The sequence below is a fragment of the Rhamphochromis longiceps genome, linkage group LG13 (assembly GCF_057381845.1).
Source record: "Rhamphochromis longiceps isolate RC_006_pf linkage group LG13, R_longiceps_female_GT1.1, whole genome shotgun sequence".
NCBI lineage: Eukaryota > Metazoa > Chordata > Actinopteri > Cichliformes > Cichlidae > Rhamphochromis > Rhamphochromis longiceps.
Window position 1 is genome coordinate 38,915,795 of NC_140569.1, and position 71,798 is coordinate 38,987,592.

General features: G+C 43.1%; 3 protein-coding genes and 1 non-coding gene across 7 annotated transcripts in view; 3 read left to right on the forward strand and 1 right to left on the reverse strand.

The window, feature by feature from the left end:
- The first annotated feature begins 2,645 nt into the window (after window positions 1-2,645).
- LOC146656473 (neurotrypsin) lies at window positions 2,646-29,654 on the forward strand. 3 transcript variants are annotated; one of them, XM_085427208.1, is made up of 14 exons: window positions 2,646-2,936; window positions 5,744-5,783; window positions 7,098-7,340; window positions 10,190-10,325; window positions 17,917-18,092; window positions 22,112-22,259; window positions 24,567-24,745; window positions 25,153-25,294; window positions 25,395-25,603; window positions 25,697-25,838; window positions 26,174-26,452; window positions 26,585-26,707; window positions 27,804-28,084; window positions 28,482-29,654. In XM_085427208.1, exons 1-14 carry the CDS (start codon window positions 2,865-2,867, stop codon window positions 28,802-28,804), a joined length of 2,493 nt encoding a protein of 830 aa, XP_085283334.1. In that variant the 5' UTR covers window positions 2,646-2,864; the 3' UTR covers window positions 28,805-29,654. The 3 variants fall into 3 exon arrangements, with proteins under 3 accessions (XP_085283334.1, XP_085283335.1, XP_085283336.1); XM_085427209.1 differs by having other exon boundaries at window positions 7,164-7,340; XM_085427210.1 differs by lacking the exons at window positions 22,112-22,259; window positions 24,567-24,745.
- On the reverse strand, window positions 10,337-13,692 carry LOC146656474 (uncharacterized). The gene is made up of 3 exons (XM_085428820.1): window positions 13,042-13,692; window positions 12,847-12,987; window positions 10,337-12,593 (listed from the first exon to the last, which is right to left on the reverse strand). Exons 1-3 carry the CDS (start codon window positions 13,690-13,692, stop codon window positions 11,481-11,483), a joined length of 1,905 nt encoding a protein of 634 aa, XP_085284946.1. The 3' UTR covers window positions 10,337-11,480.
- An 8,431-nt stretch (window positions 29,655-38,085) lies between the features above and the next one.
- The window catches only part of LOC146656475 (uncharacterized), a 35,255-nt gene continuing 1,542 nt past the window's right edge, over window positions 38,086-71,798 (forward strand). Inside the window, exons 1-7 of one of the 2 annotated variants that reach the window (XM_085427214.1) lie at window positions 38,087-38,376; window positions 44,774-45,211; window positions 45,302-45,504; window positions 62,233-62,394; window positions 68,033-68,195; window positions 70,625-70,746; window positions 70,918-71,039. In XM_085427214.1, the coding sequence (XP_085283340.1) occupies window positions 38,301-38,376; window positions 44,774-45,211; window positions 45,302-45,504; window positions 62,233-62,394; window positions 68,033-68,195; window positions 70,625-70,746; window positions 70,918-71,039 (1,286 nt within the window). In that variant the 5' untranslated portion in view covers window positions 38,087-38,300. Of the gene's footprint in view, window positions 38,377-44,773; window positions 45,505-62,232; window positions 62,395-68,032; window positions 68,196-70,624; window positions 70,747-70,917; window positions 71,040-71,798 lie in introns of both variants that reach the window. The other variant, XM_085427213.1, reaches the window with a different exon arrangement.
- On the forward strand, window positions 65,696-65,768 carry trnak-cuu (transfer RNA lysine (anticodon CUU)). Its single transcript has one exon. It is a non-coding gene; the product is annotated as a tRNA-Lys (tRNA).

Sequence of the window (71,798 nt, forward strand, 5' to 3'; positions counted from 1 at the left end):
CTGCTGATTTTTTTTTTTAATTCAGTCATTTATATAGTCCTGAATCACAACAACATTCATCTCAGAGTTGTTTATATTGTAACATAAAGATGCTAGAATTATAGGGAAACACCTGACCAATTATTGGACCCCATATGAGCAAGTGCTTTGAAAAGAGTGGGAAGGAAAAACTCCCTTTAAACAGGAAGAAACATCCAGCAGAACCAGGGTCAGGGAGGGGTGGCCACCTTGGGGGTGAGGGAAGAAGACAGGACAAATACATGCTGTAGAACAGAGCCAGAGACTAAACACGCATGTGTTCATGTGTTCATGGATGCATCATGAGAAGCCCTCAACAGACCTATTGCAACGTGACCAAGGGAGGTCTGAGGGTCATCTGATCCAGTCCTACCTATATGTTTCCCAAAAAGGAACGTTTTAAGCCTAAACTTAAAAGTACAGAGGGGGTCTGTCTCCTGAATCCAAACTGGGAGCTGGTCCCTGTGAGGAAGTGTAATGCAAGTGGTAAGGAAGGTGATAGGTAGACAGCATCAGCAGATATTATCTGGCCTAAAGGAAGAATGTATTTTAAAAACAGAGTAGGTCTCAGCACGGAGCCCTGAGGAACTCCACATAACTCTGTAGATTCAGACATAATCTGGTTTGCAGACAGACTGAGGCTACGTTCACTCTGCAGGTCTTGATGCTCAATTCCGATTTTTTGATCAAATCTGATTTTTTTGTCTGCTCGTTCACACTACAAATAAAATGCGACAGCAAACGCGCTCTAGTGTGAACGCTCAAAGCGCTCGCATGTGCAAAAGCAGACGTCACACACAACGCGCTGTGTTTAGACCCAGAGCAACAGTATGTTTGACTGATGGCCCTTAATATAAAGACTTCGGACTTCACGTTTCCCAGTTTTTGCTTTAAGTTATTTTGTTATTTACATAATAATGTAAATAACCTAATAATGATCCTTGTTGCTGTTTTAGAGGAGCTGTGCTTCCAAGGATAGCTGCAGATTTCTGTCAGAATATACAGAACATATAAAATGTTCACGTTTCTCCAACGTTGTCTTCCCAACAGTTTCACCGGATGGACAGGAAGCGTTCACGATGTCTTCTCCGGCGCTGATAGTTGGCGTCTGTCTTGTGTCAGTGACGTAAAAGACGGATTTAATGCGACATGACCATCAAACAGCAGTCGCTTTCTGAAACATCGGATATGTATCGGATTCAGTACCACATACGAAAGTGACCCAGATCGGATTTGAAAATATTGGATTTGTGCCGTTCACACTGTCACACCATGATCGGATAGATGGGTCGCAGAGGGTCAAAAAAATCGGATTTGATGCGCTTTCGCCTGCAGTGTGAACGCAGCCTTAGACTCCTGTCAGATATGTCGGATGAAAACCACTCAAGGACAGAGCCAGACAACCCAACCAGATCTCTCAGTGTGTTTATCGGGATGGTAGGATTAACTGTTTATCCAAGTGCGCTATAAGGTGGACAGTAACTGCCTTCTCAGAAAGTTTTGACATAAAGGGAGTTTGAAAGTAGGTCTATCATGTTGATGTAGTGTTGAATCCAGGCTGGGGTTTACAATGGCACGTTTAAAAAAAGCTGGGAAACGATTAGAAAACATGAAACATTAAAAAAGTTTAGTGGGGGAGAAAATCTGAGGGACCTGAAGACGGCTTCATTTTGTCCACCGGGGCTACTATTACATCATATGTCACAGTTGTAAAAGTTGACCAGGAGTCAGGACTTGATCTACTCAACAAAACATCAAAGAAGTTTGTTACTGTCTGCTTGAGAGTGCACAGGTACCACATCTGGGGACACGATAGATCTGATTTTGTCAAACAGAATCTCGGGATTTCTCGTTTTTTGATATGAGTCTAGAAAAATATTCTGATTTCATTTCAAGAGAACACGAGATCTCTGAGATAGAGCCAAGTTCAGTTTTCTTCCATAGTCGTTCAGCTTTGCAGCATATTCTCCTCAAATTTAAAATGGACTGATTGATCCAAGGGCATGCCTTTTCCTGTGAGATAGAACCTGTTTTAATCAGGTTCTTTATTTCATGAGAAAGTAGAGAACTGTCAGTCATGACAGAGAACCTCTCAGCTGTTATGATCTATGAGTGTTTGTTTAGAACTAGAATTGAGCTAAAAAAAGACACCGTTATCATCACTCAAATGTACAGCCTCGATATCGAGGCCCAAAGAAAAGACAAGGTCCAAGGTATGGCCTTTTATATGGGTTGGTCCAGAAACATGTTGGGCAAAGTTAAAGGATCAGTTAAAAGCTCAGCTGCTGATTTTGAGGAGGCTTCGTTTAAACTTCCCTAGCAGAGAACCCTTTCTCTCTCTCTGGCGAGTCTACATGTGCTGCAGTAGTTGTTCTTAATGACTAGGGACGCTTCTTAAAACCACCGTCAGTGATCAATTCACAACAACAGTTTCACTGTACTGACACGCCCTGTCATATAATCTTTGTCAAATGATAAATATTTCCCCTTAAGAAGCGTCAATTATTTACGAAAGTTCTGATGTCACATATTGAGGGTGTAATTCCGTGAATAGGGAGGCGGACCATAGACAAAAACGCGTCATACGATTTTAAGGTGATGGTGTGAGAGAGAGAGAGTGCGTGAATGAGTCAGTGAGAGAGAGAGAGGGTGGGTAGCGATATTGGTGTGCCCTTTCCTCTCCAACAGCGCGTCATTTTTAGCTCTGGAGCGACTTGGACGTCGGTACCTCGGTTAAAAGCGGACAGTATCCTGTGTGTTTCGTATCGAGGAAGGATTGTCAGAGGCCGTGAAGACTTGGTGAATGTTTGCGCTGGCAGTGTAGAGAATATGGTTTCCTCAGCACGATGGAGCAGAGGAAAGCTGTGTCCGGATTTGTCCCGTGTTGTCTGTTACTGGCGCTGGCTGTGTCTGCAGAGGTGAGCACGCTGCTGCCCAACACGCTCAGCCTATATAAAGCCGTCTTTGTCGCGGAACACATTGTGTCAAGTAAACCGGGACACTGGTCTGTGCCATGCTGAGTTTAAACTGTTTGTATGCGCTCATCGCTTTCCGTCACACTTACATTAAGAACAAATCAAAACAAAGGCAGAGATAAATACCGTATTTATTTTAATAGCTCGCTGGCAAATTTCCAGATGTCTGTTGCACTATTACTGGAACTCGCTGCCTCCATTTTCGCCTGATATTTCTATAGTGCTTCGTATCAACTCTTAGAATTGGTAATGACATATCAGTTTATTTATTTATTTATTTGACTGTTCATGAAACTGCAAGACCTGTTAAATAATAGCAAAAAACTCAGTAGTGCCGTCACAAGCAGGTTTTTCTCAAAACATCAATAGTTAGACCGATAGTCACAAACGGTGGTCCAACGTAGGCTGAAGACTTTCTCACTCGTGCCCTTTTTTAAATTAAGAGCGAATTTTAAACCAGACCTAGATATCCAAATGTGGAGGGAATGTAGAGATCCGTTTCCAAACATGATTTTCACCTCAGTTTTTTTCCTACAGGCCTTAGATTATACCTGATTGTACAGATGGCAAGTTGCCTGTTCCAAGGATTCAGACATGACTTGAACATCGAGTACCAAGCACCCCTCTGCCCTCTGGTAAAGAACAGCAGGGAAATGAAATTGGTTAGAAATGCGTTTAAATATTTTGAAGAGTTAATGATCTATTTTCACAAAGTGAATAACATGAAGCACTTTTTTGGAGGATATTGTTTTACTGACCACCCACTTTAACAGCAACACATTTAAGCCCATTCTAATGTGCTATAGTTCACAGAAAACCATTATCAACGCAGCTTCCTTCTTTGTTGGCGATTGGTCAGTGTGCTTCATAATGTAAGCAGGTCAAAGTCTACACTTTTATTTGTGTCACATCACTGCAGATAAGTGTGAATGCTTCAGAGCCTTTAAGGAAATTCCTCTGAATATCTCAAAGGGATCTCTTCAAACCATACAATCCATTTAAAAGAAGCTAATGGAAAGAAACTTTACAATATTCTCTCCTTCTTATGGAAAAAAAGATGAAGTATTTGGGGGCCCTGTGGGGGCCCTCTGGCCACAAGCACTTTTTACATTTGCTACTAGTGGGGCCAAGTTTTTGTCTAGTAGAAAGACACGACAGGCAAGGTTGAACAATAAAATAACTGGAGGGAGAAATATTTATTTTTTAATTTAATCTTCATATTATTTTTTCTGTTCCTCCTTTTAATAATGTATACTTTGTATACTTTATTATCCCGTAGGAAATTACTCCTCTGCATTTAAAACATTCACTGAGTAGAGCAGTGGGCAGCCACCAGTCCAGCGCCCGGGGAGCAGTGTGTAGAGATGGTACCTTGCTCAGGGGTAGCCGTTTGGTGGATTTGAACCCCGACCCTCTGATCATGGGGCGAACACTCTACCTACTGCTGCTAAATTCTGACAAAACAGAATATTTTCTGAGCCCTGAAAAGCTTAGAAATATGGTATCTAAGCAGATTCTTACTCTGGATGGCATTACCTTGGCCTCCAGTAACGCTGTGAGGAACCTTGGAGTCATTTTTGACCAGGACATGTCCTTCAATGCACATATTAAACAAATATGTAAGACTGCTTTCTTCCATTTGTGCAACATCTCTAAAGTTAGAAATATCCTGTCTCAGAGTGACGCTGAAAAACTAGTTCATGCATTTATTACTTCCAGGCTGGACGACTGTAATTCATTATTATCAGGAAGTTCTGAAAACTCACTGAAAAGCCTTCAGCTGATCCAAAATGCTGCAGCAAGAGTCCTGACAGGGACTAGAAAGAGAGAGCAGATTTCTCCTGTTTTGGCTTCCTGTTAAATCCAGAATTCAAAATCCTGCTCCTCACATACAAGGTCTTAAATAATCAGGCCCCATCTTATCTTAATGACCTTGTAGTACCATATCACCCTATTAGAGCACTTCGCTCTCGCTCTGCAGGCCTACTTGTTGTTCCTAGAGTATTTAAAAGTAGAATGGGAGGCAGAGCCTTCAGTTTTCAGGCCCCTCTTCTGTGGAACCAGCTTCCAGTTTGGATTCAGGAGACAGACACTATCTCTACTTTCAAGATTAGGCTTCAAACTTTCCTTTTTGCTAAAGCATATAGTTAGGGCTGGACCAGGTGACCCTGAATCCTCTCTTAGTCACGTTGCAATTGGCTCAGGGTGGTAAGGGTTATACTGTACTTCTTCATGCACCTTTTTTCACTCACTGGGTGTTTATACACCACACGGCTGTGGCAGATGGCTGCCTCTTCCCGAGCCTGGTTATGCTGGAGATTTGTTTCTGTTAAAAGGAGGTTTTTCTTTCCCACTGTCACGAGCACTTGCTCATATGGGGTCATAGAATTGTCGGGGTTTTCTCTTCGTTATTGCAGTCATGTTGGTGACCTGTTACTAATTTAATTCACCTAATTATAATTAGGTGAATTAAATTAGATAACTATAGTTGCAAAATGTTCCTAAACAGACATCCCAGACTTCTTCTCAACATTTTTCAGTGTTTTGTTATGAATTAAAATATTGCTTTATCAGCTTTTTAAAAAAATGAACTACATCTACATTTGACACAGTAAGCCAGCCTTTATGGTTGTATGATATTTCATTATAATATAATAATAGAACATTTAGTTTTGTTAAAATCTGTATTTCTTGTTGCTCTGTAATTCCTATTCACATTGCGTTCCACGGGGTTTGTGTTTCTTTAACAGATTTCTCAATGGACGCACTTCAATGTAGTTCAGAGTGCAGGTAAGTTATTTTCTGTATTTGGTCTTTGAGATCCAGCTGGAGGGGAACGAAGCTCCATGTGCTAAGCACTATATGCACATACCTGTCAGTGCAGCAAGTATCAGTGAAATCAGTGAATAAATAAGTAATTTTGTCAGATAAGGAAAACATTTTAGGTGAGCAATGTTTTGCCAGTGCTGAGGAATAGTCCTAGACTTGGGTTGAGTAAATCAGGGTGTGGAAAAGCTGCAGATTGCTGGGGAGTGCCTTCCTCACATTGTTGGCCATGGCATCAGTGTTAAGCTACCAGCTTGATATATATTTCCCTTTCATAGAAGTCCAGAAGCAAATTATTATTGAAGTCTCTCATCTCAGGAATTGCAACAACTGTCATTTTATATCTAACCTAAGCTTCGTATCTAAAATCCTGGAGTCGTTTCGCAGGTTTGTGCTCAGTTGTCTGGCAAAAAGCTTTATGAACAATTCCAGTCTGATTTCGTCTTCACAGAATAGAACGAGCCTTGATAGAAATCACTATCGTGTATTCCTTATGTCACCTGACTTCAGTTTGGGTCTTATGTCTAAGAAATGTTACATACACAACAGTGATAAAAACAAAGAAAAGTAAAAATGAGGTAAGTTAAAGAAGAGTAAGGCTGACAAGAGAAAAATAATAATGGTATATATCCTATAAATACTACACCACAAAAAGCAAAATAGATGGCATTCACATCTTGCTGAACCCATCAAAGGATGGGAGCTTGAGTCTGCTCAGCATCACTGTTGGTCCTCCAGTCCAGTCGGTCATTCAGGTGATTGTAACAATAATAATAGGAATAATTTTTATTAGATGCATTTGATCGCAGCCAAAACATGAAAATAATAATAAATGTTTCACTTTCTTACGTTGCATAAACAGAGCACTTTGCAACTTATCACAAAAACCAGCTATGAGACAGTTGGGAACGAGTAAATAAATAACTAAACACAACCAAAGTTAGGGTACAACAGTAGCTCTCATAGTCAGACTCCTCAGCAAGACGGCGGCAGCAGAGAAGCCACTCCCCTTTATTCCAGATGTTTCATCTACATGTTGGAATTAGTGTCTTTTTATCACACGTGCTCTGTTTGTGCTGAAGTAATGTTTACACTGAGTGAAGGCTTACTATTTACAATCATTTTTCTATTTATTTAACCTCGTCTCTCTCATCTTTTTAACATCTTGAAATGCTCTGTATAAAGAACCATTTGTGTTTGTATAAAATGAAAAGTTTGTATGGAATGTGACTTTATTAACATGTTGTCTCACTGACAGATGATTGTCTGTGTCTGCAGTGCTGCTGTCCTGTTCAGAGGGTCTCACTAAACTGGGCCACTATAATGGCTCGGTTTCTCACACAGACGCAGGCTCCCCATGCTTAAAGTGGACTAACTTCCCAGACTACATGCAGCAGTATCCAAACCGAGGCCTGGGAGACCATAACTTCTGCCGAAACCCAGACAGAGAAACCAAACCGTGGTGCTTCTTCCGAAAGACCTCTGGAGCCATTGGATGGGCTTATTGTGATTGTCATCAAGGTGAATTAAGGGTGGGCAGCAGGTGTCTGAAGATGGCATGTAGTCTAAAACACCTTAAGTGGTCAGAAAGTGATCAGATTGCTCTACAGGGAGTGCAGAATTATTAGGCAAGTTGTATTTTTGAGGAATAATGTTATTATTGAACAACAACCATGTTCTCAATGAACCCAAAAACTCATTAATATCAAAGCTGAATGTTTCTGGAAGTAGTTTTTAGTTTGTTTTTAGTTTGAGCTATTTTAGGGGGATATCTGTGTGTGCAGGTGACTATTACTGTGCAGAATTATTAGGCAACTTAACAAAAAACAAATATATACCCATTTCAATGATTTATTTTTACCAGTGAAACCAATATAACATCTCCACATTCACAAATATACATTTCTGACATTCAAAAACAAATCAGCGACCAATATAGCCACCTTTCTTTGCAAGGACACTCAAAAGCCTGCCATCCATGGATTCTGTCAGTGTTTTGATCTGTTCACCATCAACATTGCGTGCAGCAGCAACCACAGCCTCCCAGACACTGTTCAGAGAGGTGTACTGTTTTCCCTCCTTGTAAATCTCACATTTGATGATGGACCACAGGTTCTCAATGGGGTTCAGATCAGGTGAACAAGGAGGCCATGTCATTAGTTTTTCTTCTTTTATACCCTTTCTTGCCAGCCACGCTGTGGAGTACTTGGACGCGTGTGATGGAGCATTGTCCTGCATGAAAATCATGTTTTTCTTGAAGGATGCAGACTTCTTCCTGTACCACTGCTTGAAGAAGGTGTCTTCCAGAAACTGGCAGTAGGACTGGGAGTTGAGCTTGACTCCATCCTCAACCCGAAAAGGCCCCACAAGCTCATCTTTGATGATACCAGCCCAAACCAGTACTCCACCTCCACCTTGCTGGCGTCTGAGTGGGACTGGAGCTCTCTGCCCTTTACCAATCCAGCCACGGGCCCATCCATCTGGCCCATCAAGACTCACTCTCATTTCATCAGTCCATAAAACCTTAGAAAAACCAGTCTTGAGATATTTCTTGGCCCAGTCTTGACGTTTCAGCTTGTGTGTCTTGTTCAGTGGTGGTCGTCTTTCAGCCTTTCTTACCTTGGCCATGTCTCTGAGTATTGCACACCTTGTGCTTTTGGGCACTCCAGTGATGTTGCAGCTCTGAAATATGGCCAAACTGGTGGCAAGTGGCATCTTGGCAGCTGCACGCTTGACTTTTCTCAGTTCATGGGCAGTTATTTTGCGCCTTGGTTTTTCCACACGCTTCTTGCGACCCTGTTGACTATTTTGAATGAAACGCTTGATTGTTCGATGATCACGCTTCAGAAGCTTTGCAATTTTGAGACTGCTGCATCCCTCTGCAAGATATCTCACTATTTTTGACTTTTCTGAGCCTGTCAAGTCCTTCTTTTGACCCATTTTGCCAAAGGAAAGGACGTTGCCTAATAATTATGCACACCTGATATAGGGTGTTGATGTCATTAGACCACACCCCTTCTCATTACAGAGATGCACATCACCTAATATGCTTAATTGGTAGTAGGCTTTCGAGCCTATACAGCTTGGAGTAAGACAACATGCATGAAGAGGATGATGTGGACAAAATACTCATTTGCCTAATAATTCTGCACTCCCTGTGTATATGGATGTGGGAGCGCTATGATGATGCACAACTGATTCCAATTATTTCAGTGATTATTCTTTTCCATCAGTTTATTTGTAGACAGTCTTAAAGGTAATAAAAGTATATTATGGGTATTAGGATGATGATTGTTTCAAGTTAGGTGTTGTGGGGAAACCAAACAAGGTGCCAACTCGTTGCAGCAGCAAAGGCACTCCATCCACCAAGGAAGCACAACTGATGACTCCTCTGAAACAGTGAACATTTTGGAGTCTGTAGATAAAAGACTGTTCTGATGCACACCTGTTGCTACTGGAAATTCTTCACAGTGAGTTTCAGGCTCTGTTTGGTTGGCTTGAGACAGCTGCTGTTGTGATTTGGTGCTTTAGAGATAAAATTGAATTGAACTCAGTGGTGTCCAGCCAGCAGCAGGTGAAAACACTCGCTGCAGAAAAGCAGTCTTCCAAGAGTTGGTGACATCCCTCACCAAGGGAATGACCTGCCTACTCTGCCTGAGTAGAAAATAAAAATAATTTAATAAAACTGTTATCCTTCTTCAGGCCCACAGTATGAGTAGTGTTTTCAAGCATCCAGGAGACGGTAAGGAGGCAGGCTTCAGCATCAGTGACCAGTTTCCCAAGGTGATCTTGGGCTATGTTATGTTCCAGAGCCAGAGAAAGTTAGTTGAAGAGGCTCCAGTGTGGACCCGAGGACCTGGTGTCCTGTCCTCAGCTTGTCCTGTCCTCTCACAGGGATGGCTGTTGCCTCTGGTTCTCTGGTTGTCTTTTGGGAGCCTCCCCGTCTGGGGCCTTTGTCATGTTGCGGCTGCAGTGGGCTTGCAGTTGTCATCAAGTTGTATGGCCTTAGGGCTTCAGTGCTTTTGGGGGCTGCAGATGGCCTGGGTGCATCCTGTATATGCATTCATTTCATTATCCCCTTGTAGATTCAGTTTTGAAGCAAAAGCCTTTCTATGTCTTTCTGCGATTGTCTTTTTCCTTTTTAAGCATATTTACCTTTGCTCAAAGTGACAGGTTACAATTTAAGCGTTCCACACAGTCCACAGTTTCCTCTGAGTAGCTATGTTGTATCGTCATAGGTGCCAGTGACACTTCACTTTTGGTAGAATGATCAAACCACTGATTTCATAAAGATTCTTGTTTAAAATGATATTTTATTTTGTTATTATTGTACGAGTTCTGCTTGTTGAAGTTCTTCCTGATGTGTGTAGGTGCAGTCAGACTGGTGGGGGGTTCAGGCAACAGTGGCCGTCTGGAGGTGTATGTGAATAACAAGTGGGGCGCAGTATGTGACACACACTGGACTGACCGTGATGCCAGTGTCATATGCAGACAGCTTGGACTAAGGTAATGGCAGAGCTTTAATTTTAACCCAGCTGAGGAACACACACATGAGTAGCTGTGGCTCAAGTAGTAGAGTGAGGCATTTACTAATGTAATGTAGTTCCTGCTTCGGCAACATACAAAAAGATGGCAACAGAATCCTTTCAAGAACAGGTGACCACCAGAGTTTAAATGTATTACTGTGCTTGTGCAGAAAATGTGGTATTTAACTGTTATTATGTATGTCTTTTAATGTCTTTTCAGCTGCTTGTTAATGTAAATATAGATCAAAGATAAGACTATTAGCAAACCTATGAAATTGTCACGGCGGGGTGCGCCGATGTGTGCGGAAACAGGACCCAAAAGCAGATGATGACGAGGAATAGTAATGATTAACAGAAAAGTGAACCTTTATTGCGATGACGGCAGGAAATGAACCAAGAGACCAAAGCAAACAGGCAAAACACTAAGAAACAAAACACTGAACTGACAAAACACTAAGAAACAAAACTATAACTATGACCGAGGTAGAAAATAAACAGGCTAAGACTATGACTATGACTGTAACTCTGGTGAGAATAAACAGACGAACTGACAATGGCATGAAGAAAACAAAAGGCTTAAATACAGACATGAGGTGATCAGGGGAAGTGGCGACACATGAGGAAACAGCTGACTGACATGAATCTAATGACAGGACCAGGAGGAGTGAAACTAAATACAATGACCAAAGAACACATGACACTGTCAGAATAAAACAGGAAACACTAAAACTAGACATGACAATACAAACCTAACATACCAAATACGTGATGAATAATGCAAGAACTCAAACAGAAAACCCAGGAGCAATAACTGCCTAAACTAAAGGCAAAAAGGAAATAACACAAAACTAACAACATCTCAAAAAATAAGAACAATACAAAGAAAACTCAAAGTGCTGGGTCGGAGACCCAGCCTGTGACAGAGCCCCCCCCTTAAGGGCGGATACCAGACGCCCTAAAACCTCGAAAAACAAAACCAAAAACAACCCACCAAGGGCGGGCGGTGGGGGTCCAGGACGGAGGGCCAGAAACAAGGCCAAAAACAAAACGTCCATCAAAATCACAGGAGCGCAGGGAACAGTTCATGACTCCTCAGGGGGCCGACCCGGAGGGTGACGGTCCAGAAAATCATAGTTCATGTGATCAGGGGGCCGGCCCGGAGGCCGACGGCACAGAAGTCCATGGTCGAACAGTTCCGGGGGCCGTCCGTGCGGACGGCAATGGTGGCGACATGGAAACCGTTCAGGGGGCCGACCGTGCGGACGGCAACGGCGTAGAAACAGTTCAGGTGGCCGACCGTGCGGACGGCAACGGCGTAGAAACAGTTCAGGTGGCCGACCTCGACGGCGGTGACGTCCAGCAGGTGGCCGAAGATTCCCAGGTGCAGAGCGAGGCTTGGGCGGCGGCATAACAGCCGTAGGACCAGGCGACGCTGAAGCAGAGGCTGGACCAGGCGTAGCAGAGGCCGGACCAGGCGAGGCAGAAGCAGAAGCCGAGGAAGACCCGGATGAGGCCGAACCAGGCGAGGCAGAAGCTGAGGCCGGACCAGGTGAGGCAGAAGCAGGAACAGAGGCCGAAGCCGGACCAGGCGTAGATGAAGACTCTGACGAAGCCGGACCAGGCGAAGATGAAGACTCTGACGAGGCCGGACCAGGCGAGGACGAAGGCTCTGAGGCTGCGGCTGACGAAGCACAGGCTGGAGCTGCGGCTGACGAAGCACAGGCTGGAGCTGGTCCTGGCGTAGCAGAGGCAGAACCAGGTGACAGTGAGGCAGCCACAGGTGGTGAAGCAGAAGGTGGCCAGACGGGCTCCTCAGGCCCTCCAGCTGACGAAGCGTGAGGCTGAACGGGCTCCTCGGGCCCGCCAGCAGACGAGGCGTGAGGCTGGACGGGCTCCTCGGGCCCGCCAGCAGACGTGGCGTGAGGCTGGACGGGCTCCTCGGGCCCGCCAGCAGACGTGGCGTGAGGCTGGACATGGCGAGGCTGATGTGGTTCTCCTGAACCTTCAGCAGACGAAACATGAAGCTGGCTGGGTTCTCCCGAACCTCCAGCAGACGAGACATGAAGCTGGCTGGGTTCTCCCGAACCTCCAGCAGACGAGACATGAAGCTGGCTGGGTTCTCCCGAACCTCCAGCAAATGAAGCATGAAGCTGGCTGGGTTCTCCTGAACCTCCAGCAAACGAAACATGAGGCTGGCTGGGTTCTCCTGAACCTTCAGCAGATGAAGCATGAGGCTGGCTGGGTTCTCCTGAACCTCCAGCAGACGAAGCATGAAGCTGGCTGGGTTCTCCTGAACCTCCAGCAGACGAAACATGAGGCTGGCTGGGTTCTCCTGAACCTCCAGCAGACAGAACATGAAGCTGGCTGGGTTCTCCTGAACCTCCAGCAAATGAAGCATGAAGCTGGCTGGGTTCTCCTGAACCTCCAGCAGACGAAACATGAGGCCGGACGGGCTCCCCGGGCCCTCCGGCTGACACTGAAATTGGCCGCACCAGCTGTACCTCCGTCTCTGGCTCCAGACCGGCCTGGATAGCAGTACCACAGCAGCTTAGCTGAGCCTGATGGCTAGCTTTTCCAGGGCAAACAGTCTCTGTATAGCCGGGCTCATTAACCGGAAAAATAGTGTCAATTTCAACAACTTCCTGAGAGAAAACATGAGGAGCCAAAATGTAATCACTCACTTGCGTTTGTGATACGGAGCGTCGGTGGCGCGCACGCCGCTTTTTCTTAGGAGTGGAAGACGGCGGAGCGATGGGTGGAAGTCCCTGGTAACTCCGAGGTCCCCCGAGAGCCAGTCGAGTTCCCCGGAAAGAGTGCTCGTGCTCCGGAATGAGCCACGGCTTCCACCGGAGCTCCTCCTCCAAGAGAGCGCAGAATATAGACTGGCGCTCGTCGTCGTCCAAGTCTATGGTGTGCGGCGCTTCCTCGCGCTGAACTGTGACAGGAGTATGGCGAGACTGTGATGAGGGCGTGGAAACTGGTGAGCTGAGAGGTGGTGACGCTGCGGCGAATCTCAGCGAACCGACACGAACACACTCAGGTTCCGGAGGCAGCAATGGAGATGACTGATTGTGGGGTTGTTGTGACTGGTGGGTGCTGGAAGCCATTTCCTGACTCGACAGTCCCTGGGCCTGCAGCATCTCCTTTATCCTCGTAAAGGCATCAACTATGGCAGGTGAGTCTGGGAGCTGGAGAAGGCGGGGATCCCTCTCCATAATAGCTTCAGCAGCGTTAATCATTACCAGCTTGCTCTTCAAATCGGGCGCTGTAAAGAAGCGGTCGAGGATCGCTTGGATCCGAGCAGTCTCCTCCAGACACTCGGTGAGAGCAGAATCCGCTGGGTCCATGACTGGTCAGTTCGTTCTGTCACGGCGGGGTGCGCCGATGTGTGCGGAAACAGGACCCAAAAGCAGATGATGACGAGGAATAGTAATGATTAACAGAAAAGTGAACCTTTATTGCGATGACGGCAGGAAATGGACCAAGAGACCAAAGCAAACAGACAAAACACTAAGAAACAAAACTATAACTATGACCGAGGTAGAAAATAAACAGGCTATGACTGTAACTCTGGTGAGAATAAACAGACGAACTGACAATGGCATGAAGAAAACAAAAGGCTTAAATACAGACATGAGGTGATCAGGGGAAGTGGCGACACATGAGGAAACAGCTGACTGACATGAATCTAATGACAGGACCAGGAGGAGTGAAACTAAATACAATGACCAAAGAACACATGACACTGTCAGAATAAAACAGGAAACACTAAAACTAGACATGACAATACAAACCTAACATACCAAATACGTGATGAATAATGCAAGAACTCAAACAGAAAACCCAGGAGCAATAACTGCCTAAACTAAAGGCAAAAAGGAAATAACACAAAACTAACAACATCTCAAAAAATAAGAACAATACAAAGAAAACTCAAAGTGCTGGGTCGGAGACCCAGCCTGTGACAGAAATTAAAGGTTATTGCAAAGAAATCAAGCACTGTGCTTTTACCCTAGCATTTCTAAACTTGCTAGTTTTTATTATAGACCATGAATTATTTCTGTTGGCCGTGTTTGTCACTTGAGAAAGCATCATGCCAAAGGCTAAAGAAATTAGTTCATTATTATATTTTATAGTATCATCATGAAATTCACAGAACAAAACAAGTCTGGCAGAGGTAGGAAGCAACCATTTCAGAGACTCAGGCACTAAAACAGATGTGTCCAAAGACCCCAGAACTGCTGCCAAGACACTCGTGAATGATGTAGCCAAGTAGTTTTAAAGAAGATGATCACTGGAATGGACTGAGGCTGCAGACCAACAACAACTACACTTCTGCAGAAGAGACACCTTCAAGGACACCTGGACGAACACTATGCATATCTGTGGGGTGGCTGTAGCTCAGGTGGTCGAGCTGTCACCTGCTAGCTGGAAGGTTGTTGGTTCTACTCCAGCAGCATGCCAAATATCCTTGGGCAAGATACTAACCCCACGTTGCTCTCCGATGCATCCATCTGAGTGTGAATGTGTATGAATGTTAGTTAGATAGCACTAAAAAAAACTAGATGAAATGAATGGGTGTGATTTGGAGAAGGAACGAGTTGCATAAAAGTGCTTTGAGTACTCAGAGTAGAAAAGTGCTAAGAACCAGTCTTAAAGGTAATATATATATATACATATATACATACATACTGTATATTAGGGGTGCAACGATACTCGTATCGATATTGAACCGTTCGATACAGTGCTTTCGGTTCGGTACGCATATGTATCGAACAATACAACATTTGTAATTTATTTTATCAACTTTTCTGCAGTGCAGCCTAGGCGGAGTAGTCGAACGCAGATTCACTGAGCGCAGGGCAAGCTAGCGAGACAGAAGTTAAGCTGAAGGTAAGCGAGTCATGGACTAAAGTAAAACAGTATGTTGGATGTGCCCCAATGCTCAATTACATGGGTGGGAACTAGTGTGTTAGCGCAGTTAGCTCGTTAACGTGTTGGCCGTCCAGCCCCACGCACGGGGCGATCGGCGGTAGCTCGTTAACAGAGATTTGCCGTGTTGTGACGTTAACGTCATTTCAGATTAACGCTGACAGCACTAGTGGGAACACAACGAGTATGACTGCACATTTACTCCGACATCATCCTAGTGCAAAGACAAGTGGAAGCAGACAAAAACAACAAGCAGCATGCTACAAACTTTAGCCGAGTCATTTAGACAGCCGTTAGCACAGGATTCTCCTTATGGGCACCTGATATGTTTAATATGCTGCTGAGAATATAGCCCAGAAGAAGCGGATAGTATTGCTTTTACTTTGGAAAGAGCCATTTCTCTGTAATAAACTCTTTTCCAAAGATGAGTGATTCCTCAATCAGATAGATTTATTATTTTATGACTTTGTTGTTTCAGCAACATTAAATTTAAAAACTGTACCTTTGAGTTAAAGTATATATTTATAATTTTAATATATGACAAATTAAAAAAGCATGAACATTTTTTTGTATCGAAAAAATATCGAACCGTGACACCAAAGTATCGAACCGTGAATTTTGTGTATCGTTGCACCCCTAGTATATATACACATGTGGTTCTGATGAGACAAAACTAGAGCTCTTCGGGTACAGAGACAGAACCCAAAGAACAGTATCTCCACAACGAAACACGATGGTGGGAGTATTACGCTGTGCAGATACTTCGGTGTGTTTGAGGACTCTCATCATGAAGAAAGGAGGACACGCTGAGATCAGCTCTTAGCTGCAAAACTGGGTCTGGGGTCATCGCTTTGTCTCCCAACATGACGAGAGCCAAAACACACGGTGCTCCCGATGAAGAACAACCCGACAAGACCAACATGTTATCTAGTAAAAAGGACACACTGCTGACTATTAGGATCCGTTTGGTGATATTTATTTTTGTTTGTTGTTGTTTTTTAGAAATAATGTTGTTTCTGTGTTCAAAGTAAAAATAATGTAGGCATCCAAAATAAAAAAGGACAGTTGGAAAAGGTGTGTTAAAAATTCCTTGTTCTGGGAATATTTTACATTTGAATTTTGATATGAGGGAATTTTTTCCTCATCTTTATATAATCAGGCAGCAGATCTGTGCTTATGAGGATATTGCCTGCTAAATCGCAAAGGCAAGCATCGGAACGATGAAGAAAGGTGATTTAAGTGAACTTGAGCTCGGCGTGGTTGTTGGTGCTGCACAGGCTGGCAGTACTAGAGCTGAGTAATTATGAAAGTGCTGATCTCCTGGGCACAGAGAATGGCCCAAAAATAGAAACAAATCAGTGAGTGACTGTGTTCTGTACAAAATACCTTTTTGATGCCAGAGGTCAGAGGGCAATCACTACACTGTTTGAAGCTGATAGGAAGGCAACATTAGCTTAGTAGCTCAAATAACCACTACTTACTTAAGCCTTAAGGCAACCATTATTTTGATTTGGCCTTAAATAAATAGTACAGAATTGAACTGAAGAAGAGCACGACATGTCGAACCTTGGCCCACAGGTAATAGTAGTATACTACCTCCCGTCATCTAATACCCAGAAACTGGGGTTACAATTCACACACACTCAGCAGGAGAAGAGAAGACTAAAACATTGCAGTACTTTGGTCTCCATGGTCTCTAGATCTCTAACTGAGAAACTTCACGATGTGGTGGAATTGATAAATTGGACGACCAAAATCTGCAGCAGCTGCATGATGCTGTCATGTCGGTATCGACCCAAATCTCTAAGAAATGTTTCCAGCAATTTTGTGAATCAATGCTACAAAGAATTAAGGCAGTTCTCAACCAGTGAGACATGCCTGCATACCAAGACAGTGTGTACAAACACACTGGGACAAGTTGATGTTGCAGGTGATGTGAGGTCGAGAGGGACGGATGTCCCCGCTGGCCGCCCCTGTCATTACAGCTGAGAGGGAGTGGAAGGTCTTTAATGTGATTAAAATTGATCAGGGCTGAATCAGAGCTTTATAATAATAATGGGATTTTTTCTTAATCAGAGACAAATCAGAATATAAGTTTGATATGTTAAATGATAACATGATGTGAGTACATGATCCATCTTTAACCTGGTAGATTAGTGTGTGAATGCGTGTGAAGGAATGTGAGAAGATAAGAACTGTCCACATTTTAACTGAAGGAAGGCGTGTTAATGGTTGACCACAGAACCATAATTCATATGTGATTTTGTTGATAGTTGTTTATGGTTCATACTGATCAGAATATTATCAGGTGTATTAAAATGAGTATGTATAAGTTTAACACAGAATAAATTAGTAAATAAATCTATGTAATGATTCTAATCAGGCCTCACCGAGAGACAGTCTGACCTTGGTGTGTTTTACAGGGAGGGAGGGGTGACACTGGGCAGCCACTAATCTCAGAAAATGTCTTATAAAATATATGATTTCATAAAAATTGTGTAAGTTAGAGAGAGGATGATAAGGTGTGGGTGATTAGATGTAAATAATGTGATTGGATGTCCCACTGGGTGAGGTCAGATATATGCTGCCTGGATGATCGTTGAACTAAGAGTGTCTCTGTATATGTACTTTTCATGCAGTGAGATTGGTATAGCCCTACAGCATTCCTACTTTGGCCCCAGTCCCATCTTCCACTATGAGCGTCTAGGCTGCCGTGGTAACGAGAATTCCCTGCTAGAGTGCTGGAACAGGAAGTTTGCCACTGGAGACTGTAACCACGGAAACGAAGCAGGGGTGCTTTGTGCTGAACCTGAAGGTGAGATTTGTGACCTTACATCACAAACAAACTCAAAATTACAAAAAGAATTACAAAATTACTTTATTGTAATTTTGTAAGTTCTGGACGCTCCAACGCGTCCAGAACTCTGCTGCTCGTATCATCACCAGGCACCAGGACCCCTTCTATCCATCACATCACTCCTGTCCTGGAGCAGCTTCATTGGCTCCCGTCAAATATCGCATCAATTTCAAAATACTCTTGTATACATTTAAGGCTATTCATCATCTCTCCCCTCCATATCTCAGATCACCATCCCATCTCGGTGTCTCAGATCTTCTTCTTTCTCTCTCCGTCCCCTCTCCCCATCTTGAAATAAAATGTATTATTATTATTATTATTTTTATTATTTTCTCATGTTTGTCTACCACCACTATGGTGGTAGACAAACCACCATTTTGTCCGTCTGTATCTGGAAGTCCCACAGGATCTTAGCTCGGTCATTCTCCACCACCCTTGGGGGCATCTCCCATTTTGACCTCGGGACTTCCAGGTTATACTCGGCACAGATGTTCCTGTACACTATGCCGGCCACTTGGTTATGGCGTTCCATGTATGCCTTGCCTGCTAGCATCTTGCACCCTGCTGTTATGTGCTGGGTTGTCTCTGGGGCATCTTTACACAGCCTGGGGTCTTGCCTGGTGTGATAGACCCCAGCCTCTATGGATCTTGTGCTCAGAGCTTGTTCCTGCCATGATTAGTGCCTCTGTGCTGTCTTTCAGTCCAGCTTTGTCCAGCCACATGGTAGCAGCGCTACGGGAGGAAACTAGAGTCACAACTCCAACAGAGTGACTCTAGGAGCCTGTGGCGGGGACTAAGGACAATAACGGACTATAAAGCACCAACAACCGGTATGACGAACGCGGCCGTGACTCTGGCAGACGAGCTGAACACTTTCTATGCTCGCTTCGAGGCTGCAGCTAAGGACTCCAACAATGCTAGTGTTAGCGGCGCTAACGGCTGCAGACAGGAAGATACTGCCAGCACCGGAAACGTGCTCGTCATCTCCGAGCATGAAGTAAGGAGAGCCTTCAAGAGAGTGAACACCAGGAAAGCAGCAGGACCAGACGGCATCCCAGGTCGTATCCTCAGAGACTGCGCATACCAGCTAGCTCCTGTGTTCACTGAGATATTCAACATCTCTTTATCTCAGTCGGTGATCCCCACATGCTTCAAAGAGTCCATCATTGTTCCTGTCCCGAAGAAACCCCACCCTGCTTCTCTCAATGACTATCGCCCTGTAGCCCTCACCTCAGTAGTGATGAAGTGCTTTGAACGCCTGGTCAGAGACTTCATCATTTCTTCACTACCAGACACACTGGACCCACTACAGTTCGCTTACCGTCCAAATCGTTCCACAGACGATGCCATCTCTCATCTCCTCCACACATCACTCACTCACTTGGACACTAGAAGGGGGAATTATGTTAAAATGCTCTTCATAGACTACAGCTCTGCATTTAACACCATAATTCCCTCCACACTCACCACCAAGCTGGAGCATCTGGGACTCAGCTCATCTATGTGTCTGTGGATCTCCAACTTCCTAACTGGCAGACCACAGGCAGTAAGGATGGGCGGACATGTCTCAGCCTCCACCACTCTCAGCACTGGAGCCCCCCAGGGGTGTGTTCTGAGCCCCCTGCTGTACTCTTTGTACACATATGACTGTGTGGCCACTACCAGCTCCACCACCATCATCAAGTTTGCTGACGACACCGTCGTGGTGGGCCTGATCTCTGATAACAACGAGACGGCCTACCTGAAGGAGATTAGGAATCTGGAGAACTGGTGCCAGAGGAACAACCTCCTTCTAAACGTCAGTAAGACAAAGGAGCTGATAGTGGACTTCAGCACTAAGCAGGAGAGGAACTACCAGACCCCCGTCATCAACGAGTGCCCAGTGGAGAGAGTGGACAGCTTCAAATACCTCGGAGTTCACATCACGCAGGACCTGTCATGGTCCTGTCACATCAACACCGTGGTGAAAAAGGCCCGACAGCGTCTCTACCACCTCAGACGCTTGAGAGACTTCCAACTGCCCTCCAAGGTGCTCAGGAACTTTTACTCGTGCACCATAGAGAGCATCCTGACGGGAAACCTCTTAACCTGGTTCGGGAACAGCACCATGCAGGACAGACGAGCTCTACAGAGGGTTGTGCGGTCAGCTGAGCGCACCATCCGCTCCGAGCTCCCTGACCTGCACTCAATCTACAGCAGGCGGTGCTGGACCAAGGCCAGGAAGATGGTGAAGGACCTCAGCCATCCCAACAACAGACTGTTCTCTCTGTTGAGGTCAGGAAAGCGATTCCGCTCCCTGAAGACCAACACAGAGAGACTGACGAGGAGCTTCTTCCCGCAGGGGATACGGTCTCTCAATCACACCACCACACAGTACTGACCCACACATACAGTTCTTACACACACACTGGACTTTCTGGACTTTGTTTTCACTTCATCACTTAAATCACGCTGCTGTTATTGTGTATATATTTATTTATATTTCTTCATACATTCTTATATAGTTCTATATTGTGTATTTTGTTGTACAGTTATTTTATTTTCAACTTTAATTTATATATTTTATCTTATTCTTTCCCAGTTAAATTTACCCTTCATTCTAATTTGTGTTGTACAGTTATTTCATTTTTAACCTTAATTTATATTTTATTCCTTCCTAGTTAAATTTACCCTTTTTAATTTTTCATATTTATTTCCTATCTTATTCATAGCCTTTTCCTTTTTTGTTTTCTTTAGGTCACGAGCAGTTGTCCAAGCATTTCACTACATATCGTACTGTGTATGACTGTGTACGTGACAAATAAAATTTGAATTTGAATTAGAAATTTTGAATTAGATTTCTGGATATCAGCCACCTCCTCTATCTGCCGGTGGTACATACCGTGCAGGGGCCTGTCCTTCCATGATGGTTCCTCGTCTCCCTCCTCTTTCTTGGGTTTCTGCTGCCTGAGGTATTCACTGAGCACTCGGTCAGTTGGGGCCATCTTCCCAATGTATTCTTGGATGTTCGTTGTCTCATCCTGGACTGTGGTGCTGACACTCACCAGTCCCCGGCCCCCTTCCTTCCGCTTAGCGTACAGCCTCAGGGTGCTGGACTTGGGGTGAAACCCTCCATGCATGGTAAGGAGCTTTCTTGTCTTTATGTCAGTGGCTTCTATCTCCTCCTTTGGCCAGCCTATTACCCCAGCAGGGTACCTGATCACGGGCAGGGCGTACGTGTTGATGGCCCGGATCTTGTTCTTACCATTCAGCTGACTCCTCAGGACTTGCCTGACCCTCTGCAGGTACTTGGTGGTTGCAGCTTTTCCAGCGGCCTCTTCATGGTTCCCATTCGCCTGCGGGATCCCCAGGTACTTGTAACTGTCCTCTATGTCTGCAATGTTGCCTTCTGGTAGTTCAATCCCCTCAGTTCTGACTACCTTCCCTCTCTTTGTTACCATCCGACTACACTTCTCCAGTCCGAACGACATTCCAATGTCATTGCTGTATAGCCTGGTAGTGTGGATCAGTGAATCGATGTCTCGTTCACTCTTGGCATACAGCTTGATGTCATCCATGTACAGGAGGTGGCTGACAACTGCTCTGTTCCGTAGTCGGTATCCGTAGCCAGTCTTGTTAATGATCTCACTGAGGGGGTTCAGGCCTATGCAGAACAGCAGTGGGGACAGAGCATCTCCTTGGTAGATCCCGCACTTGATGGTGACTTGTGCTATGGGCTTGGAGTTGGCCTCTAGTGTTGTACGCCACATCCCCATTGATTTCCTGATCAGTAATTAGATTTCATCAAGTTTCAAGAAATTAACCAGCTGCTGCCCAGAAACGACTGAATTTGTTGGCTTCAGTACTTACTTTTCACTCGTTCACCTCGCTGCATCATACTGTTGTTCATTCAAAACAATAACATTAATAACAATAATGAACAAGAGTAACATATTACTGTCACTAGTATACAAATGGTTGCTTCAACACTTTGCCAGGTACTGGAATCCCTTTAAGGCTGGCAGGAGGCCTGGAGGAATTTGAGGGGCGTGTGGAGGTGTACCATAACGGCAGGTGGGGAACCATTTGTGATGACCAATGGGATGATCTTGATGCAGAAGTGGTGTGTCGACAGTTGGGCTTGGGGTAAGAAAAAATCAGCTGCTGCTACACACAGAATGCAAGATCTGTCATTGTATGTAGTGGTCAGTGGTCAATTAAACACCTGAAAACTAAGAACAGGGCTAAATACACTCAGGGAAAGAAATACAAGAACCAATATAAACGTAAAAACAACCCGGAGTCACAAAAATGACAAAACCTGAAAGCCCCAAAACACAAACGACTCAGGACCACGGCAGCATCGCCTCCCTCCTGTTACATATAAAGTCCTTCCATGTAAAAGTCTTAATGAACAATGAGTTCAGGGCTTTAGGTGAGCTTAACTATCCCTACATTCAAATTTCAATTGAAATGAAGTTTCTGCAGAAGAAATACTGTATTCACTCGTTTGTTTGAACCCTGCTCCAAAACCTTCTGTGTCACTTTTTGGGGGGATGTTGCATGCACTCGGTGCCGACAGGTACGTATCGCTCTGCTCCACATCCCCTCACACCATCTGCATCTATGTAGCTTGGAAAACAAATGACTGGACTTCTTTAAGTTGCTTGTAACTTACAGATCCTAAGATAGACAGGAGGTAAACCACTCGAGAGTCACACTTTAGAAAGTTCTGCAAAGCAACTTACAGAAGTCCAATCGCTCCTGAGATTAGCATGACCTGGATGACTGAGAACCTACACAGACTTATTAAGCTCACCCGTACACACTCATAGCTTAATAATTTACTGTACCATAGATTCCCGATAAACCATTTCTCATCTTAATTTATCGGCCTCTATAAAGCTGTGACATCACCAGCAAAATGCATTATGGGAACGTTGTTTACACAAGCCTAAGTTGATAATGGAATACATGACATAGATGCTGCTTTTGGGTTTGAAAATTAAATTGTGGACGTTAGAAACTCATCAGAAAGGTGGGCTGCTGTTGTAAATGACCATGATGTAGGCCCTTCAGGGCAGCTGTGACTAAGGTGGTAGAATGCATCGTCTATCAGTCGGTTTGTCAGTGGATTGATCCCGACTGCTCCAGCCGTGTGCCGAAGATGCCCCCGATGAAGCCATTGGAGTGTGAGTGTAGAAAGATAAAAGTGTTATGTGACTGAGTGAATGAGAATTGCAGTAGAAACAAGTCTGAGTGCTCAGTAGACTAGAAAAGCTGGTATATACGTATTAGTCCATTTACCATGTTTCCAGAATGGAGTAAGATTTCTGTGCTTTCCAGCCTGGGAGCAACAACAAGGAGCTGAGGTCATGAAGCCAACAATAGTGTAGTTGGAAGGAAGACAACAGTTCAGAAAATGTGTTTGGATGATCACGGCATTGTCACATTGGTAAGTTAAACCACATGTAACTGTTTACATGTCATACAGCTATTGCTGCACCTTAGATGTGGCTGTAGTTAGATGGCAGCTAGAGTCGAAGAACGTCTTCATGCTTTTGTCTTTAAGAAACAGCTTTGAAAATGTGCCAAAGCTAACACAAACAGTATCTTTGCACTTTGATTTTAGACAAATTATCTTATGAAATGCAACATTATAATTCACACTGGGTAACATTGTTACAACTTAGACATGCAGAAGTCAATGTGGCTACTTCTCACCAGTGCAATTAAGAACAAAGACTGTAATGCAATGAAATATTATGCCATAATAAGTAACATATAACTACTTTATGCTTGAATGACTTTTATTTTACACTGTTGTCCTTATAGACAGAAGGTCCTGAGTGTAGCCAGGCCCTTTCTGTGTGCAGCTTGCATGTTTCTCTCCATGTCTGTGTGAGTTCTCTCCAGGTATTCTGGCTTTCTCCCAAAGTCCAAAGACATGCAATTAGTGTGGTTAGGTTAACTAGTGATTCTAAACTGCTCATAGGTGTGAGAGTGAGCGTGAATGGCTGTCTGTCTCTCTGTGTTAGCCCTCTGATAGACTGGCAACCTGTCCAGGATGTACCCCATCTCTCGCCCCAATAAGGTAGCTGGGATAGCCTTCAACCTCCCTGCAACCCTGAATTGGATAGTTTAGTCGAGGACCCAGGATGCAGACTTGTGGTAGAGTTAATAAATAAACAGCAAATCTTTATGAGGAGATGAAGAAGGTCCAGAATCTGGAAAAACAACGTCTAAAAGTCCAACTGGGAGACATGTGAGGGCGGGATCTGAGGATCAAAGATAACACAGGAAAACACTTAATTATATGCAGGATCACATACCAGCACTAATGCTCACTGTACATATATTTGGACCGTACATCCGCAGCTTATTCATGTATTCGTAATATATTTCTGGTGTCTTGTAGTGCATATGTAAATTCAGAATTGTCCTGACCAACAGGGGTGTTGCCAAAGCATGGACGCGGGCCCACTTTGGCCAGGGTTTTGGTCCAGTTTTGCTGGCTCGGGTTCAGTGCACAGGCAATGAACTCTCTCTAGAAGATTGTCCTCATAGCAACTGGGAACAGCACAACTGCGAACACATGGACGATGCAGGGGTGTCTTGCAATCCATATACAGGTCAGAGCCAAGGAAGGAAGCACACACCAACCCCAGCCTCTATGTGACTATAAAATTCGAGTGACGATCAGCTTTTTCTTCAGGTCTGGTGTGTTTACGTGCACACTGTGTGACTTATATATATTGCTCTGAATATTTTTTTTTAATCCTAAGACTTTGATGACCTATTTTTTCCTTTAGAGCCGCTACAAGGTCAACAGTCTTTTGTTGTGGGTAAAATTTCCTGTGAGCTTTTGTTAACACTGTTCAGTGAGTTGGTTTTCACCTTTAGTTTTGTGTTGATATGCTGCTTTTAGTAATTATTCAGCTAAAGTCCAACCTAAACGTAGCAGCCTTTGAAAGACCTAAAGCAGTAAAACAAGTTGTTCATACTTACAAGTGTGTAATTTAGCGATGCGTGGTCTCAGATGGTGCAGTTCGCCTGGTGGGAGCAACCAGCGACCGGGAGGGTCGCGTGGAGATTTACTACCAGGGACAATGGGGCACTGTGTGTGATGACAGCTGGACTGAGCTCAATGCCCAGGTAGTGTGCAGACAGCTCGGTTTCAGGTCAGTGCGTCTTCATATCACACAACAATAGTCTGAGTGAACTTATAGGGAACTATTGTTTTTGTTGTTTATCTCATTCATGCATTTTCCCTGCCTGCAGGGGGCGAGCAGAAGTGGCTCCTGAGAAGGTGTATGAAGAAGGCAATGGGTTGATCCAGCTGGATGAGGTGCAGTGTGACGGGACAGAGACCACTTTACTGGCCTGCACTCATTCTCAGTGGAGACAACACGACTGCTCACACAGTGAGGATGTAGGTGTTCTCTGTCACAGTGATGCCAATGAGATACAAAGTAATTACGCACCCATAGGTACGTTTCTGAGTAGCACTACGCAGACCAACACCAACTCAGCATTTCGCTGTGGCAGTAACGACACATTGTCCCTCTGATCTCTGTTTTCAGGCCCTCTGGTGCGTTTGGTTGCAGGAGAGACCAGGAGGGAAGGCAGAGTGGAAGTGTTTGTTAACGGCCAGTGGGGAAGTGTGTGCGATGATGGCTGGAATGACGTTAATGCAGCTGTAGTTTGTAGACAGCTGGGATTCACGTTAGTATGACAACATTTTTACAGATATATTTGTCCTAGAAGGCTGTGTCAGTGGTTTTTCCTATTGTAAGTGAAAAGTTTCATCCTCTTGTGTTCTGTATTCAGGGTGAAAAGGAGCTTATGGTTATGATTCATATAGGTGGCTGTAGGAGAGTGTGTGATATCGCAAAGTGCATAACAGCAATGAATAAAGCTGTATATGAATGTGTGTGTGAAGGGTGAATAAATGCCTGCGCAATGCAGAAGCAGGCAGTAGTAACAATATAGCACACACAATGACATATACACTCATACAATAAAAGAATAAGTGTTTTGTCTCCGTGCTGTCCTTGCAGTGGCGTGGCTAAAGCTCGATCTATGGCGTATTTCGGTGAGGGTCAGGGTCCAATCCATCTGGACAATGTGCGATGCTCAGGAACTGAAACATCCTTAGGCCAGTGTCCAGCTGAAGGACAAGAAGGCCATGATTGTCGCCACAGCGAGGACGCAGGTGTCATCTGTGATTATACACTAGATCCCACGGGAAACGGTGCCTCAGCAATGCAGAGCTGTGGCCGCAGACTCAGTCGTCAGCGTCGTCAGCGAAGAATCATAGGAGGAGAAAAGTCACTGAGGTTAGCGTACACGCACATATGCACTCAGAAGTTTCATGTCAGTGGGACATTTTTGCTGTTTGAGAAGTCTCATGGCAGTTTGACAGTGTCTTTGACTGAAACAGCTCTGAGAGTCTGACTCTTTGATTTCAGGGGTGAGTGGCCGTGGCAGGTGTCCCTGTGGCTCAGGTCTCAGTCTAAAGGCAACCATCCTCTGTGTGGCGCCTCACTCATCAACTCCTGTTGGCTTGTTACTGCTGCCCACTGCTTCAAGAGGTAGGAGGCAGTTCACTCACATTGTTTCTAATGTGAGTGATGTTGGCCCACCGTCTTCAAATCAAACAAATTCATGTTAAACATTTGTGCTGCTTTTGTTTCAATGTTATTATTACAATTTTTTAGAGGTCATCCAAGGTCAACCAGCCCCCCCACATTAACAAAATCAAACACAATTGGTGTCAATCAATGGTGCTATGTCTGTGCTGGTTTGTGATGAACTACCTATTATTTTTGGAGTGATTATATTAAACTTTAGAGCATAGGTGTCAAACTCTGGCCCGCAGCCTAATTACATTTGGCCCGCGAAGCCATACCAAATTACTATCAGAGCTGGCCTACTGGTATTATACAGCTAATGTATATATTGTTTAGTATTAAGCTTTGCTTGTTCCATATTCAGGTTTTCAGCAAAACTTGTTTGAGTCCATAAGAAAAGATTCATTCTTATATCTAGAGGAAGATTTTTTTTCAATAAATATTAATGTTAGCCCGCGACCTTGTTCCAGTTTTGAATTTTGGCCCACTGTGAGTTTGAGTTTGACACCCCTGCTTTAGAGGCTCAACAGTTGCATGTATCTCGTTTTTCTAACAGGAAACATGCCTTCATTGTTCTGATAGTTCTGTATTTTGCCTGCCTATCAGCTCTGGCATTCAATTCAGTTCAATTCAATATTATTTACACAGCGCCAAATCACAACAACAGTCGCCTCAAGGCGCTTTATATTGTAAGGCAGACCCTACAATAATACATACAGAGAAGAACCCATCATATGACCCCTATGAGCAGCACTTTGGCGACAGTGGGAAGGAAAAACTCCCTTTTAACAGGAAGAAACCTCCAGCAGAACCAGGCTCAGGGAGGGGCGGGGCCATCTGCTGCGACCGGTTCAAGAAAATAAAAGACATCTAAAACCAACCAGGAAATATTACAAGTATGAATTCAAGTAATTAAAAAAGAACGCCAGTCTGCTTTCTTAAATTCACCACGTGGTTACAGTTTTATTTCATTAAACTTCAATAAACACTTGATTAGCTAAGATGAAATCCCCCTCAGCTTTAAGACATTAAATAGGGATTTTCTTCTCACCTCCAGATTTGGCAGAGACCCGGCGCGATACGTCTTACGTCTCGGTGACTACCACACCGTGGAACAAGATGACTTCGAACGCACGTTGTCCCCAGAACGCATCATCATTCACACAAAGTACCACAGTCAAAGCTGGGAGTATGATATAGCCCTGCTGCGTCTGAAAGGCACAGAGGGAAACTGTGTGGCATTCAACCCTCACACTGGTGCTGTGTGTCTGCCAGAGCCAGGTGACAAGTTGGAGAAGAGGCTGACTGCCTGTGTAATAACTGGCTGGGGCATCACAGGTAAGTTTCACGGTTGATCTGATATCCTCGTGTTGGTGTTGTTCCCAGATCATCATACTAAATGTTGTTCCAGGATCAACGTTGCAAGTGACCAATCAGAATGTTGTGACGTCATACTTTTGCGACTTCAGGAAAAACCGGCGTAAAACAAAAAACTGTACTTAAGCTGCGTGAAACCGCCTCTGTCCGCCGATCAACGGACCCTGACCCTAACCCTTTAATAAACAGTAACAGAGTCTACAATAATACACAGAAACTTTGTACTGCAAACTTCACCAAAATAGGTCTACAGTATTTTCATCCACCAGTGTTTTTCAAATTCAGGATTCATTTCTATCAGGTGTTTCATTCTCATGTAACTGAGACTTTCTTCCATCTTTTCTATGTCTGCTGCCAGACTCAGAGTACTCACACACCCTGCTCCAGGCCTGGGTCCCTCTGCTTCCAGCCTCGACGTGTAAGAAACGATATGGAAACCGCTTCACCAGCCGCATGCTATGTGCCGGGAGCCTGTCGAAGCACCACCGTGTGGACAGCTGCCAGGGTGACAGTGGGGGTCCGCTGGTTTGTCAGGGGGAGAGGGGTCACTGGGTGCTGACAGGAGTCATTTCGTGGGGTCATGGCTGTGGTAACCCCTCTTTCCCTGGGGTTTACACTCGTGTTAGCAGGTTCCTGCGATGGATTAACAAGGCTATCAACAAGCCCTACAAGAACCAGTGATCAAGAGAAACAATCAAACAATCCTGCGTCATAAAGTGATTTCAGAGCTTTAAGAGGAAGTAAACCTGCTGGGTGTTACACCTGGAACCTCACACTAGACTGGTTTGGATCATCTGATTAAGTTTCCAGATTGTTTCATCATGGATTTGATTGCCACAGTATGGTATTTTCAGTTTCATCAAACACATTTAGAAATTAGACAAAGATAACACAAGTAAACACAAATCAGTTTCTCAATGAAGGGAAGAACTCCAAACCTAGATGGAGCAAGTCCACTGGAAAGATCTGCAGGGTCACATGACACATGCATGTGAGGCTTTGATTAACCGCACACAGAATATAGGTTTTGATAACCTGGTCCACAGAGCAGCAATGTGTGAGAATGCTGATATAAAACCCTTATTTCAGCTGATGTTGTGGTTACTTGGTGGGTGGTCTAAATATGTCGTTTCTTTTACTGCTGCACATTTAATACGCAGCTGATCCCAAATAGTCAGCGTACTTAAAAGGAAAAACTACTTGTTACAGGAACATATGCACCCATTTACAGCTTGTCACTCCATAGTACTTTTCCATAATATGCATCCAGTATGTCAGTATTATAATGTTTATGTCATGTATGTATGCACAGCCTTTAATTATTTAAGAAAAAATCTGTGCTGACTTTGTTAAGTTATACAAATTAAAGTTGACCAATTAAAAAAAACCTGGTAACCACAAATCAGTACCAGCTGGATGACCATATCTCCATTATTATGAAAATGAGGTGAAATGTTTGCCCTCCCTCCAACAGAGTGCAGGGACTGTAGAATCAAAATCAAGGTGCACTGAAGCTGTTCTGGTCGCGTGTGATGACCACTCATGTTATTAAAATAATTTATGTTGTTTCTTCTCCTTGATTTGGCGCCCACAACCCTCTCACTGTTATTCATTCAGTTAATTTCAGTTTTATTTATACAGCAGCAGTCACCTCCAGGGGCTTAGGCCTATATTGTACAGAAATATTAGAGAGAAAACCCCAACAATCTGCTGCTGTGAGGCCCCATGAGCAGCACTTGGGTCAGGAAGAGAACGCTCTTCAGACTCAGGAAAGCACACCCATCTGCTGCAACCAGTGAAGAGAAGGAGGACAGAAGACATAAAAGCCTAAGAATAGTTTTCATTTTAACATGGTTGTTCCTGTGGTGGTCCTCGTTGGGTGCTCTGCAGGGCCTCTGGATTTCTGGGGCCCGGGTCTCCTCCATGCATGCCTCATGACCTGGGGGGCAGGGATATGGCTCCCCATACCCACTATTAGACACTTTCATGGAGAAATCTTATGATCATAAGTGCGCTCACACACACACAGGTACTCCGAGACAAACACTCTCTTGGTTGGCTGCTGCCTCTAAATCACAGGTGTCAAACTGCAGGCCTTGAGGGCCGGTGTCCCTCAGGTTTTAGATGTGTCCTTGATCCAACACAGCTGATTTAAATGGCTAAATGACCTCCTCAACATGTCTTTAAGTTCTCCAGAGGCCTGGTAATGAACTGATCACTTGATTCAGGTGTGTTGACCCAGAGTGAGATCTAAAACCTGCAGGACACCGGCCCTCGAGGCCTGGAGTTTGACACCCCTGCTCTAAATGGTCCCTTTGGGTGGTGTTCGCGTTCTCTGCAGTAGAATATCACTTCCTGTTCCAACACACAGTGATGTGTTTGTATAGCTTATCTGCGTAGCAATTTAATTAAAAGCTTAAAGGTGACTTCTTATTCAATACCCCAATTACTTACCTGGATGACTGAGCATGCATCAAGACGTTCTTGATGCAACCCTAAAGCAGGAGTAGGTTGAGACTGTGAATATAAATTAGTGAGTACACAGAGTGACGATTACACTATGCATCAAGACGTTCTTAGTGAGTACACTCTGTGTACTCACTAATTTATATTCACAGTCTCAACCTACTCCTGCTTTAGGGTTTCGCTAGCTTAGCTTATCTCATAACCCACTTGCTAGCAGCCTCCTTTAGCAATACTGATACTTGTAATAAATGTAGCATATTTTCACCTCCTGAGGCCAGGATCACAGAATAGCCTTGAAAAACCCGTAGCCAGCCAGGGACCTGTTGTAGCCGGTGCAGCCAAAGGTAGCGTAGGCCCCGCTAGCTGTCCCCTGGCAGACTGTCCTGAGCAGCCGTGGAAACAGGATGGCTCTTCATGTGTCTAACTGCTTTTCCCCACTCAGCGACACGCCCGCCGGGGATCAAACTCTGGTAACTGGCGATTCTGTTCTGAGACGTGAGGTTAGAGACACCAGAAACCATAGTCAGTTGTCTTCCAGAGCAGGCGACATTGAGGGAAATTTAAAACTGCTGGCTAAAAGTAAATATAAATTCAGTAAAATTATAGTTCACATCAGCAGTAATGACACCCGGTTACATCAGTCGGAGGTCAATAAAATCAATATTGAATTGCTGTGTAACTTTGCCAAAACATTTTTCTCTGGACCCCTCCCCAGTCAGACCAGGAATGACATGTTTAGCCACATGTTCTCCTTAAATTGCTATCCATGAAGCCAGATAACACACATCCATTAGTGAAACTGCAGGAATGCCTTAAAGACATACAGACCTGGATGGCCTCTAATTCTCTGCTTTTAAATTCAGATCAAACTGAGGTTATTGTACTGAAGGGTCTGCAGCCTAGGCCTATTAGAAGGAAAATTAGAGGTTATCCAGGTGTTAAGATCAGCCATTTCTCTGCAGATGATCAGTTAGCTATATGACAACGACTCTTTCAAGAATTTTTGAGACAAAAGGAATTTTTTGAGACTGGCCTATAATTAGCCAGGTGAGGTAAATAATTGTTAACGATGACCAGCTTAAAGGCGGTGGTACGTAGTTGATTATTAGAGGTAGGTTGATCACATTTCAGATTGAAGCATTAATTAATGGCAGGACTTCTCTGAGCAGTCTTTGAAGGAATGGGGTCTAAAAGACACGTTGATGCTTTGGAGGAAGTAATTATAGAAGTTAGCTCAGAAAGAACCTTGGAGAGAAAGACGCTACATAAACATCAAAAGCACTGAAAGTAGCTGTTTGTAATAACATGTTGTACACATCAGGAGACGTCAACGGAAGCCGTCCTACAGAGAGCAGATCTAAACATTATTTTTTATTCTTATCACTTTATTGTTATTGCACTAGGAATAAATAATAAGGGAAGTATTCTGAATCAGATGCAAACTTGTGGCCATAGTATAGGCCAGCTCGCACCGGCAGCTGTCGGAGGAAGAGGTCAGTGAAGAGGAATCCACCGTCATCTGTTCCTAGCAAGGACAGCGTGCTCTCCATGATCTGGAGAGTGGTACCACCACCCAGGCCCGAGAGAGAGAGGAGTTTCTCGGCCTGCTCTGCGTGGGAGAAGGAGTGGTGCTGCAGCAGCAGCGCCTTGAGAGCGGTGCATTAACTTCTTTCATTTGGTGGAGGGATCCCAGAGCAGGGTCATCACACGGTGGGTGAACAGCGGATCCAGCAAGGTCACCACATGATGGCATTTTGTGTAGTCGGCTGAAATGCCACAAAGAGCAAACGGAGCTCCAACGTGCACGAACCGCGAAGGAGGGTCGTGAAGCCAAAAATCCAGCAGCTTAACTGCCACAGAAAACTAAACAGCAGTGACGTTTGTAGGGTTACTGAAGTTGGGCCAGCTGGTATATAATGATGTGCTGCATGGTGGCTGGCTGCACAGCTATGGTTAGCATAACAGTGAAGCTGGAGGATGAACGCTAACTTTTTGCACTCGATAAAAGTTAATGTGAAGGTTCCTGATGGTTAGAGACAAATGCAGTCGCATGGCAGGATGCTGTAAAAGGACCAAACTTCAGCCAGGAGAACAACTGAGATAATCCATCCACAATACGAGGTCAGTCATTCATATACTGCTGCATGGGCTGGGCATAGTGATAATAAAAAACGAGAGAGGACAACAGTGATCACTGACTGTTTTTAGCGGCTTGTTCAGATTAAATAGAACAAGATACAAAACATTAAAACATGTTAAAAACAAAACACCTTAATAAACAGAGTAATTTGGAAGCAGGATTCATCAGGTCATCACTTAAAGATTGGAGCTGTGAATGTTGTAATGCAGTACAGATGTTATTATTATCACCGTCACATCCTGTTTATGACAGTTAAAATAAATAACATTCACATAAGGAATAAAATTGTCTCATGTAAACTGTATGTGGTGTTAAATATTACTGTTCTTTAATGTCGGTCATAAGGCTGGTACTTCAAGAGCCATATATTTTATGAGGTGTTACTCATTGTGAAAAATTTGAGAACCGCTGCATTAGTTCATAAGGATTAACACGTGTGTCACACTGAGACCGCAGGTCCTTTAACTCTCCAGCAGAGGGCAGATGAAACAAGCTTGTGTAAGGAAGAGGACTGCCTTTCTAGTATTGTGCAGCACTTTAGGAACACCTTTGCACTTTATTAAAAGCACTTTAACTAGCACTTTATTTAGCATCGCACTTTAGGTATAGATTTTCACATTAATAACATTTGCACACAAGAGGTTTAATTATTTATTGAGTATTTTAATAATTAGCAAGTAGCCTTTTTCCAGGTCCTCCAGCTGCTCCACATTAAGAAATGTTGTGGTTGTCTGTGAGGAGGAAAGAATTAAAGAAGTAAAGTAACGTGTGTGCAAAGACAAGAGGTAAAGGTGGTGCAAAGAATTGGTTGAGATGTTGAGATGTGATTGCTCGCCTGTCTTTCCTGTGTGCTCTCCAGGGTGCAAATGTTTGTCTGTTTAGTCCTTAACAGCTGAGAGTATTTAAGGCTGCCAGCTGTTATTGGATGTGAGTGAGTGTTGTGCTTATATTGTCTGTTTTACCCTTTTATTATTTGTTATCTTATGTGCAGCACTTTGTGATTCTGTCTAGAAAGGTGCTATATAAACAAAATTTTATTTATTTATTTATTTAAGAAAGCTCGACATGCAAGTAACTGCCTTAGAGCTATACAGGCAAATAAATGCCTCTTGTTTCCGCCATACTGTGTCTTGGTCTTCCTCACTGTAAATCCAGCCGCAAAAGGCCGTTACAGCAAGCTATTGTAACGCTCTCACTCCGGCCTAGTGATTTTCAGACTTTTCCCTAGCATACCCTATGGAAGAGGATTAGGGCCACCGAAAAAAAAGTGGGTCTTTTTTTCTGACTTTTGTCTCAGAATTCTGGAAAAGAAGAAAAAAAGACCCACTTTTTTTTTCGGTGGCCCTAATCCTCTTCCGTAATATCCTCCGTTAGAAACTGAACAGAATTCATACACACTGACGCCACAATTTTATTTATCTAGGAAAGGAGATTAATAAAGACACTTGGAGAAATAAACTTATCAGCAGTGTTTTTTGGCTTGTTTTTGGTTTTCCCTGTACCATATCATGACATCAAGCATTACATTTTTTTACAGCATTTAACAGCATATTTGTGTCCTGATCATCTGCTGAAACCCTGCAATGGCTCCATGCACCCAGTTTGACAACCAGCCAAGCTCATCTCCTTTACATGTTACTTTCAAACGTCCCTCATTACTGATGGATATTTCTCACATCCAGATGAATAGTATCAGCCTTCTGGGATTTATCTTACCTGGAAAACCCAAGACTGAGAGTTGTCTAAAATGAAGCAAACTGTAGAACTTTCTTCGGTGTTAATTACAGGCTAATGTAGTATCTGCAGTTTGGAGTGAGTTTGACTTTATGTTGTGTAACATGGCAAATGGTCTGGTTCTTATATGGCGCTTTTCTAATCTAAGCACTCAAAGCGCTGAACGACTAATTCTAAACTGACTTCCAGACTCTGATGGATGCATCGGAGAGCAACATGGGATTAGGATCTTGCCCAAGGATATTTGGCATGCAGACTGGTGGAGCCTGGGATCGAACCGCTAACCTTCTGGTTAGTAGCTGACTTAGTCTACCGCCTGAACTACAGCCACCTAAAAGGTGTATGGTTACCTAAGTCAAAAGAATAATTTTACTGTAACTCAATACAATAGAATATGCAAAGCTTAGCAATGTTGAGCAAATGAAAGAAAGCAGTCATATTTGTTTAATATGTGCATTGAAGGTCATATCATGGAAAAACAGCTGTTTACTACCTTGCACAGTGCAATCAGTTTTCCTGCTAGAAATTTCACAGTTCCCGTTAGAGCCAATAACCAAAGTAAAAAAAAACAAAAATTGATCCCATTCAGTAGCACTTAACAGGTCAGTTCCCCTACCCTGGAAAACTAGCTCATGATCCTCATGCAGTCACTACAGTAACACTACAGTAACACTCTCAGTCTCAACACTTATTAGTCTTAATAAAGGTTTACAGCTGTCACACACTGCCTTAGAATAGTTTTGGTACACTGATGTATTAACCAACCAATATACCTTTCTAGAGCTAGGCCTAATAAACACACACACACACACACACACACACACACACACACGCATGTGTGAACTTCAACTGTGATGAGAGTCCCGTCACGGTTAATGTTGTTTCTTCAGTGCTTTTCCTTCTGACGTTTGGAGGGCGAAAGGAAAGAGCCAACATCCGTGATCGTATCTGACAAATGAAATAAGAGTGATTTCCTCAGGGTAACTCTGACAATTAGTGGATGGACATAAAAGGTCTTACAAGCTGATTACGCATGGATAACCCAATTTAGAGCAACTAGAGCAAGTGATAGGGAGGGTCATACTGGAAGGTTGTTAAAATGTTTTGATTGCTCCCTCCCTGTGACCACTCTGACTTGGGTTATACCAGTTCCTGTCTTCAGTCTTGTGATCTTTTTTAGGTGAAATTTGTGGTCAGAATGAGCAAAGATTATTTTGTGCTTTAAATGATTTCTCTGAAAGGTTCTTTTGTCAGGGTGGAATGATCGCACAGCACACACGTTTATTGACTTTGAAAAGAAAAACTGGGTAAACAAGTTTGAATTTCATTTGGATTTCTCTAATCTACACAACTTTTTAGGATCACAGTGGGCATCTGGTGTTTTTCCACTGCCTTCCTGTGTTTACTTGTGGAGCCCTGGTTCCTCACCTACCATACTCACCTGTCATCCACTGACAACAGTCAGCAAGTCTGTATTTAAGACCAGCGCAGTCATCTATTCTCTGCCAGTTTGTCACCCATCTCACTTACCTCACTTAAGTCACTGCTTCACTCCCCTGCAGCTCAGTTACCTGGACGCTGGTCTCTTTGGCATGTCTCTGTAACCCACTCCTCAGAATCAAAACTGTTCACCGCTTTAATCTGCCTGTCCTCCTGCCTCCTCTGTATTATCAGGAAAACCAGGTTGGAACCACATTCCCAGACACTCCCTCAGTTGCCCTCCCCAGAGCCTCACGGCCTCCACCTGCAAAATGAGTGTTCTTCTCGATTCCTTGCATTAACTCCAAACTTCAGAACCTAATAAAGTCCTGATCAAAAGTTTAAGAGTACTTGAAAAATGGTAAAAAAATAAATAAATAAATAAAATCATATTTTGCATGGTTGGATCTTAACGAGGTTCCAAGTCGAGCTTCAACATGCAACAAGAAGACTGCCGTGTCCCCACCTCTGTCTGCCCCCACGCTTCTGGGGGCATTGCTGCAGCTTCCCACCCTCATTATCAAGCACATTTGTGACAGAAACACAGGCATTTTCATAGTCACACACTCAAACAATATAGGACGAATAAAAACTAAAAAAGGACCGGTCATTGGCATGGTCTGGACTTCCCGTAGTTTACGATAAACTCCCTGTTCTTTGAGGTGTTGAGCTGTAGGAGGCTCCTCTGGCTCCAGACAAAGTCGCTCACCAGATTTCTGTTCTCATCGTCTCTGCCATTCCTAACACACCCCATGATGCCTGTGTCATCTGCAAATTTCTGACACATCACTGAGCAGAAGTCTGAAGTGTATAAGGTGAAGAGAAGAGGGGCCAGCACCGTGACCCGAGGTGCACCAGTGCTGCTGATATCCTTCAGCCTGATATAGTGGGGTCTTTCCGTGAGATGGCTGCCGATCCAGGTAGGTCCTGTAGTGCCACCTGCAGGCACTGCTTCACCTACCGCTGACTTGATAATTGACCTGTCCTTTATTCTGAAGGTCACCTTCTTCCTGTTGAGGACACCCTTCACCACCTGTAGTTTTTATTAGAAAAACATGCTGCTGGATCCACTGATAAGGACAATGAAGGGATCGCCGGCTGTCTGACTGACTACATGAATATCTGTGTGGATGAGGTCTCCTCTGTCAGCGGATTCAAAGCAGTCTGTCTGCATTTCCCGACACAGTGTGGTGAAGCAGAGGGGTGTACTGTAGCTAAACAACGTTATGGTCTGCCTTTCAGAGTGGGGGTAGAGGTGTGACTCCGTATGCATCCCTTACATTAGCATGCAGTAGATCAGTTGTCCTGTTATTCCTAGTGGACAGTTCACAAACTGGTGGAAGCAGGCAAAGTGGAGTCCAGTGAGACGTGATTAAAATCCCTACAGATAATGAAAAGTGCCTCTGAGTACTGTCTGCAGCCACAGGCAGCATCTGCATCATTAATTATTCAAGAACTGTTTTGGACTACATTTTGAAAAAAGCAAACTGAGTCTAACTAATTAAGGTTGAGTCTGTCATCGTCAGCATCTACATGGATGTTAACATCAATCAGCAGAGCTGTTTTATAGTTGCTGTGTGGGACGCTCGAGGGCACAGAAATAGGAAAGTGAATGGATGCAAGCGCCTTGAGGCCACTGTTGTTGTGATTTGGCGCAATATAAATAAAATTGAATTGAAAAAATGCACATAGAATGATGATTTAATTGGTTCTTTAAGCGTATTAAAAGGGCTTATATAAGTTAATATATAATCCTGGACTCCCTTGTGGGGACTATATCGTCCTCCTGGGGGGATCGTGTGATCTAGGCTGTGATTGGGAGAAACAGCCTCCACAGTCTAAACTAACGTGTTTTATTGTTGGACTCCTTTAAAGGAAACAAGTTACAATTTTTACATTGCAAAATTGAAGTAATTAACTTTCATCCATTGCCTACTGAGAAAAGAACGTAATGAGAGTACGACTGCACTACCAGATAAACACTTCTCATTTCTCATATTTGTTTTTGTTACTAAGCTGTGTACATACTGGCAGCACTTCACTCATCGAACATTGCTTTGTAGTCGATGTCTCGTGGCCATTCTCCTCCTCCTGACTGTGAACACTGCTGCCTGAGCCCAGCCCCTCCTCAGCCTGGGAGCTGCTTTTACTCAAGCACCACAGCAAAGGGACACAGGAATCATGACTCCGCTATCGAGGGCAGCCTCTATGCAAGCTCCTCCAACAACAGACACCTTTCCCACAGCTGATCTTCAAGGCAGAATACATCACGAAGAATCTCTAAGGACCTTTTCTTTCATCTTTCCTCTCTGAAACTCACATTTAAGTTTTCTGGAATTCAAATTTTGCTACGACGAGATGAGTGTGAAAAAAAAGGCTGCACTTGTCATCAGCTGGCAGAAGTCATTTTCCATCATGGCCCCTTGGAGGAAAGGTAAAGTCTCCTTTTTTCCTCTCATAAAGTCCTGAAGCCTTGGAAATGGCTCCGTCGTCGTTTGCACAGTGATGTCCGTGACTTTTGTTTCTCAGCTGTTCTTGTTCTTCAGTGTTTTGAATCTTGAGCAGCATGTGAGAGTTATTGTTCTATAAAATTAAAAGCTGATGTCAGTTTCCATGCTTTTGTTTGTGGTACTTGTGCAACTACTAGCAAGCTTTCAGTTTGTAACCATTTAATCACCAGTTAAAGGACAGCCACTAATTTCATCAACACAAAGACAGCACCAAGAATGGGAGAGACTAATAGAAGCAGTTCTGACTCGAGTTACCGTGCTCCTGCACATTCTTGTCTTATCTTAATGGTTTTTGATAAGATGGGGCCCCACTGACTTTGATAAAGAAGACCGAGTAGCACGGATGGATGGCACCGTGGTCAGGAAGCAGTGGAAAACATAACAGGGGCCCCAGCTGTGCCTTCTGTTTCAATGTAAGCTCAGTGTAGGAGGCAGGTGCAAACATATGCTACTAGCTTGATTTCCTGCCCTCACGGCAGGGCTCATCGGATTTATTTTATGTTTGACTGCAGATAAACTGCAGTGGAATTCCTGTTGTGAAACTTTGTTATGCAAATATTCTTTTTAGTACTCAAGTCTAACTGCAATAATAAGACAACACATTTAGAAATGTTCTATTGAAAACAACATTGCTTTAGAAAATAAGAAAGGGCTATGACTGGGGATGCTGTTTTCGGTCCCAGGCCAGTAATGACCGATGAGCTGGGAAGGACTGAAGGGCTCGATGCTTGACTTACTTTGTCATCTGTTCTGTGTACATAAAATATAAAGGCAATGTCAGTTTCCTTCTTTTTGTTTGTGATACTTTAGTCGGTTGAACAAATCCAGGAAAAAACTGCTTATTTGTCATAATTTATTCAGAATAAACAGTTTCACCAAGATTTAATGACTAAAGACAATCACTAGTTTTCATCAAATTGATCCAGACTAGAATTTGATGACTTCTCCATGTCCCTAACAGGAAGCATCAAATTAGACCTGATGGATGTCTCGTAGACAAAAACACACTGATAATATTCCACCACCTTGGCTCTAAGCCCAGAAGTATGGAAGCCCGTTTCCACCACTAAAAACAAAAAAAGGATCCATAACTCAAAATTTCGACATATTAACTCGAAATTTCGATTTATTAACTCAAAATTTTGAGAAAACTAACTTGAAATTTCGAGTTATTTTCTCAAAATTTCGACATATTAACTCGAAATTTTGATTTATTAACTCAAAATTTTGAGAAAAGCAACTCGAAATTTCGAGTATTTTCTCAAAATTTCGACATATTAACTCGAAATTTCGATTTATTAACTCAAAATTTTGAGAAAAGCAACTCGAAATTTCGAGTTAGCGCTGCCAATCAGTAATCTACGTGAATGACGTCATTTCCTCGTTACCCAGAAGCTGAAGCGTCAGCTACAAATGCTACAGCTAAGCTGTATTACATGCAGTCGCACAGATTGCTGAGTGTTTTCAGCCTGGCTTCACAAATGATGAAATCCCTGTTATTAGCTGAATCACACGGTGTTACTATCAGCAAACGTACTCGCCAAAGCGCCAATTTGTTGGGATCCGTTTTTGAGTGCGCGCTCCTCTGCGCCATATGCTTCCGGGTAACAAGAAAGCGACCTCATTCACGTATATTTTTGATTGGCAGAGCTAACTCGAAATTTTGAGAAAATAACTCAAAATTTTGAGTTATGCATACTAGCTTTTTTGTTTTTATTTAGTGGCGGAAACGGGCTTCCATACAGAAGACCAGCCTTCCTAAAACAACAAAAAATGCTTGGCTGCTCCACCTAAGCCTCTTCTTCTGCAGCTCCAGATGATAAGTGGTCAGTTTAACCACCCACAGTGACAAACACACACCACAGCAGGGCTGTAAAAATAGCAGGCCTGTCGCAGCCTGTTTATGACCTCGTGTTGTCAGAGGCCAACTAAACCAACACCTAAGCCCAAAGGCTTTCCATATGTGTTCTGTGTTGTAAATGTCGTTCTCTGCATTAAGAGACAGCCAGAGGGCACAAACCAGAAGGTTTAGTCCACATCTATAAGAAAAGTAAAGGGCTCTGGAAAACCACCTTTTATAAGAGCGTGTGCAGTTTGAAGGTGATTTCATGGGAAGAAAAAGTGCTTCACTTAAGGGTGTATGATGATCGTCTTTGGAGCCACATTCACAGTTTGTATTTCTTCCATTTATGATACTTTTGCTTATTCAGCATGTTGCACACATACAGTATACTTTTGTCATGTTTTTTTTATTTAGAAATAAATATTATCTTTATTTTAAAAATCATTTTTACTGGAAACTTTAAGTAACATAGCCTTTACCCAATAAATATCACAGTTTAGCTTCCTCACCTGGTTACTGGCATCACAAATGAAAGAAACAACTGAGGTTATTATCATATCAGCATTATTATTGGTTGAAAAATGTCCAGCAGACAAAAAACATCTGATGTCACCAGAGCTGCTTAAAATGATTTCCAGACAACTGCTCACATTAAGCATTTGTATTATTATTATTACAGTTTGGAAAAGCTGCAGATTAAACACAACCTGGACAACTTTATTTGTTATCGTAATAAAACAAATGATTCTGAGATGCCAAAGTTTTTGTTATTTTTTTGAGGAAATTCATTTTGCAAACATGTAAGTTGTAACGTTGGGTTGTGTTGTGTGGTTGAGAAGAGGCGGCAAAACACCTAGCAGGCTAGGCGGAAGGATACACACCCACACTGGTATCAGTAATCCACGGTGGTTCTTTAATATTTAATACGGTTGCTAATTCTTCAGCAACCGTATAAAAGCCCGGCTGAACGGCTGCGGCTCAACAACAAAATGCCCAGCGTTCATACAACCCAAGCGCTGCAAACAAAACAAAAAAAAGGGTCTCGAAAAGAAAACATAAGTCCGTCCCTCGTTAAGCACGAGCGTGAAGGCACGTGTCCTCATAATCACAGAGAGAGAAAGCGAGAGAGCAGTGGCACACACTGATAACACCATCAACCCTCGACTTGGGTGTCTTAAAGGGACACCACACCATAACGGCTGTTACAAAGTCCATAAGAGCACCATCACCCAACTGTTAATAATAATCATTAAACCATACTCACAATGCAACATTAACTGAGGTCTTGATACCACTTGGGTGCACTTGAATCCAGCGACATACATTTTATCATCACACAGTGCGCGTGCGGAGACAGGATGTTTCCCGCTGCCTTCCAGGCGGCTCAGAGCTTTGTTATTAAGGTGTGAACGCTTAGGCATCAGGACAAGGCAACAGGGCACTCTGCTTACTCTACTTTAACAGCATTAGTCCTCAACTCAGACTTTTTAAGTACTCGCTTGATTGAAAACTCAGTGGAACGTGAATAAATATGATGGAAACAGCTGAAGGACGTCTTCGTACAGAGACGAGCTTTAGAATGAATTTGGGTGGGGGCAGCGTTGGTGGACTGTCTGTAATAATATGTTGCTGGGTTTAGAAAGCACAGACACTAGGACAGAGACTGCTGTAAATTACAGGATAAAATACCTGTTTGTGTTGTTTGGCCAGGATGAGGACAGCTGGATCACGGCGACACCTGTCCAGCTGACAGTTACTGCACAGAGAGCGCTTTAGGGATGGACGGCGATTGGATCACAATGGCCAGAAGTCTGTTCACATGGCCGACGTGGCTTTAGTGTGTAATTGCACTCGCCCATTTTTGTGTGCAGGCATGAACATGAACAGGGGTGCAGGATTATTGAGACGAGCTGCTGTACATAGTTTAATCGCTCTGATGGTTTTGTCTTTTCTGTTATTTCTTTATGGAAATAAATTCGTGGGCTCTTCTGTCACTGAAAACACATCAGCTGCTATTTGGCTTTGACAAGTAAACTCTGCAAAGGAGTTGCAACTGATAACAAAGCAGCCTCGCCTAATGGACACGTGTGGACCTGCCTCCTCTTCTCCAAGGAGAAGCATCGGTGCTGGCTAACTCTGGGTTAATGCAATAAATGAACAAAACCTTTAATTCAACTGAAGGGAAACTTGTGAGTGGTCAGAGAGTGAGGGCAAAGAGACAGAAGAGTAGCATCATATAATAACTGCTGCTCAGCCTACCTTCAGCACTTTGTGAGATGCTATTAGAATACACTAAAATGTTCACATTATTTCAGATATGGTTATTATAACCTTGTGTTGATGAAGAACGCTGATACCTGGTGTAGCTTTCTAAATGTAATGTTCTGCTCATTTTGTAAGAGTACTGATAATCTCATCTGTATTTCCTCGAATAGTTATCATGTGCTCAAAGTAACAATCTTTAAAAGCAAGTATAGTGCTGTCTTTCAGGCTACATATAATTTAGTTCTAACAGCAGTATGAGCTCAGCTCTGTATGCTGTGTATTTAAAACCAACAACAGTAGCCAGGATGTGTTAAAATAGGATTTGGCATGAACCCTAAGATCAGGTGTAGCAGTGCACTGTGTGGAAAAGAATTACAAGTCACATAATCACTCGTTTTGTGAGCTGCAGGCTGTGATCAGCTGACACGTGCTGCTCACTGCTTCTTGTGGATTTAGGGCTGAATTCAGCAAGACATAAGCAGATGTTACAAACACTGTGAGGCTGATTTGTAACGCCAGTATAAAAAACCATCAAATTAAATAAATTCACAAGATAAATAAGAATAATTGATGTAACCTGTCATTGGCTGCCCACCATAAAGAATCATAGGGAGTCATTAAACTTAACCACAGTACTGCAAATTCACCATTTCAACCGTTTTAGATGCTCACTGCTGATATTTATGTCAACTTTGAAACCTCTGGTGAAAGACGTCCTGAACCTCACTGACTCTTTTAGTCGTGTTCAGTCGGCGCTCCCTCCCGTGAGCGTTCAGGCTCATCTCGTGCTCTGTAATTATGTGATATTCTAATTTGCAGTTTAAACTTTTCTGATCACATGTCTGTTATAATTCAAATTTCTGCGCCATGTCCACCAGTTAAACTTCTTTTATGTGTGCGTGACCCCTGCATCATCCCTGCTGGACATTCCTCTGCTGTTTATCAGAATATTGGGCCCCTCCCTTGGACAATCGCTCCCTTAAGCCGTGAGCTCATCATCTGCTCACTTTGCTCAAATGCTCTTGAGTTTTGCTTCTTGTAAAACCAACTGTGTTAAACCTAAAACGTATCCCTGGACTCAGGCTCTCAGAAGGATTTGTAGAAAAGCAGAAAGTCTTGAATGTATTCTCATTTCAGCCTGGTTTCCAAATGTTACATAGAACTGAAACTGTGCTTTTAAAAGTTTGTAATGATCTTTTATTAGTTGCTGACAGACCTGAGCTCGCTCTGCATTGTGGTATTCTAGTGTTTACACTGGACAGCTGTGCGGGTAATAAAGGAGCTGCCCTTGAATAGTTTAGATCCAATATAACCGACAGCAGTTTTGTGGCTGCTCCTCTGACATCCTGTTTTTATTAAATTACTTGTGTCTCATTCATCTTTCAGTTCAGGCCGCCACCGTTTACAGTTACAATGTCCCTTCTTTCAGAGGGAAGCTGTTTCTCACAAACACACACTGCTTTTACATGTTTTCTTCTGTGCTTAGACAAGAAAGACTTCTACTTTCATTCATATTGTTTTACGTTTATAGTTTCGTCAAAATTCCCATGCAAGAACTGCCTCCTCCACTCAGAGAGGATAAAAGCAAACAGGTTTTAATTTTGCATTTGCTTTGACAAGATATCCACCTTTGTTTTCTGGAAATATATTCGACCAAAATGCCCCAATGCCGTCAACATGTTGACGTTACATTAAGTGCTCAGTACTCCCTGTGACCAGCTGTAGATCTACAGCAAGATCCTCATATCATCCTCATCATACAGGTGGTGACAAGTACTTGCACTGCTGTACAAGACACAATGTGACAGATGTACACATATCACCCCTCCCAAAGTTAACAAGGTCTCATTTGTGGTAGTTTCCTCCACAGTATCTCCTTTACAACATTTAAACATAATGATAGACAAGGTAGCGTGCATGTTACCGTGTATATGACAAGAAGAAAGCTACGACTGTGTCTGGCTAAGAAAGAGCTTTGTCTAAGGAAGTACGATTCTTGGCCCTGGAGTTCAACCAGGAAACTGTTCCCAAAATTTTTAACCATGATGACAAACATTCTTCAACCGAATAACTTTTTACTCAAAGACGCGTTCGCTGGATTCAAACCGTTTCAAACAGCTCAGAGAATGGTTAGGACAGTCATCACAGTATTGAAGGACTTCCTAAAATATGAAAAATGACAACTGACACATATTTCTTTTTCTATTTAACAGGTAAAGGAGGCAGTAAAAACACATTACTGGACAGTGAGGTTGTCCTGACAAAAATGAAGCTTTTTATTGACCAGGACAACTCACACCCCGAGCTGAATTCTCAGCTTGATGAAAAGCCTGGGCAGCCTCAGATCAAGCCTGGCTCCAAATATCCATCTGCCATTTTGTCAGATACTCATCTCTCAAACTTGTTCAAGTGTGAATCAGAGGACTCTGGAGTGGAGCTTCCCAGCGGAGCTCATTCATCATCCACCCCAACAGGATCTGAGCAGAGCTTTGTGGTGCACAGTCGAGAGTCTTCCTGTGACTCCTCCAACTTAAACTCTGAGCCCACCGTCCTCTCTGACAGACTTGTTGCAGATACAAAGAGCACTGAGAAAAACCAGGCAAATGACTCAGCGGATAACAGTTTAAATACAACAGTGGATACACAGGATGGTTTGTTAATTCATTCAAATACACTTATTTCTTCGGCTATAACAGTAGAGTTGCACATAGGTGAGGATGTGAACCACTGCATGGTTTCAGGTCCTGAACAAAGTGAGGATGCTGAAGAGTCCAGGGCTGTGACAGGAAGGACCGGCTCAGAGGATACGAGGCTTGGAGAGCAATCCTTAATACAAAGCTGTGACGACATGACAAGCAAAGTCTTTGAACCCGAGCCTATTAAAAGGAGTATCACCAGTGACAGCCTGGATGAGTACATGGATGAATGCTGCAGATTAAGTAAGGTAAGAAAAAAGCAGCACTGATCATCAGCTGATCCGTCCTCACACTTTACAAGGGTGCAAACTGAGCAGACTAATGTAGCCCCGATGTTTCTCGATGAAAGCAACCTTTATATGTGACATACACAATCATGCAGAGTAGTGAAATGCTTGTGTCCGAGCTGCAGACGCAACCGTGCCATTCCAGGGCTTGGTTTTTTTGTTAGCATGGGGGGTCTAGCCAGGACCCTTACTGGATGGGAATTGAACTTGCGACTCCCACTCCAAAGGTGTGGCTATCCAGCTGCCAGGACTGGATAGCCCTGGCAGCTGGATAGTGAGATGCCAGATGAGCTGGCATGTCAGAATTTCCTAAATCAAATCTCCAGTAGAGGTAGGCGGATCGATCCAAATATCGATAGTATCGATACCAACACTAGTATTGGTATCGGATCGATACATTGCTTTTATCCTTCAGTGTGTAGCCCGCTGAACTGTGTTAATTATGTCTTTGGGAAAAATAAACCTCCAACATGCACTATGAAAAATGTCCAAAGCTTTTTGTGTGCTGAAAGACACAAAAACATTCCAGGTCTCCAAAAACCCAGTTTCTGTTTAAAATGTTTCACAATTTGCTAGTTGAGAATTCGTCTCATTAATCGTGGCACACTACTCTCCCCCATTTAGCTGCCTGAGTCACATCGACAGTACTGGCCCTGTATTTACTTGGTACTGGATCGATACCAAAATGTGTAGTGTGGCACAGCACCAGAGATGGGCAGTACTTGTACTTACTTGTAACGCATTACTGTAATCCGATTGCTTTTTTCAAGTAACGAGTAAAGTAAGGGATTACTATTGCAAAAACGGTAATTAGATTACCGTTACTTTCCCGTAGGAACGCTGCGTTACTGCGTTACTAAAACCGTGATTTTTCTGCGAGAACGTCTCATGACAGTGACGTAAGCGAGTGCGCCGTTAGTGACAACAGCTGTGTGCAGATCAACAATGGATCACATATCGAGTGTGGAGAGAGTATGAGCGTGCAGCGTTTAAAGCGTGGAAGTACTGACCTTACTTTGAGTTTGATTCCATAAAAAGTGACAAAAACATTAGTGTCCGCTGTGCGTGGGAAGAAAACTTCTTTTTACAGCGAAAAAACCCCTAAACTTCCAAGCAAGCACCGAGTAGCTACGACGTAATGGGAAACTCACAGAGAAACTCGCGGATTCTTCCACTGACCGCGGCACACCTGCACCAGGGTAAACCTCCGCCTACCCCACTCCTGCTTTACAGGTGAAAATAGAGCAACAGGACCGCTGAGTCTTTGACTTTATTTATTTTCTGCTGTGTTTTACTTGCATCTATTTGAAAGACTGAGTGTAAACACAAAAAATATTTTATTTTATGTGCTGGAATGTGCAGAAAATAGGTTTCAATGTTAAACTAATTTCTTCCAGTCAGAGAATGTTGCATATAATTAAATTTTTGCTTGATGCATAAAGTTAAAAGATTAAAACTAATAAAACAAGTTTTAAAAAGAGACTTTTCCATTTGATTACATTTTGTATGATGGATTATGCAGAAAAAGTAGAATTGGGCTGAAAGATCTATCGCTTTATCACCTCTTCAGGTTGTAAGTCGTGTTTTTAAAAGTAACTAAGTAATTAATTACTTTTGAAAATAAGTAATCAGTAAAGTAACTGGATTACTTTTTTGGGGAAGTAATCAGTAATTAGTTACTGATTACTTTTTTCAAGTAACTTGACCAACACTGCACAGCACTGCTGTGAACGAGGGAAAGTGTGAATGTTGAAGGTTTTTGTTGAAGCGTCCAGGTAAGTATCTACATGTTAAATGACAACATATGTGTGTTCAAATAGCATCGACACACAGCTTCAGGTTCTTTATTTCTATATGATAATTCTTCATAATTAAACAATAAGAACAAGCAGTCTGATGTCCTGCAATCATTACGAAGCTATAATCTGAAATACAATAACACATTAAGTTTTTGCACAAAGTATCGGTATCGGATCAGTGTCATCGATACCACCCTGAATTTTACTCGGTATCGGATCAGAAAGGAGATCAGTGGTATGGCACATCACTAATCTTCAGGCATAACACATACAGTACTGCCCAAAGATTTTACAGTGTAATGTCTTATTGAACCCGAGTCACTGAACAGCTACAGTTAGAGCATCAGTTCATACAGTATCCAATCAAGCATTCTGCTAAAGACTATGTTTCAGTTTAGTTCTGTTATGCTTTTAGTGTTTAATATATTTATTATTTTCCACAATGAAATACAAAAATACAAAGCATCAAATAAAAGTAAAAGAGGGGAAAAAATAAAAATAAAACCCCACCCTAACAAACAACACCCCTGTTCGCTGTCAAGTAATCAAAAGTTTAAAAGGAAAAACATACAATGCAAAATAACACCAGCCAAGGTATACAGAATAAGAAGAAAGAAAAAATAAGCAAACAAATATAATTAAAAATAGATAAATAAATAAATAAATAAATGTCATTCCTGAACCTGTGTTGGTCAAAACACAGGTTGGTCAAAAACTATCAAAAAGGGTTTCCAGACTTTGTTAAATTTATTTACAGAGCCTCTCTAAACGAACCTAATTTTCTCTCATTTAAGATGAAATAATACATCCTTAACCCAATGAGAAACTGTGGGCGGGGCTGCGTCCTTCCACTTCAAAAGTATTAGACGTCTTGCCAATAGTGTAGAGAAGACAATAACTCTTTGACCACCTGCTGGTAGTGCCAGACCATCGGAGTTGACCCCAAATAAAAATAAAAGTGGATTGAGTGACACTCTCATTCCAAATATGCATGACAAAGCCCCACAGACATCCGTCCAGAACGTTTGTATTTTGGGACAGGACCAAAACACATGGATCAAGGTCGCCTCTGCCAATTTACATCTTTCGCACGTTGGGTCAATCTGGGGATACATCTTTGCCAGTTTTGATTTGCTAAGATGAACCTGTGCACTATTTTAAACTGCAGAAGCCAATGTCTTGCACACATGGAGGACGAGTGAATATTACTTAAAACATTGCCCCAGTTGGCTTCAGCAACACAGATTCCAAGATCCTCTTCCCAGGATCGCTTGATTGCAGACATAGAACAAGAACCCAGGCGCAAAATCAGAACAAGTATTGATGATATGGCCTTTTTCTTAGCCGGGTTAAAACACATAATGTCATCCATTACATCATTAGGGGGGTTATTTGGGAACCCTGGGATAGAGCCTGAAAGAAAGTGTCGTATTTGTAGGTACCTAAAGAAATGAGAGGGGGGTAAGTTGTATTTATTAGTCAGCTGTTCAAATGAGGTGAACGTGCCGTCAATGAATAGTTCTTTTAAAGATCTCAGCCCTCGCCTCTGCCAGCCCTGAAATGTGGCCTCAGACATTGAAGGGGAAAAAACATAGTTGGAAGCTACTGGGCTGCCTAAGCACATCTTCAGAAGATCAAAATGTAAACTAAACTGAAAGCAAATCTGGATAGTATTATTAACTACAGGATTCTCAATTGACAGGCTTTTGGGTAACGGGATAGATGCACCTACGACAGACGATAGCAAGAAAAAACCAGAAGAGAGCTTCTCCATATCTAGCCATACGGGTCCGCTGCAATCGTTCTGTTAGTGCAGCCAGTAGGTCAGACAGCGTAAACTGGAGGCCCAGTAATAATAACGGAAATTCGGTAGAGCCAGGCCTCCGTCTTGCTTTGACTTTTGCAGATGTGTTTTATGCAAACGTGGTTTCTTGTTGTTCCAAAGGTATGATGTAATTACAGAGTCCAATTTCTTAAAATAAGCATTCGGAATGTATATAGGGAGGCTTTGAAACAGATAAAGATATCTGGGTAATACAGACATTTTAACTACATTCACTCTCCCAACTAACGAGAGAGGAAGCGGCGACCATTTTGACAAGTCTTGTTGCATACTGAGGTGTAACTTAGTAAAAATTTCTTTAAAGAGATCACTGAGGTTTTTCGTCACAGTTATGTCTAGATAGACAAAACTGTGCGTTGCAATCTTGAAGGGAACAGTAATGTTTGCTAATGTGGAAAGAGGCATATTTAGAGGCAGTAATTCACTCTTGTGTAGATTCAATTTATAGCCTGACACAAGCCCAAATGCATCAAAAAGTTCAAGAATGGAGGGAATTGTTACCTCAGCCTGACACAAACAGCAGGAGATCATCAGCATAGAGAGATTTATGCTCAGTTCCATATCGCGAAATGCCTTGAATGGCACCATTACTTCTTATAGCTATTGCCAACGGCTCAATAGCTAACACGAAAAGGAGGGGGCTGAGGGGGCAGCCCTGACGGGTTCCACGATGCAAGCGGAACGGTTTAGAATAATGGTTATTAGTGAGTACCATAGCTGAAGGACAGGCACAGAGTAATTTCACCCAGGACAAAAAGGAACTTCCAAACCCAAATCTTTGTAAGGTCTCAAATAGATATTCCCATTCTACTCTATGGAAAGCCTTCTCCGCATCCATGGAGAGAAGGCTTTCAGCTTGACTGGGGGTGTACATTATATTGAGTAGTCTACGAATACTAAAAAAGGAGTTTTTAATAAAACCAATCTGATCTGAAGAGATTATGTTGGGTAAAAATTTTCCAATCGGTTGGCCAAAACCTTCGCTAGTATTTTGTAGTCTGAATTGAGGAGTGAAATCGGCCTGTAGGATCCACATTCCAAAGGGTTTTTGTCTTTTTTGGGAAGTAATGTTATACAAGCTTGATTTAGGCTATCAGGCAAAACACCTTTGGCAAGAGAGTCAGTATATAATGTAGCTAACACGGGGGCTAGTTTTCCAGCAAAGGCGGCATAAAACTCGTTCGGTAAGCCATCAGGGCCTGGTGATCGGCGAGACTGTAATGATTTTATTGCCGCTATGATCTCCTGTTCTGTTTTTAGTTAAATGGCTGTTACAAACAGAATTCCCTACAGCCAGCAGTGATGACACGTGCTGGATGTGTGCAAGGTCTAGTTTGTACAAAAGCTGCACTTGTTACATTCGCTTGCATATTGTGCTGACTGTTACCATTTTACACAGATTAAAAACGACTCAAAAGACTCTATAAAGAAGTTTTACATGTTCATACTGCATTAACCTTTGATATCAGTATCATAATTTATATTTTTGTGTGAGTGGGATATTACTATTAATGTCACAAATAAAATGAGCATTTATATGAACATTTGGTGTTACATAACATAATATGAATGCTATATATATAACCTCATGGTTGCTGCCTTTTCACGACGCTACAGTTCATTGGCCTGTACCTTCATGTAGGCATGTACTAGGGCTGCCACAAACGATTATTTTGATAGTCGACTAGTCACCGATTATTTTTGCGATTAGTCGACTAATCAAATCCATTGGACGTACAGGTACAGCTTATTGCACCAGCAGCATCTGCTCTTATATAACTATCATTAGCTTACAGCTGTAAGTGTTTAAGGTGCTAACTAAAAATAAAGACAAGATGATAGTTTATTAAACTTCACCGAAACAATCTGCAAATTTCATTACAATTTTATAAACTCCTTGCTATCTAAAATATAACAGGACACTGGAGTAAATTCTCGAGCATCTCACACTTCTGATGATCAGCTGTCTGCTTGACGTTTATTCAGCTGTGTAAAAACTATAACTTTAATCTCAGCCAAACCGATTTACTCAGGAACAAATAAAATACTAAAAAAGCCAAACAATAACATTTTTAATTTATCTAAGTGACTCATATATCATGTTTAACCTGAGTAGCGAAAGACGCGATTTGCCGGGAGTCCGGTGTTCTCACGGCTCTAGTGACCTTGCCCCCGGCTAACTATCGAGCTAGTGGGTAACAGACGTCTCCGAAAACGTCGGAGCGCTTTTGAAAATATGTGGTGTCTTGATAAACTGAGCAGATATTTGAGGTTTACACAGCTACATTCTCGCCTGAAAATATGTTAAACGTTTATTTTCTGACCCAGAAAGAATAATAAGAGTAATATTAAAACTAACTAGCTGCTGCCATTGTTGGAAACTGAGCTGGGCTGCGCTATGAATTCTGGGACACAGCTTCTTCTTCTTCGGGGTTTAACGGCAGCTGGCATCCTTGTACATGCAGTGCTGCCCTCTTCTGTTCCAGTCCGTTATTACACTCTTAAATCCTGCCACTTATTCCTGCGTCTTTTGTGATCTTACAAAGCTTCAAACAACGCGTCGACTATTAAATTAGTCGTCGACGTAATCCTTGACGTAATCGTGACTAGTCGACTAATCGTGGCAGCCCTAGCATGTACATATAATTGGTTCAAACTGGTGATAATATTGCTGACAGCACTAATTCATAACAATAGTCATCTCAAGCCACTTTGTATTGCAAGATAAAGATACTACAATATTAGAGAGAAAACTCCATCAATCATTGCCAATGGTAGAAAGAAGGATTAACCTTTGGAGAGGAAAAGTCCTCCAGCAGAATCAGGTCCGTCGTCCGACACAACTGACCCTGATTGTGGGGGACGAGAAGATAAGAAGTGTATATTATGTGGTTATGTGTGGTAGACAAAACCCAAAAGAGGACACTGGTGATAACTCACTGAAGCCATTGGTGCACATGCATCAACCTGCGTGCAGCCTGTTGCAGTCATTCCTAGTATTTGTTTAATATTCTTGGATTTTTTTATCCTACTCTTACCCGTTAACTTTTGCCAACAAACTGGCCAAGTGTCTTTTTCTTCGGAACAATGGGCCATGGAGCAACAACTTCATGTCAGTCACACTGTTTGCGTTAGAGATCAGCTGATTGCCCTGAAGCTGACTGGTCTGCTGGTTTGAACACAGTGATTGTAGCTGATACCTGGATTGAAACACACCAAGCATGCAGAGATGGACAGAAGAAGAGGAAACAGACAGAGTGCAGTGAAACAGCAGAGAGTTTTGGAGAAACAGAGTCGTAAGTTTCCCCTCTATCTAATGGCAAATACAATGGAGGACAGCACTGGCCCAAAGTCAAAGGAGGCATCAGAAGTCTAGTTTAATATGCTTCACAGAGAAATTGTTGCACCAGTATATTTCAGACAGCTACATTTCCTTTGAGGGCTTTTATGCTGTTCAGGCTGCCGGAGACTGCAGCGCTAGCAGTAGGAGGAAAGCAAAGGAGACTTGCTGCTCTTGTTAATAACCGCTTACGTAACCCTGCTCACATCAACATCAAAGAGCATATTTGTTGCCAAGAGTTTGAACTGTATCCTTTGGGTACACCCCAAAAACTCTGTTTCCTTGATGTGGTCTCGCTTTTCACTTCTGTCCCACTGGAGACGGTCAGAAAATGACTACAGCAAGACAGCTCCTTAGCAAACAGAACCAGCTGTGTCACCAATCAGATTTGCATTACCCCCACATATTTTAGATACGCCGAGGGTTTCTACAGACAAAAACATTGATGTGCCACGTGCTCCCCAGTGTCACCCAGTACAGCAAACCTCTACATGGACGAAGTGGAAAGTAAAGCTCCTGGCTCTTTCAAAGGGACAACACCTAGCCACTGGTACAGATGGGTGCATGACACCTGGCTCAAAAGCAAACCAAAGAAATAAAAGCCTTCACTGTTCACAACAACTCAGTGGAAGATGCAAAAGATAATAGTTTGCCGGAAGCCCCCACACACAAACCAGCACCTCCTCTTTGACTCCCACTGACCTTTGGAACACAAACTTGGAGTCATCAGGACCTGCAACGCCAGTCAGAAAAACGTTCCCTCTAGAGAAAGAAAAGGAACACACACATGTAAAGAAAGCTCTTACAACACGTGGTTATCCCAACTGGGCCTTCATCAAATCAGTAAAGCTGCACAGAGAGAAGGTCAGATGCCAACTAGAAGGAAACAGACGGACAAATGGAACAACATCCCTTATGTAGGAGCGATTTTGAGATCTCTCCCCAGACGCCTCACTCTCTCACATCTTTCATCAAGTGATCTCAACAGGTAAGGCAAGGTCTCACAGCAGCTTCACCCAAAACCTCTGCTGATAGTGACCCATGCCTTTTTCACACCTTGGCGTATGTGTTGGGATGCATGATCAATACTTGCTCAACAGCACTCCCACTAGGTTTTAAAAATGTGTGACTTTTCTAGTGTTTTCTTTTGACCAAACCAAAACAACTTGTATTTTCTGTTTTGTGGAGGAGTATTAACAAACACAGCGTCTGTACTCATTCAGAAGGATCTGCAGAATCATGTCTCATTCATGTTAAGCCAACTGTTATTATCTTGTTGTGATGGACCGAGCAGTGAAGGAAACTTAGGCACAGGTTAAAGTCCAAAAAACGATTTTTTATTTAACCCAAAAAACATAATTGGTTAACTCATGCAAAAAGAATCAAAATCTTGGGCCCATAAAAGAGGTCAAACTAACAAAACACTACTCAAAGTTGACAACACAACTGATAACTCAAACAAACTGACCTAACTTAACGAGACAAAGGGGAAACTTAAATAGTGGCTGATCAGCCCACAAAAACAGGAAAAGGGGTAAAACACACAAAACCTAACTAAACCAAACATAATGAACTCCAATTCCCCCCCATGGTCCCGAGTTATGGCGTGAACCAATTTGTAGCCTTCCTTTAAAGCTCGCTCCGCCCCTTTTCCACCTCTTGGCTCCTTAATCAAGGGACTGGAACAGCTGCAACTAAGGTAACTCAGAAAACAAAAGATTAATCATACATAACAGTGTAAACTAAAATGTGCGCACTTATTTTAGAATGCAGCGTTATGTGGATATGTGAATTAACTCTAAACCAAAACCAGTTATTTATTGTCCTGTAAATAAATTCCTATATTTAAAGAAAGAAATGTGAATGCAATATTACTTATAAGCCTCTACACTAACATGGTGATATTACCACTGTGTGGCTGTAAGTGCAGCCATCACACTTGTCCACATTCATAATGAGAGGGCACAGCTGACTCACAGGGAGAGCGTCAGACAGCTGTGGAAGCTGCAGAGTTATGATATTCCTGGAAACATCAGACACAAGCCTGGGCTGCCTTTCGTTACCAGCAGAGTTATCTGACAGAGTTTTTCAAATGAATGCTTGCTGATGTTTTAGAAATAAACAACAAATACTACAACTAAGATGTTAAACATTAGTCTATAGTCCCTAAAAAGAGAAATAATTCTTTGTAATTCATTAACATTCCTCATCTTGTGGCAGATGTGACATATTGGCACAAAGACAACAGCTGTCACAGTCCAGCTGATTCAGATTCTTGGGTCAAGATTAAGCTCCAAACCTTCCTTTGCAATAACGTTTGCAGCTATGCTACTACTGGTTTTATCTGTGCAATCTTGTCATTTATTTTTACTTGTTCTTTGTGTCTCTCTTTCTGTCTTCTCTTTGAAAGCTGGATGCCTCTCTGAGCCTGACTCTACCTGTGGTCTCTTCAGTTAAAGGAAATGCTGCTATTGCTCATTGTGTCATTATTGGGATCATTTCTTTGGTTTATGTAAAGTGTACCTTATAATAATAAAGCATTGTGAGATGACTGCCTTTGTCAACTAGTACTACATAGTATTTTTTTTAACTGTCAGTATATAAACAGAATAATTATATGAAATAAATACAAGCAGATCAACAAAATAAAGAAAAACTGAGTAATTTTCTGGAGGTTGTGTAACAACAATTTCATGTTTGTACACATTTGGATCCCTGTGTTTACAGCCAAAGCACCTCTGAGTCTCTCCTGAGTAAACTGCAGCTGTTCTGCTGCATCCTTCAAAGGCTTTTCTGGAGACACAGCTTTATTATTTCTGCCACATCAGTCAAACTTAGACACGAGAGCCTACGAGCTCACAGACCGAGTGCAGCGAGGCTTCTTTATGAAACTGCATGTCAGGCAACACTTGTTCATCTGTGCTGGAGGACTGGAGATTTTTCTAGTGATACTGTCACTGACCACAAGCTCCTCTGTCGTTGACCCTCAGCGGTCTGTGTGGACATATCAAATCGGTGTCAAATATCTCAAATTACTCACATATTTAGCTAAATAAAGGCTCTTTGATGGCTTTCTGGGGCCCCTGTGAGGTAATGGCATTTGGCACTGGATTGTGGGGCCCAGCACGACTTCAAGCTGACAGGCAGTATTACATCTTCACTTGTCACCACAGCTAATAATGTAAATACTTCCCCTTCTAAATGGGGACTCTGTAGTTCACAGTACAGGGACGTTGGCTTTTTCTTGCCTTAAACCTCGTGTCAGTTCACAAATATTTGCTTTGTGTTGACTTGGTTGGCTATTCTCTCTGTTCCTCTGTGTGTTATTAAATACGAACCCCACGGATGCCTCAGGACTCCAGAGCTGGAGACATTCCTGAGTGCATTGCTGTCATATTTTGAACAGTAACATCGTAGCTCTTATCTTTGACTGCATATCTGATGTGTTGTATTAATATCCAATGCATACCTCACCAGCACTCGTGTGAAATGTAATTAGGAGTAGTGGATACTGGGTAACTGTAGTGGAGCCTTTAAATATGAACAATATTCCAAAGCTGAAATGGCTGAAGTGTTTGTTACAGCAGTGTAACAATAATGAAATACCTTCAGAGGGACACAACTGTGCATGGCTTCATCACAAGAGTAAGTCTAAAACTAACACAAAAAAAGCACGCTTCAGTCTGCAGTTCCTCCCCTAGAGCTTTGAAAGATATACTGCAGAGAGGTGAGGCCAAAGCACTGTCTGTGTGCTCAGGAGTGTTGGCAGGAAAGGCAGAGTACGTGATGTTGTAGCGCCTTCCTCTCTATCACGGTGCTCAGCATACACATCTGGTGTCTCATTCCTTTCTAGTAGTGTCATGTTGAGAAAGTATTCTGGGTGGAGCACAGATAATGGAAATCTTACAAATGAGGACCAGAGCAGATTTCAATTTCCATGGAAATGTTTGATGTTATTTTTCTTAATAAATTCATAAAAAGAAAATCATCACTGAAGAAGAAACACCCAGTGCATCATGGGAATCCCCGGCAGCCTACGTCTATTGCAGCATAACTAAGGGAGGATTCAGGGTCACCTGGTCCAGCCCTAACTATATGCTTTAGCAAAAAGGAAAGTTTGAAGCCTAATCTTGAAAGTAGAGATAGTGTCTGTCTCCTGAATCCAAACTGAAGCTGGTTCCACAGAAGAGGGGCCTGAAAACTGAAGGCTCTGCCTCCCATTCTACTTTTAAATACTCTAGGAACAACAAGTAGGCCTGCAGAGCGAGAGCGAAGTGCTCTAATAGGGTGATATGGTACTACAAGGTCATTAAGATAAGATGGGCCCTGATTATTTAAGACCTTGCGTGTGAGGAGCAGGATTTTGAATTCTGGATTTAACAGGAAGCCAATGAAGGGAAGCCAAACAGGAGAAATCTGCTCTCTCTACATATTTGTTTAATATGTGCGTTGAAAGACATTCATCCATCTTCATCCGCTATATCTGGGGTTCGGGTCGCAGGGGCGTTCCCAGGCCAGCCGAGAGATATAATCTCTCCAGCGTGTCCTGGGTCTGCCCCGGGGCCTCCTCCCGGTGGGACATGCCCGGAACACCTCACCCAGGAGGCGCCCAGGGGGCATCCTTGTCAGATGCCCGAACCACCTCAGCTGGCTCCTTTCGATGTGGAGCAGCAGCTGCTCTACTCTGAGCCCCTCCCGGATGGCCGAACTTCTCACCCTATCTCTGAGGGAGAGGCCAGCCACCCTTCGGAGGAAGCTTGCTTGTATTCGTGATCTCGTTCTTTCGGTCACTACCCACATCTCGTGGCCATAGTTAGGGACGCTTTTACACTCAGCTGCCTCTTCACCATGATAGACCGGTGCAGCGTCCACATTGAAGGACATGTCCTGGTCAAAAATGACTCCAAGGTTCCTCACAGCGTTACTGGAGGCCAAGGTAATGCCATCCAGAGTAAGGATCTGGTTAGATACCATATTTCTAAGCTTTTCGGGGCCGAGTACAATAACCTCAGTTTGATCTGAATTAAGAAGCAGAAAGTTAGCGGCCATCCAGGTCTTTATGTCTTTAAGACATTCCTGCAGTTTAACTCATTGGTGTGTGTTATCTGGCTTCATGGACAGATAGAGCTGGGTGTCATCTGCTTTGAATGTTTAGAGATCAGCTGTGATCAATGTGAAAATGTGTGCTACACATTTGAAAGATATTGCCAAAAGGAAGCATGTGTAATATAAACAGAACTGGTCCTAGCGTTTATCATTCAATGATGGCAAAATGCCCTCTGCACACGCTAGAGCTTTGATAGCATGTTATAGCGTATAAGAATATGATATAGTCTACAGGTGAGAAATCAGATATGAAGGACTCTTTCATCCTCGAGACATTAATGCCAGTCCTGTGCATCACTCCTTATCATAGTGACAGGTGCCATCGTTTCTACTTTCAGACCTCCCTTTACATGATCCCGACAGTAAAAAGAAAGACAGTATTATACCACAGATATGCCAAATAAAAGTATGAAACGGTCAGCTCAGATGTTCATGGTTTCTTTCTAAAAGGAAGGCTCCATTCATCTTTCTCCTAACTCTAGTTTGGATTGTGGGATTCCTGATCTGAGCTTCCAATGTTCATTTTATTTAGTTTTCCAAACTTGCAGTAGTTCTTTTATCAGACATGTAGTATCTTTACGTAATCCAGTCTTGGTATACTTTCCACGTGAGACTCACGAGATCAGATCTGAAACAAGGAAGTGCATCACTGTGTGTGTGTGTGTGTGTGTGTGTGTGTGTGTGTGTGTGTGTGTGTGTGTGTGTGTGTGTGTGTGTGTGTGTGTGTGTGTGTGTGTGTGTTTAAATGGGGAAATCCCCTTAAGTCTTCCCAGCTCAGCGGTCTGAGCAAGGCCATAGATAAGATCAGTGCCAGCCCTGATAATGTTTACTGTCCCATCAAGAACAACCCCCAACCCCAATTACTGACTTCCCCTGAGGAAGTGAGAGCCATCTCCTGGACTGAATACCCATCCTTATCTTAATTAGCCACCAAAAATGACCAAACCTGGCTCAGTCAAATATTCACACTGCTGGAATTAATGTTCTCCTTTAAGTTGTAATATCTCTGATATTCATTGTGTTTTAATCATCGTTCCATGGTCATGTTTAGAGTTTAGTGCCATGCAGCATGAAGCACCGCCTTTGTCAGTAATAACGTCGTTCACTCCATTTGTGGCCCGTTCGTCTTTACCGTGTTGCTTTGGTTCATTGAGGTTTGCAGAAATTCATTTATGAACGACTCTCTTAATCATCTGAGTCAGGCTGAGGTCTGAACTTTGACCCTTCAGTCCTTTTGTTTTTCAGTCATTGTGTCAAAGATTTGCTGCTGTGATCGGATAAATGTCCTCTGGAATATTTTGGTATAGAGAGGAGTTTGTGATCAGTCAGTCTATAAGGTCCTGTGGCTGCAAAATAACACTCGTCCATAACCTCCTGACAGGATGCAAGATGAATGAGGTGCTGATGTGCTATGGCCACATGCTGTGTGTTAGGGCCAACTGTGTTCTCTTTGGTCTGTCTAAAGGGTAATGAAGACATTTGATTTGCTCAGATGCTGGTTTTTAAAGTCAGACTGTACTGTCGTGTTCTTTTAAGAGAGAAGAGACTTTCTCCAACAAGCCTTCAAAACAAACCGTACTTGTTCAGTCTCGCTCTGCTAGCAGGGTCTGATCTTGGGGCAGATGTGTCAGAATGTGGGATTGCACTAACACACAAGCAACCAGCGAGACTTCTGTTGTAAGGGGGCCTCGTGCTGAAGATCAAAAGGTCGACTACGTTGGATTTGGATGGGTGTTGCTGGTGCCGTGGATAAACGTGTTGCTTCACAGCAAAATGTTTCATGATTCAAATCTGAGGCACGTCCGTGTGGAGTTCGTATGCTTTCCTTGTGCCTGTGTCAGTTTCTCCTGAGTAATCCAATCTCCACCCACAGTCCAAGCATATAAATGACAATGAAAATTTGCCATCGATGTTAAGAAAATAAAGTATTTCAAGTGTATAATTAAAATATAAATGTTTAGTTATAATGCAGTTTGTAGCCTAAAGCATTTTGAATGTTCAGCAAGACTAGCAAAGTGTCCCAGTACATTAGCACCACCTGGTGACGCCTTGCACCTCGCTCATCTGTTTAAACCGGCTGCCCTCAGGTCAGTGCTGACAACATATACACAGGAGGAGAGTGGGCGCACCTGAGAACACAGCTAAACAGAATCAAACTGATGAGACAGGAGAAGCAAAACTGAACATTATATACACGAGACAGGAGGCGATCAAAATAAAATGTAAACTTGACAAAACTGGGAAGCCCATGGAGGCAGAACACAGAGAGATGAGACAGAGGACACGAGATACGACTGGTGAGACTGAAGGTAAACAGAGGCGAGGACGCTGGAGAAAAAGCATGGTGACAAGACCAGGACAGACTGGACACAAAAGGGGAAATAACAAATAAAACAAAGCCAAAGAATCAAGAACTACAAATAACAAACTCAGAGGTGCTACAACATAACAGACACAGGAACTAAAACATAAATTAAAAAGTCCAGAACAAAACTGAAAATACTTGATCAAAGATCCAGGACCGTGACACTATCCATCTATTCTCTAAACTGGAATATCAGGAGGCAAAAACAGGATCTGCAACCTGTGCACAGTCATTTTCAACGTTAATGTAGATATGGATTTTTTAACTTAAATATTAACACATTATTAATGTATTTACTGCAATTGTAAAAATTCTCAGTCTCAATACAATCGTTTCTGTAAAGCATCAGAGGAAATGAGTGATGTCAGTCCCTAAACCTGTTTGGCCATTGTTTCCACCACAGCCACTGTGGAGCAGCGTTTCAGTGTCAGCTGCATGGGAAACACTGGGCCTGAGCTCACATCCTGCTTTTGTTGGTACACTTACAGGAATGTTTGTGGTTGGATAAATATTTGCTCAAAGTTTCCTCTTATTAAAATATGGATTTTACCACATAAACCAACATTTTGAATATGCCTTTGCAAAGAGATGCTAGCATCTTGTGTCAGGAACTGAGGGTGTGACCTTTCCTATACATTTAAGGTTGGAAAACAGACTTGGAAACCCTTGATGAGACATTTTGTCTGAACTGTATTGCAGCAACTAAACTGCGGCTGTAAGGAAGCTTCAGTTTTTCCACATTTTAAATAAATGCACAGAAATGTTGATGAGCTGGCGACTGAGCGTGGGATCTTGAAAGCCTGGAAGTTGAAATGAAACAAACAATCAGCTTTGGTGTTCATGTAACAGGGGAGTGAGAGGGTGAGAATGAAACTGTGAGCGACAGAGTCAAACTGAGGTATCCTACGAAAGGCAACACGTCAGGAGCAGAGCAGCCTTTAGTGAAGCTTCACTGCAGACACGGAGAGATGCATTTGCACTTTCTGACACTAAATGTATGCAAACTTTAGGGAACAGCTGGTGCAACAGAGAGAATGACACTGAGTGATTTTGTGGCTATGAGGCAGTTTTTCCAGAGGGAGCATTTCATACACAGCTGTTGGAGGCTATGCCTTAAAACATCAGACTGTAGCTCAGATGGTAGAGCACCACCTAATCGGCAGGGTGGTGGTTCAATCCCAGCCTGCATGCCAAATATCCTTGGACAAGACACTAGCCCTGAGCTGCTCTCAGATGCATCCACCAGAGAATGAATGTTTGAAAGTTACACAGAAAAAGATGTGATTGAGGCAAGTTGTGGAAAGTGCTTTTAGAGTTCGGCTAGAGTAGAAAAGTCTGTCCATGAGTTTACTGAAGTATCAAAATCACCTAAAATGTGCAGAACACAGGGTACTTTATTCAGTGGGATCCAGCAGAGCTTTTTCAGACTAGTTTAAAAATGAGTGGACTGCTTTTACACCTGAATGTTAATCTAACTGCAAAACATGTCCCTTTTTTTGAATGCGTCAGTGATATCAGCTCTGGTGCCTTGATCATCCTAATGGCACAGTGAGGGGAGAATGGTTTGATAACAACATCATCATGTTGTTGATGCTAGGAACTGGACCCAGAAACATCCTTATCAGCCTTGTTCTTACACAAACTCTTCCCATGGTTTCTGAAATCTCTCAATGTGAAGTGTGAAGCTTGGTGGGAGGTCACCAGGTAAAACCAGGTGAGAAAAGCAACCTGCAGGTCCAGCAGCACTGGGTGCAAGCTTATCACTCTCCTCACATACACTTCAACCTAGTTTTTCGACCCCCTGCTGCCAAGTTTAATTAATGTGTAGAAGGAGCAAGCACACACTAACAGTCACAGCAGGTGGGCAACAAAACGATTAGACTAAAGTAATGATGTCAGTGTTGAGTCTGACACTATCTGCTCTGGTTTAATAAAAAGGTCAGGATTTGAGACACTGTTAACCAAAACTTTCCATCATAATCATAACAAAAGCACTTTTCTTGCATAAACTAGACTAAATGATAGGCCTGGGTTTTAGTCTGCAGTGTGCTTCGGAAGCTCACTATCTGTGGTGACATTCTTCATTAATAAAACTGAATAATGAACAAATAAACCCAGCCAGTAATTATGGTTATTACACTACAGCAGTCCTGGAGAAAAAATAGAAGCATTGTTTAGGATAATAATGGCGTAATTATCATAACTATCTTAACCCATATGCCTTCTGCTTGTACAGGCGCAGCAAGTGAGTCCCAGCCCGCTATCTTCAGGACTCGGTTACCTGGAGCACATCTGTCAACTCGTTGAGAAGATCAGCCAGATGCAGGAGACTAACCTCCAGCTGCAGAGGCAGATCTGCAGTCTGCAAAAGGAATGCAGGATGAGAAAGGCCAAAGAGGTGTGTGAACGCTCTTATTTCAACTCATGCAATAAAGTCGAGACCTAAACGTGAGGATTTCTGCTAGCTGCAGCTTTGTCCGACGACCTTTAAGAGTCTTTGTCTGCAACTGGGGGTGTGGAGATTGAAAAGCATGTCTCATTGGTCTATATGGTGCTTTCCTACTAGGTTTGAGCACTCAAAGCACTTTTCCTTCACATTCCAAGCTTAAGCACATTGAACCTGATCTCAGAGTCCAGCGGAGGCGTCAGAGGAAACTAAGGTTTCAGTATCTTGCACAATGATATTTGGAGATGCACGCTGGAGGAACAAGGGAATGAACCACTGGCCTTTTATAGACAACCAACTGCCTCTACCTCCTGTGTCTTTATGCTTAAATACATTTTTGTTTTAAATATTATGAGCAGTGCTATTACTGTAGGGTCTTTACCTTACAGTGTCATACCTCGAGGTGGCTGTTGTGATGTGGTGCCATGTAAATAAAACTGAAGTATACTGAAAAGCAGCACAGAACTTGAAAACAGAAAGGCAGAGCGCGTTAACAGTGCTGAACGACCAGGTCAACCTCCAGCCACACTCACAGCTGTTTAAACTGACATAGCAATTCTGTATTTTATAACCAATACATTTAATATGGGCAGCACAGTGGTTAGTGCTGTCGCTTCACTCCAAGAAGGTCCTGTGTTTGACTTCACCATCAGGCCGGTGAACGAGCTTTCTGTGTGGAGCTTGGTGTCAGTCTCTCTGTGTTAGCCCTGCATCACATTGGAGACCTGTCCAGGGCGTACACTGGCTTCAGCCCGCCGTGACCCTGACAAAAACAACACTAAAGACACAGAGTAATCCTGACTGGAATATCGCCTGTGGTCTCTGAATGGACCGTCATGTACAGCTCTGTGTATGAGTGACAGCCCTGGTGCATCGTGTACAGCAGGGGTGGCAGGAAGAGCACCAGCAGAAAGCATTCACCATCTACAGTAACACTGTGTAGGATGTAGCGCACCCGAGCAAGTGTGTGTGTTAAGAAAATGACATGAACATCGATACTGTTAATGTAACCCCTATAGACATGGTTACTAGTATTTTCTTGTTTTTACCTGGTAATATTATTTCCGACACCCCTTGAACACACTTTGATTTTCTGTAGTTCAGTGAATGCAACAAAAGCACGTTGCTGCATTAATCTAGGCAAAACGGAGCAAGACACCGAGAGCAAATAACAAGCTACACAGTGAGTCTTTTGGTATAAAATAAGTGTTATAAAGTATTTTCAACAGTCTCTAACTTAAAGTTATGTACTTTTCAGAGGCCTTTATGTGTTTTACTCTCGACCAAAACCAGGCAGAGCGTGTATTTGTTTCTTGGGAATTCCGGTGAGTTACTAGAGATGATAAGTTAGCAGGAAAACTTATGCTAATTGTACATGTGGTAAACACTGCAACAGTGCGAATTCCGTATTGTCTAAAAAAAGCTAAAACCAGTCGGAGTACTTGAATCGTGTGTGAAATGGAATGTCGTATTTTATTTTATTGTCTATTTGATTGGGCATCTTCACAAATGTGCAAAACTAATGCAGGATGCACTTCTCTTTTAGCCATAAATGTTGTCCAGTGCCTTTTCTGCACTTTGTAATTTCAGTTATAGGTTAATACATGTAAATAAGTTATTTAAAACTAGTTACGTTACAAACATTTCATGATGTGATTACATATGCCTTAAAAAGGGGTATTTAAATACAATTGATTGTAATGCTGTAAAGCAATACAAATGGAATTCATAGAGACAGAACAATGTTAAAACGACAGTGTACTTGATTTTGAAAACTTTATGAGATCTCATTTTATTTAGAAAAACTGTTAAGAACTATTTTGTTTATTGCTCTGTACTGTATGTGCAGACTGGTTTTTTGTGATCCTGGATCTGAAGTGGTTCTGGATACGGATGGCGAGCCAGACCCTGTGAAAACTCTTGGCGAATCCAAAAGCAGTGTGGCCAGCTGTTCTGGATGCAGGAGTAGAGTTACAGTCTGAATTACTTTGAATCGCAGGATTTCAGATAAGCAAGAGCAAAAACTGCTTACTTCATACGGATTGTTTCTCTGGGAAACTATTGAACTCCCAATATCCTGCTCATCAGGAGTCAGGTCTAAAGAGACTACTTATTTTATTTTATTTTGTTGTTATTTTCAAAAGAGCGCTCTTCTCTGTTGATCTTCTGTTAATTTTCTATGCTGTTTACATTGGATTATTGCACCACTGTAACATTGTAATAAATCTGCCGGCTGTTCAACACTCAATTCTCTCAAATTTATTTTACTCCTCTCGAATCTAGTCTATAAGTTTAACCCTACTATACTAAGCAGGTGTTACATTAACAAATGAGAAGCTGAAAGGTAGAAGGACAGATTCAAAGGACGCACAACAGAGGCTGAGTCTCATTATCACATTAAGACTGTGACGGTTTATGGTCAACAACAGTCACCTCAAAACATTTTTATTGTAATGTAAAGTCCCTACAAACGACTCCCTATGAACACTGAACTTGGCGACTGAGGGAAAGAAAAACTCCCTTTTAACAGGAAGAAACCTCCAGCAGAACCCGGCTCAGTGAGGGGCGGGGCCATCTGCTGCTACAGGCTGCTGGTGAGGGGAGGACGACATGACAAAAGACTCTCTGTGGAAAACAGCCAGAGATTAATAATGATTGAATGCAGAGTGGTGTATAAACAGATAATGAGTGGAAGAAGCACTCAGTACAGCAGCAAAGACTATTGTAGTGTAACTACGGGAGAATTCACCAACAAGTAAGTGTGAGAGTGATATGGTACTACGAGGTCATTAAGATATCACACATGCACTTTCTTCTTTCTTTGTAAGACCAAGCTAACATTCACACTCCCAGGGATGCATCAGAGAGTAACTTGGGTTACTGTCATGCTCAAGAACACTTGGCAGGCCGACTGGAGCAGACAGGGGTTGAATTGTGTTCTACCACCTGAGCTACAGCCAACAGAGGTGTGGCTACAGTGGTGAAGAGAAGCCTGGGATTGTTCTTATTTTCTGCGATGAATAGTAAGATGTTGTAGCTTTACAGATGGTGTATTTATAGAGCAGCAAACGGGCTCTCCAGACTAAATGGTTAAATTAGTGAGACAGCATTTCCTTTCCAGCTTACAAGTGATATCACCTCTCAGAGTGTCTGACTTTTTAAACTAAAACGTAAGTAACGACACACTGCAGGCTTGTTTTGGTTATACCTAGCAAACTCAGAGATTTAATGGGAACAAAAGATGGCAGCACAAACCCAGCTAGCTCAGTCGGTAGAGCGTGAGACTCTTAAGCTCAGGATCGTGGGTTCGAGCCCCACGTTGGGCGATGTAGCTCAGCAACAATAGTCCCGGTCCCTAAGACCATCATTGTCCTTAATGACTACAGACCTATTGTGAAGTGCTTTGAGAAGCTGATCCTAAAGTGCATAAAGAACTGCCCGCTTCACCTGGAGAATGCTGGGACTTCAGTAAAGATGCTCTTTGTTGATTTCAGCTTAACTTTTAACACCATCTTTCCAGACATTCTTATAGCCAAGCTGGTAAACTCAGACTTCCGCCTCCGCTACATGCACATGGATGAAAAACTTTCTCACTGACCGAACACAATCAGTCAAGGTTGGCACCCAGAGATCACTCAGCACTGGCTCACCACAGGGATGTGTGCCGAGTCTTCTCCTATACACCATCGACACCAGTGACTGCACCCCTCGCATCCCTGCATCATCATCACCAAATTTGCAGATTTGGTGATGATGGGACACCAACGATGGCGACACCGCCTACAGAGATGAGGTCTAGCATCTGACAGAATGGTGTGACTACAATAAGTAGTGATTGAATGAAGCCAGTTGTATAAAATGCTCTGAATGTTCAGGTAGAGCAGAAAAGTGCTGAGACCCAGTTCATTTACCTCACACATCCCAAGGTGGGAAAAGACTGGGAAGGTAAGTGGTAACTAAAACGAATGAGCGGCAGGAATAGTTTGCAATTACATGAATTAACACGCAACTCTGTCTGGGTCTACGGTTGATTAATAAACTGGAGTGAAACATTGCTCCTCCTCCTGGGCCTGTGGGGAGGTCGAGACAGAGCTTTGTCTGTCGTAGATCGTGGTACTGTTCAGGAACAGATGAAGGATCCGGTGCGGGTATATGTTCTGGTTGTGATCTGTTAGAGGCTGTGGGTAAGGCTGATTGAAAGCAGCAAGGCAGAACAGACTCAAACCCTCTGCTCTGTTACTGGCCCAGTCAATGTGAGAGTTGTGTTTCTGCAGCCAGAATTAATGGAGCGTCTGGAGACGTGAAAAAGCCGAGGGTCTCCCTAACTAATCAAACAGGCTCAGGCTGGTGAGTGATCATAGCTTCATCACATGAAGCCAACTGATTATTTAATGCTTGAAAACAAATTTCACACACAGTGTTTTCCACCCAGCCGGTCTCAGCAACCACAGGTCGAAATATCCACTGTGGATATGAAATACGCCTCAGCCCATGCCTGCACGCGTCCTCTCAGCACGCCTACGGCATACGAGAGTTTAGTGGCATCATCGTGGGAAGAGAGCGCTGAGCGGCTGAAAGCAAGCAGGTGGAAGGAACCCCCCCCAAAATGCCACCACCACCACCACCACCACTCCCCAGGAAAGGACTCAGGTGAAACAGCATCGTGGGACACTGCAACTGAGATCGCAGGATGAGGCTGCGTGACTGCTTCATTGCTGACTGTGTGATTCCGTGTCACCAGTGGGGGCCATCTGAGTGGGAGCTGAGGCTAAACTAGAACAAATCTCAGGAATAACTCGAAGCATTTCCTCTTGTTTGTAAGTGAAGTTCTGCCTTTGTTCACCCAAGAGATGCAGTGCACTAAATATTTCATTAAACACAGGAGACTTAACATGTAATCATGGGGAGCAAAGGTCTATTTTTGGACACCACTCAGACAGCAAGAAGAACATATAGCTAACATGTCAGTCCTGGTCTGACTATGGAGGAGAGGAAACTAGATTAACTAAACAATGCTCACAAAGGGCACCAGCTCAGTTTGGTGGGTGAGCAGGCGCCATATTCAAGAGGAATGGCCTGTATTTGTAGAGCGCTTTACACATCCAGTCAGCCACAGCCACCCTGGGGCGCACTGACAGAGGCGAGGCTGCCGGACACTGGCGCCACCGGCCCCTCTGACCACCACCAGCTAACGGGTGAAGTGTCTCGCCCAAGGACACAACGACCAAGTCTGTCCAAGCCGGGGCTCGAACCGGCAACCTTCCGATTACAAGATGAACTCCCAACTCTTGACCTTTGGCCTTTGCTGCTCTCTCTCACCTCTGTAATGTCTGTCCAACAAAGACAAAATCCTCAAAAATAATGTTAAAAGAAACCATTAATCGTACAAGTGCTGTGCCTGTTCTTTGGTCCCACGATGCACATTAGCAACAACATTCAAATTACACATCCTACTGTATCATCATATATGATCTGCATTACGTGGAGTAAAATTCTAAAACCACGTTCAAAATCAGTTTTTCAGCTGTTGATCACTTTCTTTTGAAATGAAAATTTCATGACACATTTTCTTCTTCTCTGCTTTTTCCAGGACTTCTTCAAAGACTACTGCAGCTGTGGTGCAGCCAGTTTAGCCTTCCAGGATTTCCAGAAAACGCAATCCAGAGATGAGTTTTCATCGCCCAGTGGAACTCTCTCAGACCTGTCAGCCGTTCCAGAGGTCACACAGCACCCACTCATATCGACCGGTGGAGGTAATAGAGCACCTGGAGAAAACACACAAAAGCACCCGCAATCTCTACAAGGCTGCTAGATTCAATCCCAGTATCTTCTTGTAGTGAATAAATAGTGATTCATGAGAGGACTACCTGACATTTATTCCACAACATCTTGTGCAGTAACAGTGATTATGTTTGTAACTAATATACAAAACATCGCACTGATGTAAATCCATAAAATCCTAAATCTGATATGAGATAAAACAGGCATAAACAAACATTGGTACAGAGTGCTGGAGTTACATCACAACTTCACCATCAAGTATCATTGAACACGTTTGCAAACTTCATGTAATTTTGCACATGTAGTTGTAAATGTACATAACATGCTGACAGCACAGCATGCTGGGAAATCTTTCACGGTGCAGCGGTTAAAATCTCACCACTAAACGTAGACTGTAGACTGTGGCCTGCCTGTGTTTCTACTCGTGTTTGTGGGAAATATTTTCTAACACTAGACTTTTACATATTTCAATAGTAGAAACACAAACTAATAAATCAGGAATAAAAAACCTGATGTGTCAATTAAAGATTTTGCAGTATTTTATGTTTTTAACCTGAGGCATCTCAAAAAAGTCTGGCTGCTGTTCATCAGGTACCATATCACCCTATTAGAGCACTTCGCTCTCGCTCTGCAGGCCTACTTGTTGTTCCTAGAGTATTTAAAAGTAGGATGGGAGGCAGAGCCTTCAGTTTTCAGGCCCCTCTTCTGTGGAACCAGCTTCCAGTTTGGATTCAGGAGACAGACACTATCTCTACTTTCAAGATTCACACTTTCCCTTCTGTTTTTCACTCATCATGTGTTTTTTCTGATGTGATTTAGTACTATATAAACAAAACTGACGTTAAAGATTGAGTATGCCAGGTTTGTGAAGGCAGCCTGATACACGTCGATTCAGTGAAGCTGCTGTCCAATCACAGTGTAGGCACATTGAGCTGGAGGTAGCACTGAGGATATGCTCTTGGTAACCTGCTGTTTTTAGCTGCTGTTTGCCAGCAACAGTGAAACTTTCTGTGAAGTCGATATGATTTTGTTGGACTCGTAAATAAAGTCTTAGGTGATGTGAGCATGTAATCAGCCTGTTTATCTTGAGCCTAACATCAGGATAATGTTATCTCATAAGCAGCTGTTGTTGCTGCTCCTGTCAGCTGTAACCTGTTGGCAGTAACTGGAATAAATAAGCATGTTTATGGTGTGTTTCCAATCGAGGGCAGACTGCACCTTTAACCTCCTGGGACCTGGCGTTCACATATGTGGACATTTATTTAGACCAAAATACCAATCAGCCCAAATATCAAAGAGAAATTAAAAACGCTGCTGTGGAAGAGTTCAGGTCTGAGGAGATAAGACAGCAACAAAAAGAGAGTCTATTACTTCTTCCAACAGAAATCAAGGTGTGCTCGTAGTTACTAACGGTCAGAGGTTTATGGTTTCGGTTGGATAAAACTACAACTAATGACCAACCAACAGCAGTGAAAAAACTGGCAGCATACAAAGCAGTTTATTTGCACAAGCAGGCAAAGAAGGATGCTTAGATGCAGTTCTCAGCTTCTCCAAACGTAGAAGACGAGATATTTTCCTCAGACAGGACTTACAGTCTGTTCTGCAGCCTTCAAGCTTCTGAAAACACCCTGAACGAACTAAACTGTTCTCAAATTGTTTTAGCAATGCTCGAGTTTCACAGTGTGACCCAGAACTACCCCCACAGTTCATCTACTTTAAAGAAAGGTTCTGCTTTACCCAAACCCGGGCGGAAATCTGCTCCTGACAGGAACACGGACTACGCACAGTCCACATAAAGTAATTTCACATTCGGATTCACCAACTGTTATGTAGCTATAGCACTGGACTGAATAGGTCCTAGCAAAGTGCTATGACCAACAGAAGCTGTGACAAGAAGTGATCTGTTTACAGTAAAGTAGGAGAAGAGGGGAGTGGGATGAGCAGAAGGAAAAAGCAGACATGCACTGTCTCCAGCAGGATTTCTTATAACAGCCATTACTGAATGAAAAATCACTAATCATGTAGCGATGCTTTGGAAACACACACACACACACACACACACACACACACACACACACACACACACACACACACACACACACACACACACACACACACACACACTGCTGTGTCTGCCTGCATGGTCGGGTCCACCTGTACTTAAATCAAAGTCAGTGTGTTTTGCCATGATAACGTCCATCCTTCAGTTTGGGCAGGACACCGAGGACACACAGCGTTTGAAATGTTGTGGCTCAGCACACATGTGTAGTGTGTTTTGTTTTTTTACAGGTGCTTACAGCGTTGACAAAATGCACGAAAGGACCAAACGAATACTGGTTTAAATGTTATTAGTCAGGCACAAACTGAACTGTAAGTGCTTATTGTTTGCTCCCTGTTTCAGGAGTTACAGGTGGTGGTTTCACACTCGCTCCTCCGTGCAGGAAGAGCCTAAGCCAAAGGAGTCACACTGAGGGGGAGGTCCACGGGGACAGCACTGAGGGGCTCTCCATCCATCAGCACACAGTAAGTGGTTTATCCTGACAGAATCACATTCTGCAGCGTGATTAACAAATGTTTTCACATGAGATATATGAGGCGACGCTCTGCATTCCAAAAACTCTGTCAGGCTGACATTGCATTTACTGCTGGAAGGGGAAATTGATCAGTGACGATTTTGTGTGTCTTTGTGTTCAGCTGAGTGAAAACAGCACGTGGGCCAGAGTCAAAGACGTGGTAAGGAAGACTAAGTTAAGGAATCACAGCAGGCTGGGAGCAGCCTCAGCTTCACTGAAGATGTCCTGCCCACAGCTCTACAGGTGAGGAGCATGCTCCACACCACAGTGTACGTCTATGATCTGCAGTCAGGTCCAGAAGAACTTGGATAAACGGCCATTTTGCTCCTTTTTCACATTTTGTCGCGGCACACTGGCCCAAATGATCCGATGGGCAGCTAATCAGGGGTCCGTATACAGCTGGGGACCCATCAGAGAGGCAAAAGGTGGTCTCCTAACAAGTGATGCAAGTGAAGCAGACCATCATCAGGCTGAAAACGTCCCACTCTCCTTTACGAGAACATTTCATGACACCCACACACACTACACAAGAAGACTGATGTACCTGCACATGTTTCAGTGTATGTTTGTTTTTCTTCACAAACATAAACAAAACTCACGTTTTCTGCTCACTTTCAGTAAAACACACATTTTCCTGTTTTTACTTTTGCTGTAAAACATGTATCAACATAATCCTGCTTTCCTTCTTCAACTTGTCAAAGACACGTTACATCCTCACGGGTCGAAATCACACCAATTCAGAGCCACTGAAAGGGCACTGTACCTGTGTCCCCTGTGTGATAAGGAAGATTTATAGTTATTTATATGTGAATATCCAGCATGAGCAATGTGTTTTGGAAAGGACAGCCTAAGAGACCTTTAGGCAGGATGCAAAGACTGGGACTCTAAAAGGGGCTTTTCGCCTGTTCTGGATGAACACTGGCTCTTCTTTATTTGAGAGCTTGTTGAGGGAGGAGTTTAATGGGAGGTGGAGGGTTGCTGGCACTTCAGCCTCTCCCTCTG

Excerpts from the sequence above, each read along its gene's own strand:
- LOC146656474 (XM_085428820.1), bottom strand. The coding sequence starts at position 13,692 with ATGGACCCAGCGGATTCTGCTCTCACCGAGTGTCTGGAGGAGACTGCT. Across the intron at positions 12,988-13,041 it reads GTGCGCGCCACCGACGCTCC|GAAGTTGTTGAAATTGACAC; the intron begins GTATCACAAACG and ends GTTTTCTCTCAG. Across the intron at positions 12,594-12,846 it reads GTCTGGAGCCAGAGACGGAG|GAGAACCCAGCCAGCCTCAT; the intron begins GTACAGCTGGTG and ends CTGGAGGTTCAG.
- LOC146656473 (XM_085427208.1), top strand. The coding sequence starts at position 2,865 with ATGGAGCAGAGGAAAGCTGTGTCCGGATTTGTCCCGTGTTGTCTGTTA. Across the intron at positions 7,341-10,189 it reads TTATTGTGATTGTCATCAAG|GTGCAGTCAGACTGGTGGGG; the intron begins GTGAATTAAGGG and ends TGATGTGTGTAG. Across the intron at positions 26,708-27,803 it reads GCTGCCCACTGCTTCAAGAG|ATTTGGCAGAGACCCGGCGC; the intron begins GTAGGAGGCAGT and ends TCTCACCTCCAG.